Below are 72,089 nucleotides of genomic sequence, written 5' to 3'. Positions count from 1 at the left end.
TTAAACAAATTCTCTCTGATGTTTCCAAATGACCCACTTTTCCTAAGTTATCTGCCTCATCGCGTATGTTGGCTAAATAAACGTGCTGAAGGGTGCTCCTAAATAGTCTAGAAGCACTGCCATTACGGAAGTACACCTGATTCCCACGATGGTCCAATTTTATGTGCCAAGCGCAAGGTTACTTGTAATCTTCTGCGATGACCTGACTAGCTACATTATCCAATAGCGATGTCAGCGCTATAGATCAGTTATGTACCCGCGATGATCCAGATTGGGAAAATTTGTTCCAACAGTCGGCCTTCCAGATGACTCCAGACCTGGTTTTTGGTATAGTTTGTATCACCCTCCTTTCTCTGGCATGGTTGTTCCATCATTTGTGCTACCTTCCTTGGAGATAAGCTCACTCTTCCACCTTTCATGGAGACTCCTTCTCTTATTTAAACTCTCACCATTGATATGCACTGCTAGTTCTTTGGATAGTTGGCTAGTTGAGTAATGCTGTTAGTGTTTGAGAGTTTGCTAGATAGCTGGTGTGAGTGTGACAATTGTGGGATTGTTGATAGCTTGTGGAAGGTTGTGAAGTGCCCTTAATCTTGTGTAAAACTTGTGAGTGAGAGAGAGTTTCATGTTGGGAGATCCATCTTCAAAGAGTGAATGCTTGAGGAACATGCTAGCTGGACCCTTCCGAGAAGGCTTGTGACATCAAGACTTTGGTTGTAAGCTTACTCTTATTTCATTATTAATGCAATCAATGATATTTTCCTATGTCTTGTATGTAATGTACTTGATAGCTCATGACTTCCTGACTTTGTGAGTAAATAGATCATTGTTGTTCCAGTTATGTGCTTTATTGTATTTCCTTTGCATTGTTTCAGATTGATTACTCATTAGGAGAAGGAAGTGGAAGCTGGAGTAGCGCAACGGAACTCCATCGACCACCGGTTGAGGGAGGCCTCCAACTATGACTGTTTAAGGAAAGCTATTGTTGATCTGTCCTTGTTTGTGACTAGACCCACTTTAGGGCTAGAGGGGTTGCCTCTGTCCGTAGAGGGAACACTTTCCTACATCACATCTCTAATGCCTTGTGGTTCCCTCCATGCCTCTGGAGCTAGTCCCACATGCCTCTTTGGTCCCACATCTACAAGTAACATAAGATGCATCATTAAGACATATGCGTGAAAAAATCCAAAAAACATCATAAAAGACAAAATAAAAAAATAGTGTGATCAAGCATTTTACCTCCATCGTCCCACTGCTTGCCAACATGCAGCACCATGTTGGTGTCCCCACAAAAATCCATACCTACGTATGGCCAATCCTTGACAAAGATCGTCTGGCGATCTAGCCACTCTCGGAATAGTGTCCCCCATGACACTGGTCGACCACCACCCCCTCGCGGCATGACATGTGCCCAACGAGTGATCTGGGTCTCTCGTGGTCTAGGTCTGTCTAAGTCCATGTCCTGTAACTGAAGTGATGGCACTCGCTCCAGCATGAGCGGGATCAAAATAGACCCGTAACCAAACTACTTCGCCTCCCCGCGACGACATTTGGTGAGCTGCCTCTTCATGTTACTGGTCACTGCTTCAGCCCAGTTGTACATGGTTGGGTTAAGGCAATCAAGAGCCAATCGAAGGTGGGTCTTTGTTGCCTCGTGTTGGGCTTGGGAGCCCGCTACCCTTGTCACCATAAATAGAACCGAGCAGAGAACCAGGTCTTCTACCATTGGAATCGCCAATTTCCTGCTAGAGCTTGATTTACGTGCCCCTGGGCACACCCATGCTATCAACATGTCCAGTGATTTGCCGCTAGTTCGTTGGCCCTCTAAAATCGGCCTCTCACTGTGACGGGACAATCCAGTCAAGAAATATATATCTGTAGCATCGAACTCAATGTCTTTGCCCCGGATAACGAACTTTCCGTCTGCTGGGTTCCAAGCACGAATTAGCAACTCTAACAAGTCAGGTTGGGCTCGAAGATGCGGAGTGAGGAAAAATTTTAGTAATCCACAAGCAAGTAAAGCTCTTCGGCACCCAGGATCATTGAACGCTTGTTCGTCATTGATATCATGAGTTCTTTCTTGCCATACAAATTCCATGTTGCCCTGCGTTGAAGGAAAAATGAATTAGAACTCTTTTCACAAGTTTAAATCCATAAATTATAAAAAATTTCAACTTTACGGTGCTGTCACAATTGTTTTCCAAATAGAAGTGACGGCTCGAGGTCAATAGTTCATTTTTCTCGCGATTGTCGCAAGAGTACATCTATCTCTCGCGACGATCACAGAGGTGGTGCATGTCACCACGCTCGGTCATCGCTAACCTGAGCGGCTTTTCCACAACGACCAAGAGGCGGACTCGAGTTTGAAAATCCATTTGAAACCACCTATCTAACACAAAATTGAATAAAAAAAACCACTCAAATGCAGTGCAAGGAAGAATGTACTTACTTGGAGAAAGCTTCAGGTGGAATCGTGGACAGTTTATGTCAGAATCGACTCAGGAAGTCTGCTCAGGTTGGTGCTCCAAAATGCCAAAGGTAACAATACACAATGTAAATGGTAAAAAATAGAAATTACCACACCCCTTTTTATAGTGTTTTTTGAAAAAATTGGATTTACACTTTAGGGTGTGGTTTTTTTCATTTATATTGTGTTTTTAATTAGGGTTTTTTGGGTTTTGACCATATTTCCACAAATATAATCTATTTATGTCAAATGGATCTTATGGTGCATGTTTTGTACATAAATGACGATGGCTGGCTCGTATTACAGTCCATATACACTTGGTCCGTATTTTCCACAAAGTCATCTTTAAGCTCTTTTCTAACTTAAAAGACGAAAAGATTGCCAAGTTATTCCTTTTGACTCATTAAACGAAATAAGAGGCGGTCCGCTTTGAGCTCTTTTCCAACCATATAAACACGAAAATATTGCCGGACTTTTGTCATTTCAGGTTCGATATTGGTTACGAAACGACGTGTCTTCAATCGCTTTTCTACTCTTTCAGATTGAGGTCACTAATTACGAAAAGTACTCCTTGATCGTAATGGTCAAGCGGTTCTCTCAAGTATTATTTTATACTTTTTTGGGATCGAGAGACACAAATCTATGAAAAAGGACCCCCCTGGAGTTTTCTTTTCTGTGTCTTTTTCAAACTCTCTAAACATGAAAAAGACTCCGAGTTTTCCCTATGTCAGACTCGTTAAACCCTGACGACATCGGACTTGTCACCATGACGAGACTCGAGCTTCTCCTCCCTAGGGCTCGTTAAACTATTACTAGGTTGGATTCGACCAAAGGTTGAACTTATATTACATGCATATGCTATCTCCCTTCAAGCTTGTTTTCAAAAATAATTGGGGTACTCGCTAGTAATGGTGGGGGAAAATTTGGAAGTTGTCATTGGTTACCTGCGGCAGCTAGTCACTCTTGAACATCGACACTTTTGCTTCTTGTCAGGTTGGGATATCCATACATCGTCATTTGGCCTCCGGGGTTTTGGGTTACCATTTAGCCTCATTCCATCTAATCCATGCTGTCTCCATCAAGCCTCCGATCCCTTGGTACCTAAATGTTGCCACCCTCCAGAGTCACGTCGCTAATATGTTCAAGAGTATAATCCTTCTGCATTTCACATCCTTACCTCCTCCTCTGATACTCTGCTTCACCATATACCACTTGTTCCTTATCTCGTGTCGTTGATGAGGGAAACATTATGGCTCTCCTGCGACGGATTGTCGCTTGTCGACGCCAGCTCATTATCCAAGAGACTGAGAGATCCCCTTTGGTACCTTGGAGCTTGCATGCCTCAATGGCAAGTTCTTCGCGCCTGACGGTCGAATTTCATCATTGGTCATTGATTGGATGATTCCACGATTGTTTGACTTTAGCTCATTCTTCACACTTCGTGGATTGTACTAGACAGTACCTTGAGAGCCATTGGCATCATTGGTGGTTTCTCTCGCGCTTGTTAACGGTTTTCATCATTAACCAATAATCAAGCGACTTTCTATCGTGCTTGACTTCAGCACATTTGTTCGCATGCTAGAATTTGTACTATGATTGGTTGGGTTTCAAGACCCCAGACTAAGATTACACATGTTCGGGCTGCATGGATTGGTTCGTGATTACATACATGACTCTTTGATGGATGGCTACAACCATACATGAGTCTTCATGGATGTCTGTGACCATACCATTAACATTATCATGGTCTTACTAGCTGGATGACTGCATCCATCCCATAGACCAAGTTCATATGTCTTTTGGATGGCTGCGCCCATGCCCAGACTACATGTATTTCACTATCAAAGATATCAGTTGTACTTGCGCCTACAGTTTCTTCAAGGTGGTGTTCCATTTTAGATAGTTTCATAAAGAATTTCACCCCTCCCACTCTCTCGGGCTTCATGCTTTTGGGGCATTTGTTACACAGTAATTTTTCACTGCCTTCACCCCAGTCCTTCTACTGTGTCATGTGTCCAATAAAACATGTTCATATTAAACAAATGTTCTCTTATGTTGCCAATTGACCCTCTTTTCCTAAGTTTTCTGCCTCGTCACGAGAATACATTTAATACATGCGACGGACCCCTGTCATAAATAGTCCTGTCGCGACCCCCTCGTGGGAGTACACCTGTTTCTAGCAACGGTTGGATTTGAAGCCTCGGCACGAGGCTATCAACTATCTTTAGTGATGGTCAGTCTGCATACATTGCTTCCTAGCGATGTCGGTGCTAAAGCTTAGTTAACAACCAGCGACGATCCAAATTGGGTGAATTCGTTCCAACAGTCGGCCTTCTGGATGTCTCTGGACCTGGTTGTTGGATCAGTTTGGGTCACCCTTCCCCCTCTGGCATGGTAGTTCCGTCTTTCGTTCTGCTTGCCCTGAGGATAAGCTCCCTCTCCCTCATTTCATGGAGACTCCTTCTCCTATAAAATCACTCACCATTGCTATCATCTGCTAGTTCTTTTGGTTGTACAGTGTTGCTGCTGCTTTTGAGTTTGGTAGATAGTTTTGGTGTGAGTGTGACAAGTGTGGGATTGCTATATAGTTTGTAAGAAGGTGTGGATTGCTTTTAACCTTGTGTTAAAGCTTGTGAATAAGAGAGAGAGAGATATATTGCTATTTGGGAGACCCATCTTTGAGAGTGAATGCTTGAAGAAGCACACCGGTTGGACCCTTTGAGAAGGCTTGTGATGTCAAGACTTGGTTGTAAGCTTTGCTCTTGTTTATTATTAATACAATCAATGATGATTTCCTATGTCTTGTATGCAATTTACTTGATAGCTCATGAATTCTTGACTTTATGAGTAAATAGATCACTGTTGTTTCTCGGTTACGTGTTCTGTTGTTTCTTTGTGGTGTTTTAGGTTGATCACTCATTAAGGAGAAGGAAATGGAAGCTGGAGTAGTGCAACGAAACTTCATTGACCACCGGTTTGAGGTAGGCCTCTAACGATGACTATTTAAGGGAATTAATTGTTGCTTTGTCCTTACTATGACTAGACCCACTCTAGGGCTAGAGGGGTTGCCTCTGTCCACAGAGGGAAAACTTTCCTGCATCACAATACCGTTCTTGAGCACTATGTTTACATTTGGTTCCTCTTCGCGTGGCTCAGACCTTATCATTTGCAAATTCTGCGTCGGGGGAGGCTAGAGTACCCCTTTCTTGCACAACCTCGCTATCAATATAGGGTAGTCTTTTGCCTCATGATCAAACTGAGTACATTATAAAAATGATGTTCTTGTTGGATTCGTACAATGACAGACATAGTTCCCCAACCCTCCGCAATTGTAAAAAATTAGTTGTCCGCGACCCCTATCTGGTCTCATTGCACCTCGACCTCATCAGCTCCCGTGAAATCCATCGCACGCCATTCCTGCATTTGGGTTGAGGGCTCTCGTTTCAGTCTATACTCAATAGGCAGGAGTCCGATCCATCATTATTTAATATCTTCTACAGGTACGCTCATCATGGCCTACTGACCTATAGAAATTACAAAACAATTGTTGGGACATCTGCGTATACTTCTGCAATAGATGACAATTATCCATGGCATGTTTTCCTCCTATTTGACAGATCACACACCACAATGTAGGTGACGTGGTCAGTCCTACTTTTACCTCTGGTTTTAACGGCATCGACCCTCCTCCTCCCAAGTAATTCATGAAAATTGGACAATAGTCCTTGTCATGCCCCTCACCTTTGCATTTTATGCACCATACCTCCTCGTGCGCCTCTGGCCAAGGTGTCCTATCCTATTTCAAACTCTGCATTTCCAGACACAAATTTTGCAGTTACACATGGATTTGTTGGACTCCCAGACTAGGATCTTGTATAGGGGTCTCGTGTAATCTCATTGCAATCTCCAAAGCTTCGGCCTGGGTGGATAGCTTTTGTTGTGACAGTGTCGTCCTTAAATGCAGTGTTAGTGATGCTAAAAACCATGCGCGGTGCTGCCCATCTATCAAGGTCATGTTGGCTTCGCGAATCATACTATTCAGTCTTTGATCTAGATCCTAGGGGGTCTCACCCAGAAGCATCGCAATTTCCTTAAACCTAATAATCGATTATGTCTCTGATTTTGGACTACTAAATTCCCTATTCAGTGCAACCTAGATATCTGTGATTCCTGTGTTTGGATGGTCATTAGAATGCTTAATGTACCAAGTTAGTGCATTTTTGGGCATGGAATGCCCCCACAGCAGGTTTTGGGGCTCAAAGCCCAAGTTTTGGTCAAATATGTTGGAGAACTCCACGAATTGCGGGTGCGGAGCGCGAAGTGTACAATTGAGTCATAAGGTTGTCTGCCCTAAACATTGTATTGTAAACTAGTGTAAAGTCAGCCTACCCATGGTCGGCGGACCATGTGATTGTATAAATAGAGCAAGGCTCTAAGTTGTAAATAGAGGGATGGATAGAGAGAGTAGCAAAGGAATGGTTCGAGCTTAGAGTATAATTCTAAGTGTCTTGGGTTGTAGTACGAGGAAGAGGCTCTGCAGCTAAGTGTGCAGAGGCCTAATAGAGTCCGCAGCTGAGTGTGCAGACCCCTACTGCTGAGTGCGCAGGGTGGAGTCAAGTCTGTAATTGGGATAGAAAGCTAATAAAGAGAAGTTGATTCCTAATTCTATGTAATCGTTGTGCATTATCTTCTTTATGTTTAAATTCATTTATGTATTGCCACTAATATGATTGTTGAATATGATGTAATAGCCATAAATATTACACACACAAGTTAAGTAATTGGTTAATTAGAAAGGAACTTGGGGTCGCAAGTGAGCACAGTGACAGGTCAGATCACAAACCTTTAGAAGCCCATCAGACATCCCAAGGGTGCGGAAACCTGGTTCTAGCACTCTCCCATAATACTTCGGGTGAGACCTCAGTTTGCGCTCCATGAACTGTTGCCAAAAGGGCCAGTAGTACTGGGATTTGGTTGGCTAAATCACCTCTGAACCTAGATCTGGCCCCACTAAGACAAAAAATGGTTCCGTTTCTGGGATTGGGATCTGCACAAAGGATGTTTGATGTCCTGCCACTGGAACCCTACAAAGAAATAAATTGAAGAGTGGTTGGACAAGAAGATTCACGAGTTCACGGCACAGGAAAATAGAAATCTACAAGTATCTAAGGAATGGTGGTTGGATCGCTACTTGTACACTGAAATCCATGAAATTTTCTTTGCATCTTTTCTATCTGAGCTGTATGAGTAGATTTCCACGTTAGCAGACAACCAAGGAAGGTGTAGGCTCGACAAGCCATTAGTGTGGACTCCGGAACTATTGCGCAAACTAGAAGTCTCGAAAGAGAAGATAGCGTGAGTTGTGGACCACTGGCTCACCTGAATAATAGGAGGATTTATCACTGTGTTTACGGTAGACATGACATCATCTACAACAAGGCAGATTGACGTTTTATCAAGGGACCGTGAGGTAAGTACATTAAATATTTTAACACTTGGATTAAGATGCTATGGTGTGAAAAGCGGGTTATGTGAATAAATTAATGTTTGGGACTACACGAAGTGGAAATATTTACAGAAGTGGAAGTAGTGAGGAATTGGAAAATAGTGCTATAGGATAAAACGCACAGTGTATGGAGAATGAAGATACCCTCAAAGGTCTTCCCAGGACCTTCGGTAGACTGTAAGATTATCTGCAACCGTAACAAAGTTACATGCATGTTCATAAACAATAACTAACTATCAAAGTAGGAGAAGTAGATTACCTCAAGCCTCCGTGTAGATTTGTTGGAGAGCAAAATGTAGCTAGGTGGAAGTCCCATGAGCCGGCTCCAGATCAAGTCCTGCACATAGAAGAGACAAGCATAATCACAACATAAAACTCTGATAACTAATACATGAATACATAAAAGAACATTTGGTTACATATAACGAAGCTACTCATGCTAAAAGGTATTGGACAAACAACTGAATGAATGATGGTACCAACACCACAGAGTAGACAATACAACTGTAGTTCTATATTAATGTTGGAAGAGTGATTACAACCATCTGTTGTATCATCCTTCCCTTACCCCTCCAGCTTCTCTCTCTCTCTCCCTTCTTACCAAATTCTTATGATTTGAGGCAATGCTCAACAATCAAGTATGCTATCCTTTCAAATGCACTGACCTCTATCACCATATCCCTAGCTTTGCTTATGTAGAAATTGAGTTAGGGTTGCTAAGTTCCTCCTTGAGTTCCCTAGGGTAAAAGCAATGAAGTTGCCATGCCTTTCAGCTCTTTCCCATTTGCCTCCTTCATTAGGATTAGAAATCCTCCAAATAGGTCAAATCTGGATGTTTCCTTGCTTTTCTTGAGTGATTCTAGGAAAAAATATCTATATATTTATGAGACAATTCGTTCCTTTGACCCTTAGAACTTCACTAGGATTCACTAACGTTGTTCCTGAATTAGAAACTTGAGTTAGTTGGGTCACTAACACACCCTTAGGCTTGCAAAGAAGCTTTATAAAGCAGGTTGTCAGTGCATAGCCAGCGTTAGTGTGGAAATAAGGCATGTGATCTTGGTCTTTGCTTCAGATATCATGTCATTCCCCTTTGAGTTGATGAGGGGGTCGATTTGATGTATAACATATGTGCTCTAAAGTATGAGATCAGAGGTTGTGACGATGGCCAAAATACTTTACTTAACTGTAATTTTCCTTCAAAAAGAGAGAGAGTATTGGAGCTTCGGGTGGTAGGGGAAACCTGATACAACACATATATATAAAACTACTAAAATCATGTCCTGAGTCAGGCATTCCCATGCTCAATAGCTATGTCAGAGTGATTTTCTCCAAAGAGATATGACGATGCTGGACGCTAATAAGCACAATACAAATCTAGTGTCATAATAGAATCATCCTAATAAGCTGTCTCCAAAAAGCAATATATGCAACTTGGGAGAGGAAACAAGGCTGAGTGATGCAAGCCTCTACCCAAGGTCTTGATTTTCGCTTCACCGAACAACATAGATAAATACATGTGAATATATGCGTTGATGCCAAACATGCACGAAATCATCTGATTACCAGTCAATAATGGAGACCATTAGTAGATGCGATGAAGGCCACCAATAATGTTGATGGGCTCCAAGATGCACAGTACAATCTAACGTGTGCGAAAGATGTTTTTGTCGTCGAACACCCGTAGAATCGCTTAACCAGGATCCAATAATGAGAACCCCTGATCAAACAAAAGGAAACCTGCCACTAATGTATGCAAGTACCAAGGCAGTGAATGTATTTCTGGGTTGTCTTCCTAGATAGAGTGTTGAAGGCACTGAATGTATTTCTGGGTTGTCTTCCTAGATTGATGTAGGCAATAATGTGTCCTACATCAATCGACATGAAATGGGACAAGAATGATTTTGTTTTTTGAGGAATATTTGAGCATTGGGTCTAAACAACAGAGGGCATGGTGAAAGTATATGCTTGATGGGTTGATGGAGGAAACAAAAGGTTAACCCTTGAACAATAGAAGGCATGACAATGGTTTTAACCATGCAGCACTAGACTCATGAACACCAAAGAGTGTTAGGATACAGAGATGCAAGAACATTGGGGTATATAGGCTAAAACTCATAGGATGGTAGGATTCATATTGAGAGGCCTCCACAAGGAAGGTTTAACTGAGGAAGTGCCATGTTCAAGGGAACGACTACTGCCAAACCACACTTTCTAATACTAAATGTAGTTGTATTGTCCACTTTCCCCATATGATTAGTTTACTGAGTCCAGATGGGTAAACTCATTGATATTTTCATGTTTTAAGAGTCTAAAAAGGACTGCAAAAGGAACAACCCTATACCCTATCTGATTAGTTTAATGATTCCAGATAGGTAAACTCATCGATCTTTTCATGTTTTTAGGATCTGAAATGGATTGTAAAAAGAGCGACTCTATATCTTGTCTGTGTAATTTAATGAGTCCAGACTAGACAACTTGGTGGTCTTTTCATATTTAGAGAGTCTGAAAAGATCGTAAAGAACGACTCCATGGTGGTCCTTTGTCATAGTTGTTAACCGGGTGTGACAAAAGGTTAATAGTATACTCGGATTGGTTACTTTTCCATGAGTTAATCTATTGAATCCTGATAAAGAGAAACCTATCTTCAATAGATGTCGACCTCATTTTGTTATGAGTACGAGGAGATGGACTAAACTCGTTTTTCATCATGAATTTTTAATGAGTCATGCAATGACAAAATCAATACCTTCATCAAATTTTAACAAGTCAAATGAAGAAAACTCAAGGTATCTTTTTCAGTTTAGTGAGCGAGGAAAAAGAGGTAAAAAAATTGCTCATTCCTCCTTTGTAGATTTAACGAGCCCGAAGGAGGGGAAAAATCGGGGATTTCTTGATTTAAGAGAGAGAAATGGTTCCAAAAAAGAAAGTGCTCTTGTTGCTGCCGTAGATTTTTAACAAGCCTGGTGACAAAAAATTGGGATTTTTCAGTTTAACGAGTGAGAAAAGTATCTACAAGAATGATCGGACTATCTTTATAAATGTTTAATGAGCCTAAAGAAAAAACTCAGGATTTTTTCAGTTTTATGAGCGTAATGGTCTTTTTCAGTTTAATGAGCTAGAAAAAGAGCGAAAAAGAGTTGCTCAAACCATCGTCGTATATGTTTAACAAGCCCAACGATGATAAAATCGGGGATTTTTCAGTTCAAGAGCAAGAAAAAGTCCCAAAAAATAACATGCTGATATATTCTTTGTAGTAGATTAATGAGCCCAAAGAAGAAGACTCGAGGTTTTTCGGATTAACTAGCAAGAAAAATACAGTAAAAAGAACGCTTTCTCTTCTTCATGGTAGTTTAACGAGCCTGAAGAAGGAGCCTTGAGGATTTTTTGGATTAATGAGCAAGAAAAATACCATAAAAAGAATGCTCGACCTTCTTCATGGTAGTTAAACGAGCCCGAAGAAGGAGACTTGAGGATTTTTTGGATTAACGAGCAAGAAAAATTCTATAAAAAGAATGCTTGATCTTCCTTGATCTCATGCTTGACAATAGAATGGTTTATGCATGCATTTCCTCATAAGACCAAGGGAAAACATCGTGGAAGTCCTTAAAAGGGCAGGTGAAGCTCACGATTGTGATTGGCTCCAATCTGTATGTTTTCCACGATGCCTATCATGATAGAAATATCGATGAGCAATCCAAAGTATGGATAGTCGTATATGGTGAGGAAACGATTTCATGTGCGTCAGGTGATATGATTTGAAGAGGCATCATGTCTGAATCAAATATCGAAACATGATGGTGCGAGTCCTCCCAAGGTTGCTCTTCTAAACTTGTGATCTCTCTAATAGCTTCGTCCATAGGTAGGACTTGATTGAGTGGATCGAAAGAAGGAGCGGTTATGGGAGGGGCAGTGGTACCATTGGTCGAAACCAAAGTGACCAGAGATTCAGATGTAATTTGAATGACTTCGTAGGCCAATTTAGCTGGCGACAGTGGAATTTATTCTTCGTAAGTGTCAATGTCTAAAGGAGCTAGTAGGATCCATGGAATGGTCTGTTCATGAGGAATAGATGAAAGCATATTTACTGTCTGTGAAACCTTCGACGACTGAAGAGGGAAAAAACCCATGAGGGAAGAAGCCTTCAGTAGACCAATACCGATACTGATGTAAGAGTTAAGTACACCACCCACTAAGGGTACAGAGCTGTTAGGTAATGGAGAGTAATCTGGGGTGAAAAAGGACAGCTGGTCCACTGTGACTATCTTTCCATCCAAGGGAAAGAGGATGATATGGAAGACCGAAGACACAATGGCCTTCATGGCATAAGCCCAAGTGTAGCCCAAAAGCAGATTATAGTCTATTTTATGATCCATGACTTCAATATCTATCGTTACCATTTTCCCACTCAAGGTGATGGGATAGCTAGCTAGGTAACGTTTTGGGATGAAAGTGTGGCCATTGAAAGATTTAAGGGAATTCGACGGTGAGGATAGGGTTGGAGAACCTAGAGTGAGCCAACATGAAGCCAACATGACGCAGGTAGAAGCACCTTCGTCGATTATAGTTCTGTGTATACCTTTACCTTTCGAAAAAAAATTGCACTTGAAATTCAAGATGGTGGGAAAGGGGAGGTTTACACTTTTCCATGTCGAAAACTGTAAGCATGGAATCCTGTGGGTCGATACCACCAATATCCGAAAGAAAAGCTTTCCATTATGCTGGACATGTTTGTAATACTTCGAGTGCTAACATAGACGAAGGCACTTGCACCAAGTCTTCTACAATGTTGTAGTTTTGGGTGGCATGTGCAGATGTATTGTGCATTGTGCGTCGAAGTGCCCCTTTAGGAGGGCAAATCACAAGGTTAGTAACTGGCCCTTCAATATGCAAATCGTTGAGTGGCAGTGGGTTTTGACTTGAGGAAGGTTCCTCTGCATGAGCGACAGAAGCTCAATAGGATTTGGCTCTTGTTTGTAGATCTACCATTTCAAAGGTGTAAACGGTAGAAGATCCTTCACCAGCTGAAGGATGTTGCGAACCACCATTGCCCCCTTGCGGGGGTTGGTTTGCAATGAGGTGTTGCTGCTGCTAAGCGAGGAAAGTATTATTAAGGACAACGGGGGTCCTACCAGTATCCTTGTTAGCAATGAAATCTATGCATTCCTGAAGACACGGACACAGATATGTCATGTGGTGTTCAACACAAATTTTGCAAGGGAATCAGGCGGGTTTATCCTTTTCCTTGTCAGGAGGCGCAGTGACCTTCTATTTTGGGTTTTTCTGCTTTATTGACTGCTCCTCAGAAGGAGTATTCTTTTTCTTATTCTTCTTGTTCTTACCACTAGGATTTTGTGTAGACTGCACATAGTTTATCATGGTGGTAGGAAGAGCAGTCAATTTGGTAGTAGTGGACACATTGGAGTTGCGAGGGGCATTGGGGATTACATCGTAAAGAGTGCCAGACTATGAATATATCAGATCTAAGTGTTGGGCATGACGTATGGATTGGTCTTCTGTGACCGCACCACCTAAAGCGACATCTTTAGTGATTTGTGGGAGTAAGGACTTGCAGAACCAGTCCACTGAGAGATAGTCTGGGAGTGGAGCATTGACTAACCTCCACCTACATCTCCATTCATGTATATGATTAGAGATGTGGGTGGCGGTATCCTGATGTAATGAAGTGAGGAGCTCTGTCCTAGTCTCATAGTGGATGGGTAGCTAGAAGTGCTTTAGGAATTCCATGGCTAAAGTGTCGAAGGTGTTTACTGGCACACGTGGTAACTCAATGTACAATTTAGCTGTGTTGCCAATGAGGATGTGGGGAAAAATACATAACCGGACACTATAATCCACCATGGATTTTGAAACACACCAAAGATGGTATGTGGTGATATGGGTGCTGGATCCTCCCCTTGCTTTCCTTCGAACTTTGGATGTCCATTGGTATATTATGCGGGATCGGTGGCCATTGTAAGTTATGATAGATGGGGTCTGTTATCACCCAAAAATTTTGAAAAAAGACCATCATTGTGTCAACTCTACTTTTGGTCATGATTTCAAGGAGGTCTAAAGTTCATTTTAGTCTTGATAATTGGTAGGTGATAGGTTAAGAGTCTCATTTTCATATCCAAATAAAGTTAAATTAGCCTTGTTCCATGTCCTAGAAGTCTCATATGCTGTTTAGAACCAATATCTTTAACCATTTGAGAGCTATGTTGAAAAAATAGCATACACAGGAATCCGCAATTTCATAGCGCGCTACGAAAACAAGCTAATTTCGTAGCGCACTATGAGGCAAAAACCCTGTTTTTCTGTTTTTAGTAGTCAACTTCCAAGGGGGTTCCTGAGAAATTGTAAACTTATTTTTGAAAAATCAAGGAGGTTTTTCTTATAAACATTCTTATCTACAAAAACCTCCTCCATTTTTGTAACAAATATCAGGGATGAAAAGATATAAGCTCTGTCTCAACACCTATTTTTCAGATAAAAACAGTGTAGAAAAATGATAAATTTATAGGTCAATCTTTCATTAAGGTGAAGACCAAACTGCTAAAGATGATCATTTGGCTCTTATAGATGCATTGTGGAGGAAATTCTGGATCAGTTCCAAATTTTTAAGTTTCTAATGGATATAGGATCATGTGTGAACTCTCAGATGGCAGGGATGTAGGTAGCAAAGCTTCAAGGAGTACTTCATAGGTAAAATGAAGGTTGTGCTACGAAAACAGAGTATTTTCGTAAGCACAGTCATGTTTTCATCCACATGCTCGAGTTCCCTTTTGCACAGGTGGAAAATGATGTTTCAAAAAATTATTAATGCATGACACCTATACACCAGCAGAAAACTGTTTGAAGATAAACACGAAGGGTAAGGGCATAAAAAGAAGGAGCTCTGTCTCCTAATTTTTAGGACAGTTAGGGCATAATTGAACAGTTTTTGCAACAGCACTATGGACACCATCAAACTTGAAGACATGGTTGGAATCTGATTTAAAAACATATTAAAGACTCAGATAAGGTGGTTGAAAGCATGTTCTAGGAGTTTTACTCCTATTTGTATTAGGACTCTTAAAGACAGCTAGCTGTCAAGTTCTAATTAAATAAGTTTTTTTTGTGCATAGATAAGGGTCTAAGTTAGGAATTCAAATTCCTCTAAAGGTGGATGACAGTATCAAAGGATGTAAAACTCTATATTAAGCATGAGAATCGAATTCCTAATGGTTGGTAATTTTATTAGCAAAAGAAAAGCTATGTTATTGTAAGAAACTGTGGTTTTCATACCTAATACTGAGATCAGTTTGACTACTCAAGATTCATAAGGAGTTTTATGTGTTTTATGTTCTTATGGCCTTGTTAAATTACTTATTTGCAGTGGTATGAGCTTGTGATACTTAGAATTCATTGGAAAATACTCTAACTTCCTTCACATTCTTGTAAATTGTGTTGATTTACTGTGTTACTGTTTCACTTGTAAACCTAAACTCCAAGTGCCTTGACTTCCATGTTTATTGATCATGTTATTTTGTTTAAGACTACCTTGACTCCATAGCCCAATGAATTTTTCCTAATCCTTGATTCAACCAAGTTATATATTTTGTTTGATTTAATACTAGAGTTAGCCATTTAATCATTAATCAAAAACCCTAAGCCTAGTGAGAGAGCCTTCTCAGGTTGAGGAGGCTAAGCCTCAGCTAAAGGATTGGTTTGAAAGAGTTACTCAGAGTCTGCTTAATCAGCAGCCTATCAAGGTCAGATTTTGTGATAACATTTTGGTGCGTCTGTCGGGAGTCTGAAGATTATTCATTCTCGAAATCAAGAAGCTGAACTTCTGAAGGTAGCAGGAGCTCAAAAAACTATTTGAGGCTGCATCTACCTTGGTGACTCCACACATCAAATAAAAAATTTGAAGGTGACTCAACTGCTAGAAGATCAGTAGCTTGATGAAGTTTCAAGATGAGTGCCATTCCAAGAATGAATGCCAGGTATGCCACTATGAATTGGTCTCATATCCCTGGTTTTCCAAATCCTATGCCAAAGGTCGAATGGTTAGATGATCTTCCAATATTCAAAGATGAAAAGAAAGACAATGTTTCTCTTCATTTGGTTAGGTTCCATATGCATGTACGTAGTCTTAAGGTTTAGTTCCCTGAAGATTATCTCATGAATATGTTTATGACTACTTTAGAAGGAAAAGCATGGTCTTGATATAAAGGTTTGGAAAATGGTTCAATATATTCGCTTGCTAATTTCCATGATGTATTCTATGAGATGTATAAAGAGTGTCATCCCTCCTTATTGTTGGTCAAAGATTGCTGTAAACATTCTGTGAGTTTTATTCAATATTTGGAGGATTGTTATGATGATGATGAATTCATGGATGAAGAAATTTTAGAGGCTCTTCATAACAATACATTTCAACACCAAGAAGAAAGGATAACATCCCATGAAATGCAACATGAAAATCAGCAGGGGTTTACTTATGAAAACCATGTTACATCCTCTGAGATTAATGTAAAGATGCAGCAAACTTGCTAATATTTTGATCATAAAGAGTATGAAAATCATTGCAAACACCAAGAAGAAATACTGGAAGATAGATTTTGTAACCCTCAGGCAGAGGAAAAGGTTGATTTTTTATGTCATACTTTACAACATCTTACATCAATGAATGATCATAATAATGAGGAAAATTACATTGTTTGTGGGAATCATTCAGAAAAGCAGTTGGATAACATATCAAAGGAATCTTGTGTGGCTAAGAATCAGTTGTCTGAAGATATAGAATGTTATGATGATCATCAAACTAATCATGTCTTTTTTGACCCTATAGCTGATTACATAGAAAAGCTTTACTATTCATATTTCCAGTTATATTTTCATCTTGAAGATCAGTTACATCTCATGCTGTCTCGGTTATTTCATTATCATGTTTATTTTTGCTTCAAGCACAGTCAAGAGATTCAAGTGTCAGATCAGATCAATGACTGGTTTCATTGGAAGTTTCATGTTCCTTGAGCTACAAATGTAGGTTGCAGCTGATAGGGTAGGTAGGAATGTGCAAATAAGCTCAGGTAGGTTGACTAAGAATATTTTAGGTTCAGTTTGAGTTCCTCTTGCAGAAATCATTAAATATTGAGGAGAAGATTGGGTAGAATTTCAGAGTTTTATTCTAAAGGATGGATAGCAGCACTTGAGCTACCAGTTCTGAGTGTACCACTGGGGCACACCATCCCTAGTGGAGCCACTGTTATCACCCAAAAATTAAAAAAAAAAACATCATTGTGTCAACTCTGCTTTTGGTCATGATTTCAAGGAGGTCTAAAGGTCATTTTAGTCATGATAATGGGTAGGTGATAGGTTACGAGTCTCATTTTAATATCCAAATAAAGTTAAATCAGCCTTGTTCCATGTCCTATAAGTCTCACATGTTGTTTAGAACCCATATATTTAACCATTTGAGAGATATGTTGAAGAAAGAGCATCCACAGGAATCTGCAGTTTCGTAGCGCACTATGAAGCAAAAACCCTAATTTTCTATTTTTAGTAGTCAACTGCCAAGGGGGTTCCTGAGCAATTGTAAACTCATTTTTGAAAAATGAAAGACATTTTTGTTATAAACATTCTTATCTACAAAAACCTCCTCCATTTTTGTAACAGATATCAGGGATCAAAAGATATAAGCTCTGCCTCAACACCTATTTTTTAGATAAGAACAATGCAGAAAATGATAAATTTATAGGTCAATCTTTCATTAAGGTTAAGACGAAACTGCTAAAGATGATCATTTGGCTCTTATAGATGCATTGTGGAGGAAATGCTAGATCAATTAAAGATTTTGAAGTTTCTAATGGATATAGGATCATGTGTAAACTCTTAGATGGTAGGGATGCAGGTAGCAAAGCTTCAAGGAGTACTTCATAGGTAAAATGAAGGTTGTGCTATGAAAACAGAGTATTTTCATAAGCACGGTCATGTTTTCATCCACATGCTTGAGTTCCCTTTTACACAGGTGGAAAATGATGTTTCAACAAATTATTAATGCATGACACGTATACAACAGCAAAAAACCATTTGAAGATAAACACAAAGGGTAAGGGCCTAAAAATAAGGAGCTCTGTCTCCTAATTTTCAAGACAGTTAGGGCATAATTCAACAAGTTTTGCAACAGCACTATGGACACCATCAAACTCGAAGACATGGTTGGAAGCTAATTTAAAAACATATTAAAGACTCAAATAAGGTGGTTGAAAGCAAGTTCTAGGAGTTTTACTCCTATTTGTATTAGAACTCTTAAAGACAACTAGCTGTCAAGTTGTAATTAAATAAGTTTGTTTTGTGCATAGATAAGGGTCTAAGTTAGGAATTTGAATTCCTCTAAAGGTGGATGACAGTATCCAAGGATGTAAAACTCTATATTAAGCATGAGAATCGAATTCCTAATGGTTGGTAATTTTATTAGCAAAAGCAAAGCTGTGTTATTGTAAGAAGCTGTGGTTTTCATACCTAATACAGAGATTAGTTTGACTACTGAAGATTCACAAGGAGTTTTATGTGTTTGATGTTCTTATGGCCTTGTTCAATTACTTATTTATAGTGGTATTAGCTTTTGATACTTAGAATTCATTGGAAAATTCTCTAACTTCCTTCACATGCTTGTAAATTGTGTTGATTTACTATGTTACTGTTTCACTTGTAAACCTGAACTCCAAGTGCCTTGACTTCCATGTTTACTGATCATGTTATTTTGTTGAAGACCACCTTGACTCCATAGCCCAATGAATGTTTGCTAATCCTTGATTCAACCAAGTTATATATTTTGTTCGATTTACTATTAGAGTTAGCCATCTAATCATTATTCAAAAACCCTAAACCTAGTGAGAGAGTCCTCTCAGGTTGAGGAGGCTAAGCCTCAACCAAAAGATTGGTTTGAAAGAGTTACTCATATTCTGCTTGATCAACAGCCTATCAAGGTCAGATTTTGTGATAAGAGGGTCATTTGTAAGTTTGTACAAGTCGGGGATATCCAACGTTGCCAAGAAAGGCAGAGAGTGTGGTGCCCCTGACTCCGACCAAGGAAATGACATATGACTTGAGGATCCTTACAGTCCTCCCATCGTTTGACTCCCAATATTATACATGGGCTGCATGGTATAGTAGTTGCCTTGAGGTATGGCGTTGTAGTGTGGATTTCCATGGGGATTTTGATACTGGGGTATAGAATTTCCCCCAGGATAAGTTGTGCCCCCTTGAATCATTTGAATTTGTGAGTAGGGTGTTAGTGCCTAAATCTACCTCAGGCTAAAGGAAGGCAGGTCTAGGGTAACATCAAACCACACTTAACCTGGTAGCTAGCCCTACCAGGTCGGGAGAGGGCTCTCTCCTTGTCAATCTCAATTAGAATATGACAACTAGGGCTTGAGATGACTTAAATGAATGCTGATTTTAGGCTAGGTATATTAGGTCAGAGGATTTTGTTTAATTTTTATTGTTGGTTGCTAGATCAAATGAGGAAAGCAGCTTTGGGTCCGGGAAATCAACTCAGATTTGCAGAGGTTTCTGTGGGGTGAGATAGGCAAGTGTTTTGACACTTTGGATCGGGTGTGATGGTAAGTCTAAATATTAGTGAGGAGTTGGAGAGGGTATTCAAGGTTCATGAGTCCTCTTCAAAAAGTAGAAAACATTAAAAACTAAATGTATCCTCAAGGCAGAGCACTGAATATCAATGGATTCCACTTATTTATCTTGATTCATTTAGTTATGAAGAAAGAAGTAGATACTGGCACATATACAAATAAGAGAAACTAAATAACAAAGGAAGAAAAAATGCCAAGACACATTACCACAAGAATCCCACAAAATATTGCAAAACCCTGGTTCATTTCCTTGCCAAACTGCAGAAGTGATTTACAATAAAGCTCAATGCATCCACAAGAGTTCAACCTTTACAAATGACTAAGAAAGTACATAATATAGTCACCAACCCACCTATGCTAGCCATCAGGGGTCGAATCCATGAGTCAAGGAGCTATTTCAACAACATTTAAACTAGGAACTAGAAAATAGGTAGTGGAACAGCTTGCCTCTAAAACTATGGAAATTGATTCATTCAAGCTCAAACCACCTCTAACTGATGTATCTACCCCCTCAACTCATTTTTCATCATATTTACACCATATTACATCATTAATTTACCAAAGAGAAGAAAAAGTCAACTGATAGTCAAACTAGGTGAAATTCTGAGTTTTAGGCAAAATTGGCAAAATTTGCCTGATGCGTAGCGCCCTGAGCTTGATGCACATCACCACTTCAAGGCTGATTTTGGAGGCCTTCCACTTCACCAAATCAGGCCCAAGATAGCTTGTTGGAAAGCTCTACCTATCTAGTTTCTAGAACACTTTGAATTTTTTGATTTGGAGTTGATTTGACCCTTCAAGAATCATTTCTCCCAATATTGCTTCCTGTGGGTCCAAAAAGTGGTAGACATGGCATTTTTTAGGTGTTTTTTTCCCTTTAGGTGACCCAGATCTCCTCCAAATTTTAAGAAACTTCCTAGGTTTCATTGTTTTTCCATGAGGAATCCAAAAATGCAAACCATTTTGCAAAATACTAAGCCAACTGAATGCACAACGCTAGTGGCGCTGCGCACCAGCTGAAATTTCTTATGTTTTGAATTACAAAATTGTGAAATGAAAAATTTTTCCCAAAATTCCTTCAAATTTGGTAAGAGGAAAGCTTACTAATTACTTTGCTAAGCTAAGGAAGCTTCAGTGAAAATTTTAAGTTTATCTTGTTCCTTTTTGGCTCTCAAGGCTCTCTTTAACTTAGCTTTTACATCATTTACCCTTATCTTGCAAATTTTATTCCAAGCTAAGTAATGATAAGCCATATGGCGCAACATTTTCTTCTATTTGTTAGCTTTATCAAGCATCTTCTCAAGCTGGATGTTCACTATTTCCAACCATGATTCTCGATCAGCCTCAATTTCTTTCTCAAGGGATGTCATCTTGATTTTTCTTCTTTTTACCACTTGCTTGTTTTCTCTAATTGTTTGCAGCTCCATAACAGCTTGTTTGTCCTCCAGTTGCTTGTCCTCCTACTCAAGAAAATTAATGATGCATTTGGCCCTCTCAAGGTCAAGTGATAAGGCTTCGATTTCAGCCTCCTTTTCTTTGATCATCATATCCTTAAGTCTTGAGCTTTGAGATCCCAAACGAGTGTCATCGTCCTCAACCAAAACAAAATCCCTGTCTTGCCCTTCAATAGGGCTCTCTTCATGCACCTGTTTCTTTCCTTTATCTTTGCCCTGTACCTGTTCATCTAAAGAAGAAGGCAAAGCCTCTTTCACCCCCGATCAAGATAGCATTTTCCTGTGATCTGGTGAAGAAAACGAGACCCCTTCCACCCCTGGTGGAGATAGTACTCATTTGGCAATTGCAAAAAGCATCCTAGTGCCTCTTTCATAAGTAACAAACATAGGAAGTTGAGCCTCTTCAGTTTTTCTTTTAGGCTCTTTTTGTTGCCCAGAAGGATCACCTTCCTCATGAGGATCTGAAAATATTTGAGGCCCCTTGAAGCATTCATGGGCAATGAAAGTTTCCCATGACACTCCCAACTGAGTGAGCTGATGCAAAACCACAATTTTAATGACAGAAAAATGATAAATACTATTGAGCGGCTGTGGAAAAGGTTTTCCTTTTACAATCACAGTCATTCTCTCTATGTTTTTACATATGAAATATGGAATGCTCATCATCCTGACCCTGGTGAATTGCATAAGTAATCTGATGTGGTAGGCATAAATTCTGGAGAACTTACCCTCACATGTAAAATATTTGATGATAAGCTTCATGAGTGGAACATACCGGTCCTCCAAGAATTTGAAAGGAAACACCCTGCTAAGTTTACCATGGTATTTAGCCTTGATATAAGGTTCATAATGTTGTTTACTGATATTTTTCCTTTTGTTCCACTTTTCCCCTACATCTGGCATTCTTGTAGCTTCTGCAATGATAGCTGGTGAAAGAGTGAAATTGATCCCAACAAGATGCACCACATCGTTCTCCATGTTTATGACAAACTGCCTTGCTAACTCATGATGGTATTTAACCCTCCCAACCATCTTACAAAACTCAAAACAATATTGATATCTGAAGCATGTGATGGCAAGAGGGCAAGCAAGGATTTCAGTCATGCTAATAGGTTCCTTCCTAATAATTTTTCCACCCTTGTGAGGTCTCCTAGGCTGTACATTTCTTTCCCTTGAGCTATCACTAAGTGTTTCTTCTTCAAAATTGGATTCACTACTTCTTGCCATGATGTTTGACTTTAGGGATGTGATGTGATGATGATATGGTGGAAAATGATAATAGGTGGGGACAAGGAGATGAGTATGAAGAGATTTTACAAATGTGGAATGGAGTTGGGGAATGAAGGGACAGGTTTAGGAATTAGGGTTTTGACTTGTGAGGGATTTAGGGTTTGATGAAGGGAGTTAGTTTTCTTAGGGGAATGGGAAAGGGAAAATGGAAGCAATGAAGTGTGGAAAACAGGAAAAAAAAAATGTTGGTTTTGTTATGGAGTGAAAGTTTTGCAAGGAGAGGGAAATATATGAAGACAAGCTAGGGTTTGATTTTCAAGATGCAAAACTCATGAAGCAAACATTAAGAAGACCAAATTTAGCTCAAGATCTACGAAAAATTACTTGTAGGAGAGAAATACAGTGTTTGGGAGAGTTTTGAGTGATTTCAAATGATTTTGGAACATTCCTAGCCAATGTGCAGTGCACTGGGCCCAATGTGCAGTGCCCTCCTCACGCACAACGCCTTTGTATTTTAACGCTGGCTGAAACTAGCTGATGCACAGGGCCAAGCCTCTGATGCATAGCACAAGGCAAATTTGCCGTAGAAACATGGTTTTCCTCCACTTTTGCTCGATTACCCTTTAAATCGCGATTTTGGCTCCTCAAAGATGTTTTTTTTCACAATGAAATGGATGACTAGCATGAATTCACTTTATAAATGGATGCACTTTTAATTTTTGCTCATTGCAAACCCACTTTATAAAGTCTTAGTCACTTTTCTTAAAAACTCTATTTTTCATTATGAAGTTTGACTTTTCTTGATCAATTGATGGATCTATGCATTGGTGCTTTTGTTTTTGCAGTGGCTAGAGTTGGCAAGGTGACCAAGAGCTGCTGCTGAACTTATTACATATAGAAACACTTTAAATTACATGAAATTTGTACATAAAAATGTTAAAACTTTGTTTTCACCAATTTTATTGAACATATCAACAATAAATTTATGACTCTATGAACTTATAAAACCTGCTCATGTGCCTGTTGACCTTTTATTCAATTTTGGATGACCATGATAACAAACCCTAGACCTAGTGAGACTAAAACCCTAAAACTAACTTTTGTAAATGAAATGAAAGAGAATGATGGTAAATGACCTAAAAAATGTGAAAACAGGTCAGCAGGTTAATGTCATGAGGGAAATTGACATGAAACCACTACCATCAGTTGATCCATGACCTAATGGAATGCAGCTGATCGGATGGGACACCTAATATGCGTGCAAAAGAGAAATTTGATCACTGATGGAGGTATGAAGATACCGACACTAACATAGGGTGCCCCCATGGATTGGTTGGGACCTCCTTGACGATTCTCACCCATAACAAAACTAGCCATTTGTCCTTGATTAACATAAGGAATTCTCATGTCAATCAATGACTGACCATACATGCCTGAGAATGGAGGGGGAATTGTTATGTTCCCTACCGACATGTGCATATTGGGAATGCCCCCAAATACTTGAATTTGGGGGTTTGAACTGTACAATGGCGGTTGACCATATTGTTGGTCGATGGGAACCACGCCCATATTGCTATATTGAGAATTATAGGGAGCACTATATGTATCACTTGCCGAAGGTATGTAGTTTGACACTAAAGGGGTGGGACCCAACGTCGGCTAGGTTCCACTTGTAGAGCATGTCATGTGAGTAGTTGTACCTAGGAAAAATGGGATAGTAGGGTTTGCCATCGACCCTATTGTGGTGATTGTCGACTGGGGAAGTGGTGGAGGACCAAAAGTGTCCATAAAGTTCCACGACCCATTGGGATGGATGGAAATGTTCCACCTACAGAAAGAAGGAGTACAAGTGCCACTGGAAACAAAAGTGGGTCCAATGGATTCATGAGTGGAGGGTTAAAGTGAGGAAGAAATCCTTCAGTGAAGAAATCCTCTGGCAAACTTTAATCATCGATTGTCCAAACAGATTCCGTGTGAGATCTAGGAGACTGATTCCCTGAAGATGGGGAATCCGGTTCACTGGAGCTCGGCGGATCTTCCACAATGAGTGGAGGAAGTCCTAGCAATCGTCTAGATTGACGACGAGGGCCAGATGTAGCCATGGTGACTATTTATTTTTATCAATAAATTTTATCGTGATATTCATCAAAGTCTCAAATGATAACACACGGGTGCCTAAAAAATGTAAAAAATACACTAAGTTGATCAATCAACAAACAGAGGGAAATGACCCTGTCTGATAAGCATTGATCACTGGAGATGAAACCCAATATCACAATGAATAACAGAGAGGGCTGGACAAATATACAGTTATGGTTACTCTAGAGCTTCACCCGAACCTTAGATTGAGGGGCCAAGTACTCTTGTGAAGATGAGCACCCTCCCAAAAACTGAAAACAGAGTAGGTCCATCTGTGTTAGGTACCAGGGAATCCCGCCCCAGTCACCTTGTGTAAGTCCCTAAAAGCTTGGCCACTAAGGATACCTCATATCACAAACACCACTAGGGGGGACATAGTCGCAGATAGCACACTGTGTGGGCAGGATACCTGAGTCCCCGACTCAGCTACGAAATCCCCGAAGGGATCCCCAATATACAGAATACCCAAAGGAGTTGTAAGAGAAGGTAGGCGACCTTCACTTATAGGCTGATGTTGTCTCGTATTTAGCTCTACTTTTATTGGAGTGGTCCCAGTAGTATGAGTGCAGAAGGAATTTTCTCTCTTTTAATGACACTAGTTTGGTTTTCGATCTTGAGCAGTTTACTCACACTGCCTATCCCAAGATCCTAGCCTAAACTATTGTTTGTTTGCTCAATAAAGAGTTACTGATTGATTTTAGGTAATTTTATGTGTACTTTTTTATTGTCTTTGGTAGGGTAGTTGATGTATGAAATGTGATGAGACTCTGACTCAAAATCATGCACAAGACAATGTTTAAAAAAAAAAATCAATTCAATGAAAACAAGTTGTATTCTACAGGTGAGAGATTTTCTCATATTCATATTCACTCCATGAATATTAGTCATTTAACACATGCATAACCAACGAAATTCTTCCCAATGTTTTCTTAACAACTACTTGAAACCAAAAGTAGGGCAAATTTTAACCAGCTAAACAGAAGAGTGAATAAAAAATGTGGATCTTTCTTTCATAAAAAATGCTTTTAGGAAAGAAAAAAAAACTTATTTCCCAAAAATAAACTTTTAGGACACCTATTTTTCTAACAAAATGCAGCAATAGATCCTCTTTCAGTCCATGAGTAGGTTTCCTACCCCTTTTGGTTTGCAGACACAGCCAGAAATCAAGTTATTGGGAGACTAATGCTTTGTAATAATGGCCATAGAGAGTTAACAGGTCTACTAATGTTGTCTGTATGCAGACACAGTGATTTATAAAGCACTTTGTAGTCTGCTAACTTGCGTTACTGTGGGAAAATAGTCAAAAATAGGGCTTCTCAAATCAAACTCAGTGATGAATACATGTAGGCAAGATGCAACAAGGTTTTTGGTGGGTTAAAAAGGGAATGCAGAAGTATAGGGAGGTCTTAGAAGGAGGAGAAAACTAAGAACTATGGGTAAACTAGGAACTAGATGTATAGTCCCCAATGGAGTTGCCAATTCTGCTATAGGATAAAATGCACAGTGTATGGAGAATGAAGATACCCTCAAAGGTCTTCTCAGGACCTTCAGCAGACTGTAAGATTATCTGCAACCGTCACAAAGTTACATGCATGCTCATAAACAATAACCAACTATCAAAGTAGGAGAAGTAGATTACCTCAATCCTCCATGTAGATTTGTTGGAGAGCACAATGCAGCTAGGTGGAAGTCCCCTGAGTCGGCTCCAGATCAAGTCCTACACATAGAAGAGACAAGCATAATCATAGCATACAACTCTGATAACTAATACATGAATACATAAAACAACATCTAGTTACATATAACTAAGCTACTCATGCTAAAAGGTATTGGACAAATAACTAAATGAATGATAGTACCAACACCACGGAGTAGACAGTACAACTAGAGTTCTATATTAATGTTGCAAGAGTGATTACAACCATCTATCGTATCAGCCTTCCCTTACCCCTCCAGCTTCTCTCTCTCTCTACCTTCTTACCAACTTCTTATGATTTGAGACAATGCTCAACAGTCAAGTATGCTATCCTTTCAAATGCTTTGACCTCTATCACCATAGCCCTAGCTTTGCTTATGTAGAAATTGAGTTAGGGTTTCCAAGTTCCTCCTTGAGTTCCCTAGGGTAAAAGAAATGAAGTTGCCATGCTTTTAAACTCTTTCCCATTTTCCTCCTTCATTAGGATTAGAAATCCTCCAAATAGGTCGAATCTGGATGTTTCCTTGCTTTTCTTGAGTGATTCTAGGAACAAATATCTAGATATTTATGAGTCAATTTGTTCCTTTGACCCTCAGAACTTCACTAGGATTCACTAACGTTGTTCCCGAACTAGCAAATTGAGTTAGTTGGGTCACTAACGCACCCTTAGGTTTGCAGAGAAGCTTTATAAAGCAAGTTGTCAGTGCATAGCTAGTGTTAGTATGGAAACAAGGCATGTAATCTTGGTCTTTGCTTTAGTTATCATGTCTTTCCCCTCTAAGTTGATGAGGGGGTCAATTTGTTGTATAACAAATATTCCCTTAATTTCACCCTCGTGGGAGAGCGAGAATGAGCTCGCGAAGGTTTCAATGTGAAGTGTGGTCAGTTTGATAAGGCAACGAGTTTTGTGTTTACCACCTCCACCCACACCGCCACCCACTTCACCCCCCTCACCTCCATCCCCACCCACTCCACCTCCACCACCTCCACAGTTCAGTATGGCGAGCGCGATCAAACTATCAGTATTTAGAGGAGTAGGGAATGAAGATCCAGACCAATTCTGGTTCGTAGTAAGAGTAGTATGGGAAGCACAGGGCATCATGGATGATAATATCCAAAAGGCTATGCTAGTGAGTGCGTTATAGGATCACGCATTAACGTGGTATATCAAGCATTCTAATGACCACCCAAATGCAGGAATTGCAGAGATCCAGACTGCGTTGAACAGGGAATTTAGCAGGCCAAAATCAGAGACGCAATCAATCATCGGGTTTAAAGAGATTGCGATGCTCCCAGGCGAGACCCCCTGGGATCTAGACCAAAGGCTAAAGAGTACGATCTGCAAAGCCAATATGACATTAACGGATGCACATAATCGTGCATGGTTTGTGGCCTCACTTATACCATACTTAAGGACGTTGTTGTCACAACAAAAAATTTCCACCCAGGCCAAAGCGTTGGAAATGGCAATGAGGTTGCATGAGACCCCTATACAAGACCCTGGATTGTGAGTCCAACAGATCCATGCACAGCTATAGAATCTGTGTCTAGAAATGCAAAGTTTGAAATAGGATAAGGCACCTTGGCTAGAGGCACGCAAGGAAGTATGGTGCATAAAATGCAAGGGCTAGGCCATGACAAAGATCACTATCCAGTGTTTGTGAACTAGTTGGCAGGAAGAGGGCCAATGCCATTAAGATTGGAGGCACAGGCAGGGTCGAGCGTGGCATCTGCATTATGGAAAACATACCACGGATAATTGTCATCTGTTGCAGAAGTATACGCAGACGTCCCAAGAGTTGTTTTGTAATTTCTGCATGTCGGTAGGCCATGACGAGCACAACTGTCGAAGCTATGAACTAATGATGGACCAGACTCTTACCTATAGGGTGTAGGCTGAAATGCGAGCCCTCAACCCAAATGCAGGGATGGCGCATGCTGGGTTTCAGGGGCGCGGTTGGGGTCGAGGTGGAATGGGACCAGGAAGGGGTTGTGGCCAGATAATTTATTACAATCGTGGAGGGCCAGGGCATTATGCCCGCGATTGTATGAACTCGACTAGGATATCATGTTGGTACTGTAATCAATTACGTGGAATATTTCCCTTTATTGATAGCGAAGATGCGTGAAAAGGGGGTACTCTAGCCCCCTTCGACCCAGAATTTACAAATGATGAGGTCTGAACCACGCAAAGAAGACCCAAATGTAAACATGATGCTCAGGAGCGGTGTGACAATGAGAGATGATAAAGGGAAGTAGCCAGAAGAAAGCACGTGGGTTCACAAGGCTCCTACAAAGGAACCCAAGTTTGATTTAAAATGCACGAAGGGGACATTCATGGAAGCTAAGAAGAGCTTCACGGAGGCCTCCACTTCAGGTAGTAAGGATCAACTAGAACTAGAGATGGATCCTTCAATGCTCACTATCTTTCTGAAGACATGCATGAAACTGCTACACAAAAGTAAGGCAGTCAAAGGGCTATAGAAACTTATCACTAGGTGCACAGGGTCAAGAGAACTACGCATGATCCAAAAACTAGGAAACCATGCATTGTGCACAAGAAAGGAGATGAGGTTTACTGCACAAATAGGCGAGTACAAAATGGATCAGGTAATCCTGGACCTGGGTTCGGATGTGAATGTACTACCAAAGCAAACGTGGGAACGCATGGGAAGACCCGCATTGCAATGGTCCCCTATTCAGTTATAGATGGTGAACCAATAGAAGATTTTTCCCATAGGAAGATTGCAAGGGGTGATAGTTGATATTGAAGGCGCAAGTGCATAGGATGATTTTAAAGTGATAGAGATTGTTGATGATAGAAATCCATATCCCGCGCTACTGGGGATAAACCGGGCTACCGATATGAACGAAGTCATAAATCTAAAGAAGCACAAAATGATCTTTGGAAAAAAGTCACTACGCGTAGTAGTACCGCTGGATCCAGTTGAAGGAGTGCGATACACTGAACCGATGCATGACAACGATAGTGATGACGATCTCGACTGTATCTACAAGATAATTGCACAAGGAGAGGATTGGGTGAATCTGACTACAAATGGAAGGATTTCGTGGGAATGTGAAAGCTCCTGCACTTCAAATTCAGATGAAGAGATAGAACGATGGCAGAATTGGCTACATGAAGTAACAACACTAAACTGCAACATAATGATCAGGTCATTGTGTTGCATAACAATGGAGGCAAGGGAGCTACTGACATATGATGGATTGATAGTGATGGATGGAATTTTGAATAAATTCAAAAGTGTGGTACCATAATAGTAGTGGTTCGATGCGCTAAGGTGGGCACTGCGCGCAACGCCCGCACGATGGTGGAATATGCATCAAGGAACTTTTGAAGATTGGCATGGATGTAGAAGGATGATGCACCTACGTTTTGGAAAACCCAAACTTCGAACAAAAGCCAATCAAATGGGGTAGAAAAACTTGCATGCCCACCTTTCCCGATGTATATAGACATATGTTGTACAGTCTGCATGAGTGCACACCACCCCCAGCCTAGAGAATCAGAACAAACCACGGCAGCAGGAAAGCCAATGCGTGTTACAAATTCTCCATGATGAAGCATTCCATAGGGTGCGTGGAGTATTGAACAAGGTTTACTAGACAAAATGAACTGATTGGGACCTGTGCATGCTAGTGGTTCGATGGGCCTATAGGACCATGTGCAAAAACCTGACCGCAGAAATGATTCCAAAGGTGTGAAACAGAGTAGAACTCGAGATTTCTGAAGGGAATACCAAAAGGAATCCACACGTAATAGCCCCCATAGTTATGACAATGTACGAAGACCAGGAAGAAGGAATCACATAGCTACACGGGAACAACAATATAAGGATTGAGGAAGCCATTCAATGAGGGAACCTTAGACTTCGCGAACTCAAAGAAGATCAAGTGCGATTAAGGACGAAAAGCACGTTGATGGACGCTGAGATCAAAAGACTGGAAAACAGGGTCATGAAAGCATGTCTCGTTGATAAAACAAGAATGAAAAGGCAAGATACAGATGGTCATACCACCGCATTAGAAGATTGTCACTGAGAATTTATGACTCTGCTACCATGGCTGAGACCGCACCTTACCAAACGCAATAAGAAGGGGAGCGCACTGCATAAGGTAGAACACGATGTGCCAGATGTTGCGAGGGCAAGTGAGGAGTGTCCACGGGCTATACTGGAAGGCGAGTTGTAGTCTCGCATAGGTGGGGCGACCACCTGACTAGCTATAGGGAGCATAGTCTCAGCGCTCCAGACAGTTGAAAGAGAGCACAGGACTCTAAAAGAGTCTGTTTGGGAATTGCACAATGAGGGAGATGCACGCAGAATCAACATGGTACAAGGTTCATGCCCGTGCATGAGGGACTGCACTACCACGTGGGTCAACTGGAAAGTAACTTTTGATGTCATTGTTCATGACAAGATTTCCAATTTAAGGCAAAAGGGAGCGGGCGACGGGCAATTAAGACACGAATTAAGAGCTAGATTTAGGATGATCTACTGCCAAGAATGCATTAATAACTCAGAAATGGGGGGAATAGTCAAATTTAATTTCAAAAGACGCTATAAAACTCCCAAGGCCAGCCACAAGACAACACTTGTTTGTTTGAGATTTGAGCTATTACAAAGAGCACAAAGTGTTGAGTGCCAAGTTGTATTTGAACCGCCAAGTTCGTGAACAACCATAGACAGTTCGAACAAAATGAAAACTACTAGGAGAGGTGTGGGTTGTGTAGAGAGTACCACTGAGGAAGCCACACAAAGCCCTACGGTGTAGGTGGGGGGTGCACCGAAGATCCCGAAATCACCTCGGACACCGAGGCCCAAGAAGGATACATAGACAGCGGGACCAGTCTGCATGTCCCCATGAAATCTATGGTTTGGTAAACTTTCCATGGAAGAAAAGGGCAAGGTTGTCAACCTTGAGACAGATGATGAGAAGGAGGACCTCCAGGGTCTCGTAGAGGAGATAGAGGTGGATGAATAAATGGAAGAAGAAATCCATCCAGTGTGTGCTGCAGTAAAACTACCTGAGTGTGTTCCCCTGGGGAAAGGGAAAGCTAAGGTACCCAAGGATTTGGATGCCACTAAGAGTGCACTCCAAACCCTGCTCCTCCCAGATGGAATTTTGTTTGAGGGCTCGACCCTGGGCTGCGTGCCCACCATGAAATTTGAAGACTAGGACCTCGCAGACAGTGAAAAGTTCCCACATTTATAGACTAATAACCTAATGAAACAGAGCAAGGAGGTTTCAGTTAGAGTGTTAGAGCCGTAGAAATGGCTCCACGGTGTGGAGAAGGCTAGGCTACTCCACCTACTATGGATTCCAAATTTTCACCGTGCACCAATCACGATCTTTGTCATTAGGCAGTTGCTTTGCCTGGTGCACAATGGGTACTTATGGTTGGAGGAACCAATTCCCATTGCAGCAGAGCTTATTCATAGGATTTCTCGGCTTCCTTGTAAGGGAAAGGACCCTGTAGAGATAGCTGGCAAAAGCAGATATTTGGTGCTCGTAGAGGCCATGAAGAAGAAGTACAAATTGGAAAAGAAGAAGAGAGGCTACGTAATCAGTAGCATTAAAGACAAAGGGGTGTGCATCGCCACCCAACTACTAGTTGGGAAGGTGATGAGAAAATGCTAAGTAGACGTGGTACCAGCACTGGTTATTGCAGTGGCAGAACAATGCGCGGAGGGGGTCCAATTCAACTGGGCCAAATTCCTCTGTGAAGAATTCCTCACCAACTGCAAGGAAGCTCAAGAGCAGGGAAAGACCTTCCACTATGTGTGGTTGCTCTTGTCCATTCTATTGGTGACATGGGAACTACCTGAGGATAGTCAGTTCCCTCATCTTGAACAGGACTTGCCAGAGGCGGCAAAATATGCGTCGTTCTAGGCTACGAAGGACGCCACGTGGATCCACGAGACTAAAATCTTCTGGGTGCTCATGGAGGCAAGCATCTAGATGTGGATTAACAGGAGGTCGTGCCTATCTCCCACAGTGTACAACAGCATGCGGAGCTTTGCAGACTTCAAGGCGGATATGCACAATGTGTATATCAAGGCGCATAAGGATCCAACACAGAACTGGACCAAGCTTCCTTTCATTGCAATTGATTATGCCATATTCTCTATGCTCGAATCATGGAATCTTGAGTGGCGCACCCTGGATCTGGCTGAAAGGGATAGAACAGTAGCATAGAAGCAGAAGGAGGCAACCAAGTTGCGTGTCATGAAGTTGGCCCAATAGAGGCGCAACGAATAGGCGACCGTAGAGGTAAGGGCCTCCCACGAAGAAGCAAAGGCAGTCGTAGAACAGGCAAAGGTCGCTGACAGAGAAGTAGTAGCACAAGCAATAGGGACCACCACGATGTAAGAGGAAGAGGGCCAGAACGTGTCTACAGGATAGGGACCAAATACATCAAAAGGAACAGACCCGAGCACGACGTCCACCTAACTGAAACAACCACATGTTGCGGAGTGGTTATGTCCATGAAAGAAGGCCAAGGCAAGGTCACCCAGGAAGCACTCCAAGAAGTGATGATGGAGCAACAGAATGTGTTGGGGGCCCTAAGGGAGCAGCTGTAGGAACTTCAGGTGTGGCCCCCACAAGAAGGAGCAGTAGTCGCCTACGGAGCCACAGGTACATCAATAGCAGAGTAGCTACTATGCGCAAAATTGGTCAACACCATAGTGTTATTGGAAGGAGCGCTCACGATAGAAAGCGAGGAGGACAAAGCCACGCTGGGTAGGATCAAGGGACTTGGCCTAAAATTGGCTGCCCTTCTGTGGGATATATTATATTAGCTGCAGGACGGAGCAACAACAGAACTCCGAGCTAGGGAAGGACGTGCAGTACAGATGCTCAACGAATAGAAAATCAACATTGAGCAGCTTAGTTTACAGTGCGATGAAGTGCTTGTGTGAAATCAGTAGATGGAGAAAATGGTAGAGGAAGCATGTTACCACGTTCCAAAGCTCGAAATTGCGACAGACCTACCAGTTGGAGTGCAAATCCACAAATAAGCTAGTGGATTCTGTGAGGCAAAGGAGGAAGCAACAAGGGTACAGTTGGACCTCAACCTTCAGATTGTTGAGCTGCAATTAAAGGCACAGTCCTCTACACTCCCAGAAGTTAGGGAATAGCGCGCTGGAACTATTAAAATAGGGCTAGTGGAAATAAGCCAGGTAGTACAGAACTGCACTGCTATGTTGGAAGAATCCTTCATGGTCCTCACTTCATTATAGGAGGACCCCAACATACAACGCCTAGAAACGGAGGCACAAGAGCTTCAAGTATAGTATGACAGTGTGCATGGAATGGCACAGACAATTGTCCTGACCCAACGACTTGCGAAGCTACTGTAGGAAAAGGCGTTGAAAGAACAGGTGTATGCCACATGGAAAAAAGAGGTAGTCCTTAAACCACGCGTCCAGCCTTGGATTGATGAGGCCTTCCTCATCACTATAGACATCAAAGGAAAGCTTGCATAGATGAAGGTGATGCATGCCTGACAGCGAGACTTCGGCTGAAAGAGTGGAGCAGATCCAACAGACTATAGAACAGCGCGCTGCGGACCTCCATGCAACACAGGATCTGTTGGAGGGGCTTCGTGCCAAGATTGCTGCACCAGCAGAGTGACTTGGGATGAGTCATGATGATTGTGTTGGGGGCCTGTTGGATGGAATCCCCCCACAGTAGTTTTTGGGGCTCAAAGCCCAAGTTTTTGTCAAATATGTCGGAAAACTCTGTGAATTGCGGGCGCGGAGCCCGAAGTGTACAATTGAGTCATAGGGTTGTTCGCCCTAAACATTGTATTGTAAACTAGTGTAAAGTCGGCCTACCCATGGTCCGCGGACCATGGGATTGTATAAATAGAGCAAGGCTCTAAGTTGTAAAGAGAGGGATGGATAGAGAGAGTAGCGAAGGAATGGTTCGAGCTTAGAGTAGAATTCTAAGTGTCTTGGGTTGTAGTAGTAGGAAGAGGCTCTGTAGCTGAGTGCACAGAGGCCTAGTAGAGTCCACAGCTGAGTGCGCGGAACACTACAGTTGAGTGCGCAGGGCGAAGTCAAGTATGTAATCGGGACAAAAAGCTAATAAAGAGAAGTTGATTCCTAATTCTATGTAATCCCTGTGCATTATCTTCTTTATGTTTAAATTCATTTATGTATCGTGCACACTAATATGATTGTTGAATATGCTGTAATAACCATAAATCTTACACACACAAGTTAAGTAATTGGTTAATTAGCGAGGAACTTGGGTATTATATGGGTTGCGCCCCAAGTAGGGCTACGCGGACGCCACACCACAAGTGGCGAGGGGATCACAAGTGCGTGAGGTGACAGGTCAGACTGTGGACCTTTAGAAGCCCATCAGACATCCCAAGGGTGCGGAAACTTGGTTCTTGCACCCTCCAATACTACTTTGGGTGAGACCTCAGTCCACGCTCCATGGATTGTTGCTGAAAGGGCTAGTAGTACCAGGATTTGCTTGGCTAAATCACCTATGAACCTAGGTCAGACCCCACTAAGCCAATATGCGTGATCCTGCAACGCGCTTACTAGCGTAGCCTTCTTTATATTGTCATCCACGACTCCTTGTGCTTCCCATACTACGCTTACTATGAACCAAAATTGGTTCAGATCTTCATTCCCTACTCCTCTGAATACCAAAAGTTTGATCACACTTGCCATATTGAACTATGGAGGTGGTAGAGGTGGGGTGGGCGGAGATGGAGGTGAAGATGGTGAGACTGGTGGCGGTGTAGGTGGAGGTGGTAAGTGCGGAATTTGTTGCTTTATCAGACTAATCGGGCTTCTTGGAGAAACTTTCGCGAGTTCCTCCTCACTCTCCCATGCGGGTGAAATTAAGGGACTAGTTTCTAATTCTTCACTACTTCCATTTCTATAGATCTTCCCACTTTGCGTAGTCCCAAACATTAATTTATTTGCATAACCCCCTTTTCACACAGTAGCATTTTCATCCAGGTATTCAAATATTTAATGTACTTACCTCGTGGTCCTTTGAGGAAGTGTTATTCTGCCTCATTGTATCTGACTGTCGTGTCTACTACGAACTCAGTGATAAATCCCCCTATGATTCGATCAATCGAATGGTCCATAGCTCATGCAATCTTATCTTCTGACACTTCTAGTCTGCACACAAATTTCAGAGTCCACACGATTGGTTTGTCGAGCCTACACCTTCCCTGACCATCTGCTAGCTTTGTGATCCACTCATACAGCTCAGAGGGAAAGGATGCAAAGAAAATTTCGTGGATTTCCATATATAAGTAGCACCCCAACCATTGTTCCTTAGAAACTAGCGGATTCCTATTTTCCTGTGCCATGAACTCATGAATATTCTTGTCCAACCACCCTTCAATTTCTTTCTTTGTTGGATTCCAGTAACACGACATCAAACATCCCTTATGTAGATCCTGGTCCCAGCAAAGGAACCATTTGTTGGCTTGTAGGGGCTTGACCTAGGTTCAGAGGTGATTTAGACAAACAAATCCCAGTACTACTGGCCCTTTCGGTAACATTCCGCGGAGCGCGGACTGAGGTCTCACCCGAAGTAGTATGGGAGGGTGCTAGAACCAGGTTTTTTCACCCTAGAGATGTCTGATGATTTCAAGTGGTCCGCAGTTTGACCCTATGCACATGACGCTATGTGCACTTATCAGTACCTCACAGCCTATGATGTTGCCCTTGCGCAACCCTACTCAGGGCCCGAATAGTGTTATTACCCAAATCCTTATTACTAACCTAGTATTAGTTGATCAACTTAGCTTATCTTTATGCTTTCAGTTATACTTAACAATATTCACCATTCATATACATATGTGCAGTAAATAAATAGTATAATTGCAAATGATATCAAACATGAATTAACACAAGAACAGATGCACAAAATTTAGATAGAACTGTTAGCTTTGCTACATATCTTTGATTTCTAAAGGTCGGAAGTGAGCTTGGTCCTTGGTTATGCTCAAAAGAGACTCACAACGGTCACTTTCTCCTTCCCTTGCACCGCTCATTCTCCCTTCATCAGTCCTAAAAATGATTAGTTCCTTTATCGGGTCTGGGTTTAATCACTATCGTAAGTCGCATCCATGTGTGTATAAAGGCTATGCCCCCCAACTTCTACCGATGTGATATTGCGATGCGATCTGTTCGCAATCGCACATCGCCATATGTAAAGGCCCAAAATTACCAAAACGTCGATCCGACGACTCCCATCGCGCCGGATAAAGCAACTTGCTTGATCACTTCTCCACTGTCCGATCGGTTTTACCAAGATTGGATGACCTTCGCACATTTCACGTCCACGAAGCGATGGTACGTTAGTGCGCAATGGAGAGTGGTTTTTCTCTCTCCTTTGCCGCTACATGTCATGCGCTGAATGGAATTGCGTGTGCCCACCCTTTTATCACCTAACGCCCAAAGGCGGTGTGATCGATACTACTTATCGCTCAATCCTCCATCATCGCCCAATAACCGTTACGCGCCTTCACCACCCAATCACCATTGGATCTGTCCTCCTGAGATCAAACGGCCCATGATCATTCCACTCCCGCTTCTTCTAATATCCCTGCCAAGCCTCTCTTTCATTTATTCTCCTGATCCGACGGCCGATCATCCTTCCCCCTTCTGAATCATCCATTCACCATGCAGTTCAAGTCCCTTGGCTATTCTATATGCCCGAAGGATGAAAATGATCGGCCTACCAGTACTAGTTGCAGTTGCTCCTCAAAATCCACATTTAACAGACAGTATGGCCAAAGAGAAAAAGGATAGAACATGAGCATGTAACTGCATTTATCAGTTATGGAAGTTCATTGACATGAACACTCCAGCTGCCTAAGAGGATAGCAGAGCACCTGAAAAGATTAGATTCATCCACTGAAGCAAGCAAACACACTCAGAGAATTCAAGAGGTAGTTAAATGTAGTTGGTGGTCAATTAAGACCCCTCCATACCTAAATTGGCCAAGTGCCTTTGTAATGAAACTCTATATATACCCAAAAAGCAGATGTAATTAGGGTTGATTGTTGATGTTCTGATGTAAGGTTCAGCTTCTGGAGACTGTAACTATTTTGACACTTGCAATGTCTCGTCTTCATTTTCCACTAATACAAGCTTCTTTTGCCATTAATTGCTCACTTTTCATTCTTCTTTTGTTCCAAGCTGCGCCTGATACACTGTATTCTTGAGCTCTTGATGTTTAGCATTAGAGTAGCTGTCATCCTATCTCTGTGTTAAAATCTTGTATGTATCATTGGATAAGTCATTCAGGTTTCTCTTCGTCTAGTGCCAGAGAGCTTTCATCCTGTCTGTGCATTAGTGGACTAGATTTGTAGACTTCTTTACTGGTTGCAGCCGACCATCACATGGTCTTGTGCATCCGCTGGTGTGGTCAGTATTCTCCATATTCACCCAATCTTTAAACTATGAGTAGTTGGTGGTCTAAAACCTTGTAGTTTGGGGGTGTTCACGCATGTCTGGAGTGAAAGAAAATAGAAGTGGTTATCTGGCTTGGACAAGAATCATTCCTTCCATTCATCCATTTGCAACAATAAGTTGAATTTATATGTTACCAGGCATCTCCGAGCTACAACCTAGGAGAGTTTCTTGGAATCCTAACATAACTAGCATCGTTGTCGGGGAGAGAAGATTGAAGCTCAGCTTCCCTGGGAGAATGACACAGATACAGCTTTGATGATAGACAAGGTTTGGACACATTTCCGGTTGTAATCATCTATCTGGCGACTGTACTGGAGGACCAACCTTTGGCAACTCCACATTACAGTTCTGGCTCAGTTCCTGAGGCATACCCAGAGAAATCCTCAGAAATCACTAGCTGACCCAATGCCTGACCTTGAGAAGATTGTTAAGCAGAGAAAAAAATCACAGAAAGGAGCATCAGGATCAAGTAAGCCTAAACAATCTTATGTATCTCTGCAAGAGAGGCTGGTAGTTAAGCATGTATAGTTTCAAGATATAGAACCTAGCATTGTTAGTGAAGAAATACCCTCAGAGATTCATAAAGCTCCTTTTTCGTTAAGTTCCCCTTTGGATCTCAACCTAAAGAAAACCTCCCACACAGTCCATCAGATTCCTTTGTCCCTGTCATTTATTCTGCGGTTCCCTACCTTTCCAACTGTCAGTGTCCATTCACCTACCCCAGTCATGGCAGGCCCACAAGATCCTACTAAGATGGAAAGAATCATAGCTGCAAGGTATGGACATCTTGTCCTGCCTATTCCTTTGAAGGCCATGCCTACAGGAGAATATCAGAAATACATGCCTAAATTCACTGGTACAGAAGGAGTAACATCTGAAGAGCACCTTGAATCTTTTTATAGTTATGTTGATAACCTTGATATCAGTGAGGATGATGTGTGGATGAGAGTGTTTGTCCAGAACCTTGATGGAGAGGCTAGAAAGTGGTTCAGAGAGTTAACCCCTAGGTCCATAGCAGACATTGAAGCATTAGATGATGTGTTTTTAAAGCATTGGGGAGATAAGAAAGACCTGCTATATTACCACACTGAATTTGGAAACCTCAAGAGAGAAAATGGGGAATCGCTATCTGATTTTAATAAGAGGTTTAATAGTATGTATGGTAAGATACCAGCTCAGGTAAATCCTACCCCCACTTTTGCAAAAATCACTTATGCTAATGCATTTGACTCTAAATTTTGCCTACTATTAAGAGAAGGAAGATGTACCACATTGGCCGATATGCAAGATGCAGCCCTAGAGGTAGAATCTAATATCATGGCTGCAGAAAAAATCAAGGGTCATGCTGATGGAAGGAGGCAAAGAGGTGAAGCTTCCACCTCTTCTTCATCTTCAGAGCCCAAATTTGATAAAATGACTAATATGATAGAGTCATTGGCCACTAAGATATCCAAGCTGAAGGTTGAACAGAGTTCTGGGAAGGCGAGGTTGCCTAATTCATTTTCCCCTTGAAATCCAAGCTCGTTCAGAAGAGCAAATGATAACCTGCAGATCATTCAATGAGGCAAAGAAGCTAATGAGGAACAAAGAGTTAAGGATCCTTTTCAGAACATAGTCATGGAAGAGGAGTAGTTCGATGAAGAGGACGAGATTCATTGCATGGAAGACAAGGGAAACATTGCCTTCTTGACATTGGTAGCCTATGAAGAGGCATTACTCCAGGACCAGACCAGTCAAGAGTGGGACTAGAAAAGCTGTTCTACATACTGATGAACAACAAAGGTATAATTTGAGGTCAAGAACAAACAATGTCAAGGAGAGTCCTGCCCAAAAAGTTGTTGTCCCGACAGATCAGTAGACCAGCAAACCGAAAAAGCCAGTAGTTGATCCAGTCATCACCAAAGCTCCAGCTCAAGAGGTAAGAGGCCTTGACAAGTTCCCTTCCCCCTTTAGTTTTGAATCAGAAGTCTAAAAGTTAAAAATATCTGTGCCTTTGATAGAACTTGCAAAGAGTGAGGTATTTAGAAAGCCTATCCTTGATGCCCTTGAGCTAAAAGCTCACAAGCCTCCCATGACTATGTAAATTTGCAAGATGATAAACCTACAGTTGTGCTTAGCCCAATGACTAAACCCTTCGATAATAGCTCCCCATCATTCTATGTATCCCTGACCATTCATGACAAAACCCTCCATAACTGCCTGTTGGACACCAGTGCCAGCCATAATCTAATGCCCAAAGCTGTCATGGAAGAGTTAGGCCTTGATATCACCAAACCTTATCATGATCTATTCTCCTTTGATTCAAGAAAGGTAAAATGTCTGGGATTAATCAAAGACTTGGCTATTACCCTAACTTAGCTTCCCATGAAGAGCATGATGATGGATATTGTGGTGGCAAATGTTCCCCCTAAGTTTGGTATGTTACTTTCTAGAGGTGGATTAAAAGGCTGGGTGGAACATTATAGAATAATTTATCTTATGCCATTGTCCCCGTTTTTGGAGGGGAGAGCAGGAGGTTGTACAGAGAAGCACAACTGGCCTACATCATCAGTGATGAGAAGAATCCTTCTAATCATCTCATCTATGCTGTGGACACTGATTTTGGAGTAGGTATTCTCCAAATTAAAGAATCTCATAAGGCCTCATTGCAGCTCAAGAAACCAATCATCCAGGCCACGAAAGAGCAAGGAAGTCAGGTTTGGGAGATTTTCTTTGATGGAGCATGTTCAAAGGAAACTGCAAGAGCAGGGGTGGTGCTGATATCTCCAAAACAAGAAAGCACACATCTGTCTTTCAAGCTGACTTTTCAAGTCACCAACAATATAGCAGAATATGAGGCTCTGATATTGGGCCTTAACGTAGCTAAAGATAGAGGAATAAAAAATATAAAGATGTTTGGAGATGCTGATCTCATCATTCAGCAAGTGAACAAAACGTTTCTTGCAAAGCACCCGACGCTGAAAGCATATAGAGATGAGGTATGGAGACTCAAAGATTATTTTGATAGTTTTTGTATCTCATATATCCCTAGAGTCAAAAATCAGATCGTTGATTCCCTTGCTGTGTCTGCTAGTATGTTTATCCCTCCCATGCCTCCCAGACTGGTTTATGAAGTTCAGATAAAATATAGACCATCCTTTCCTGATAATGTCCAGCATTGGAAAGTTTTTGAAGATGATGATGAAGTAAATAGGTTTCTGCAAGTCATTGATGAATTCTCTGAAATGCAAATTGACCAAGAAAATGAAGCCTTGGAAGAAAGCCCCCAATCCTAGCTAAAGAACAAAATTGGCAAAGATAGCATCATCCAGCTGCCCAGCAATTATATACCTAAAGGCCTAGTTCCCTTAGAAATGTTGTTTGACCAGAACAATGTGCCTTATAAGGTTGTCCAAAAAGAAGATCAATCCGCAATCCATAAGCATAATATTGGGAGTCCAGATCATCCAAAGTATATAAATCTGTCCACCCATTGTCTACTACCCAAAGTTTTGAATACTGCAACTTGATGAAGCAATTTGCTGATGACTTTTCCTGAGAATATAGTGACCTCAAAACGTATGATAAAAAGATCATTTAGCATAAGATCCCCATGGAGAAAGACACCATCACTTTCAAGCAGAAGCAGAGACCCATAAATCCTTTACTTCTTCCCGTGCTTGAAAAGGAGATAAGAAGTTGTTGGCTGCCAAAATCATAGTCCCTCTCAGATATTCAAAATGGGTAGCCAACTTGGTGGTGGTGAGGAAGAAAAGTGGAGAAATCAGGCTTTGTGTTGATTTCAGAAACTTAAACAAGTTCTCTAAGAAAGACAATTATACTCTGCCCAAAATGGAGCATTTGCTACAGAAAGTCTCAAGGGCCAAAGTGATGTCTTTCCTGGATGGATCTTTAGGGTATAATCAAGTTGTTGTGCATCTAGATGATCAAGAGAAGACTGCATTCACCACTTTTTGGGGTAGTTTTATGTATTCCAATATGCCTTTTGGGTTGATGAATGTTGGAGCAACCTTTCAGAGAGCTATAGATATAACATTCATGGGAGAGAAGGATAAGTTTGTCCTTATCTACCTTGATGATATAACAGTATACTCCAGCAGCCATCAAGGTCATTTACAACATCTGAAGAAAGTATTCCTGAAATGCAAAAGGTTTGGGATATCAGTCAATCCTAAAAAGTCACAGTTTGCTTTAGAAATGGGCAAGCTGTTAGGACACATTGTCTCTGCTGCAGGTATCAAAATTGACCCAAAAAGAGTGAAAGAAATACAAACCTTGTCAGTCCCAAGATCAAAGAATGATATTCAGTCCTTTCTGGGCAAGATAAATTTTGTAAGGAGGTTTATTCCAAATTTTGTAGAACTTGTAAAACACATCACCTCCATGTTGAAGAAGGGGTTAGAAATCAAATGGACTGATGCAGCAAGAAGATCATTTAAGTCCATCAAGAGAGCTATTATGGAAGCTCCTACTTTGATCAACCCAAACTATAGCAAGGATTTCCATATATTCTCATTTTCCTCAAATGACACCCTTGTAGCAGTTCTGTTGCAGAAAGATGATGAAGGTTCAGATCATCCAATGGCATTCTTTAGCAAAACCTTAAGGGATGCTGAGCTGAGGTACAATATTATAGAAAAACAGGCCTATGCTCTTATCAAATCCTTGAAAGATTTCAGGATATACATTCTTCACTCCAAGGTAATTGCATATGTTCCCTTTGCTTCAGTTAAAGATGTCCTAACGCAGCCAGATGTTGATGGAAGAAGGGATAAATGGATAGCAAAGCTGATTGAATTCAACATAGAGCTGAAGCCCACCAAGTTGGTTAGAGGTCAGGGCCTTGCTAAACTAATGGCTGAAGAAAATTGTAGGATGATGGACATAAATCTCATAAGCACAATCTCAGAGGACAGATAGACAGAAAAAACAGTTAAACTTGGGCAGAGCCAGTCAGTGGCAGAAAATCTAGCTTCTTGTGAATGGTATTCTACCATAGTTCAATTTTTGCTGAAGCTAGAAGTCCCTCTAGGCCTAAGTTCAAGCCAAGCCAGAACCATTAAGCTTAGTGCAGTCAAGTATTGCATTCATGAAAACCTACTTTATTGGAGGGACCCATCTGGAATCCTTCTCAGGTGTCTAGACAAAGAAAAATCCATGGAGGTCATGCATCCATTTCATTCCAACATCTATGGAGGACATCACTACTGGAAAACCATAGCTCACAAGATTCTCAGAGCTGGTTATTATTGCCCCACCTTGTTTTCTGATGTCTTTTCATTTGTTAAATCTTGTGACAAGTGCCAGCGATTTGAGGGAAAGTAGTAGTTGAAATCCCTACCCTTAAAGCCAATACATGGTAGTGGCCCTTTTCAGCAGTGAGGTTTGGATTTCATTGGAGAAATCAATCCACATTCTAGTGGCTAGCACAGATGGATCTTAGTAGCCACAGATTACTTCACTAAGTGGATTGAGGCCATCCCTACAAGAAAGGCTAATCATCATGTGGTCATGAAGTTCTTGATAGAGAATATCTTCACCAGGTTTGGTTGTCCACATAAGTTAGTTAGAGACAGTGTAGTAGCTTTCAGGGAAAAAGAGTTGGTGGACATGTGTGACTCAATGGGCATTAATCTAGTTCATTCCACCTCGTACTACCCTCAATGGTCTAGCGGAATCTTCCAACAAAAGCCTGATAAGGATAATTAAAAAGATGCTGGAAGAAAACAAAAAGAATTAGGATTCTAAGCTTAGGTATGCACTGTGGGGTGACAAAGTGACCACCAAGAAATCCACAGGGAATTCTCCCTTCAAGCTGGAATATGGCACTAAGGTTGTGTTCCCAATTCAGTTAACCCTCCCTGTGGAAAAATTCTGGCAAGAAGAGCAGAATGAGGAAGAGGACATGGCAAAAAGAATCACTGACTTGGCAGAAGTGCATCAAATCAGAGAACAGATGGTCGAAAGGTCTACAGCACATCACGAAAGAATCAAGGAAGCCTTCGATAGGAAGGCAAAGATAGATAGTTTTCGGGTTGGAGACTTGGTTCTTAAGTGGGATGCACTGAAAGAGAAGAAAGGCAACCATGGGAAGTTTGATGCTCTGTGGACTGGACCTTTTTTCATCACTCAGATTCAAGGGAACAATACTTTCATGCTGCAAAGTATGGAAGGAGAGACAGTCTTTGATGGCCCAGTTAATGGGCGATTTTTGAAAAATTATGTTTCTTAAGGTCTTCAGGCCTTGAAGTTGTAAATATGATTGCTTTATCAGTTTTTAGTGTAGGCACAATTATATTCCATGCCCAATGGAACACTAGGAAATTTTGCTAATCTGGTTTTCACAGGAAAGGCAACGATCTACAGTTCTTGACACCTCACAGGGAGGATCTCATCCCTAGAAGGAGCCAGTGTTAGCTCTGCTACATATCTTTGATTTCTAAAGGTCAGAAGTGAGCTTGGTTCTTGGCCATGCTCAAAAGAGACTCAGAATGGTCACTTTCTCCTTCCCTTGCACCGCTCATTCTACCTTCATTAGTCCTAAAAATGATTAGTTCTTTTATCAGGTCTGGGTTTAATCACTATCTCAAGTCGCATCCATGTGTGTATAAAGGCTATCCCCCTGGCTTCCGCCGATGTCATATTGCGATGCGATCTGATCGCAATCGCACATCGCCATACGTAAAGGCCCAAAATTACCAAAAACCCGATCCGGCGACTCCCATTGCACCTGATAAAGCAACTTGCTCGATCACTTCTCCATCGTCCGATCGGTTCCACCAAGATCGGACGGCCTTTGCACATTTCATGCCTATGAAACGATGGGACGTTAGCATGCGATGGAGAGTGGTTTTTCTCTCTCCTCTGCCACTACGTGTCACGCACTGAATGGAATCGTGCACACTCACCCTTTTACTGCTTAACGGCCAAAGGCGATGTGATCGATACCGCTTACAGCTCAATCCTCCATTCTCGCCTGATAACCGTTGTGCGCCTTCACCACCCGATCACCGTTGGATCTATCCTCCCAAGATCCAATGGCCCACGATCATTCTGCTCCCACTTCTTCCGATATCCCTGCCAAGACTCTCCGCCATCTATTCTCCCGATCCGATGACTTATCTTCCTTCCCCCTTCCGAATCATCCACTCACCATGTAGTTCACATCCCTTGACCATTCCATATGCCCGAAGGATGAAAATGACCGGCCTACTAGTACCAGTTGCAGTTGCTCCTCAACAACCACATTTAACAGACAGTATGGCCGAAGAGGAAAAGGACAGAGCATGAGTAGGTAACTGCATTTATCAGTTATGGAGCTTCATTGATACGAACACTCCAGCTGCCTGAGAGGATAGTAGAGCACCTGAAAAGATTAGATTTGTCCACTGAAGCAAGAAAACACACTCAAAGACTCCATCAGGTAGTTAAATGTAGTTGGTGGTCAATTAAGACCCCTCCATACCTAAATTGGCCAAGTGCCTTTGTAATGAAACTCTATATATACCCAAAAAGTAGATGTAATCAGGGTTAATGGTTGATGTTCTGATGTAAGGTTCAACTTCTAGAGACTATAACTATTTTGACACTTGCAGCATACCATCTTCATTTTCACCTAATACAAGCTTCTTTTGCTATTAATTGCTCACTTTTCATTCTTCTTCTGTTCCAAGCTGCGCCTGATACGTTGTATTCTTGAGCTCTTGATGTTTAGCATTGGAGTAGCTGTCATCCTATCTCTGCGTTAAAATCTTGTATGTATCATTGGATAGGTCATTCAGGTTTCTCTTCGTCTAGTGCCAGAGAGCTATCATCCTTTCTGTGCATTAGTGGACTAGATTTGTAGACTTCTTTACTGGTTGCAACCAGCCATCACATGCTCTTGTGCATCTGTTGGTGTGGTCAGTATTCTCCATATTCACCCAATCCTTAAACTGTGAGTAGTTGGTGGTCTAAAGCATTGTATTCTGTGGGTTTTCATGCATGTCTGGAGTGAAACAAATTAGAAGTGGTTATCTGGTTTGAACAAGAATCATTCCTTCCATTCATCCATTTGCAACAATAAGTTGAATTTATATGTTACCAGGCATCTCCGAGCTACAACCTAGGAGAGTTTCTTGGAATCCTAACAAGAACTTCTCTTTATTATTATTATTCCTTGGTTACAGACTCGACTCTACCCTGCGCACTTAGCTGTAGGGTTCGCGAACTCAGCTGTGGACTCTAGTAGACCTCTACGCACTCAGCTGTAGAGCCTCTTCCTACTACTACGACCAAAGACACTTAGACTCTTACTCTATGCTCTCTATCTTATAGAATCCATCTGTTCGTTAACTTTTATTCCATTTACAAATTAGATCCTCGCTCTATTTATACAATCCCATGGTCCGCGAACCATGGGTAGGCCGACGCTACATTCAAAACTTAGGGCAGAAAACCCTATGACTCTAACATACAATTTGCGCTCTACGCCCGCAATTCGCGGAGTTTTTACAATAATACCAACTCAAAACTTGGGCTTTAAGCCCCAAAACATGTCGTGGGGGGATTCCATTCCCCCACGACATGTTTTGGGGCTTAAAGCCCAAGTTTTGAGTTGGTATTATTGTAAAAACTCTGTGAATTGTAGGCATAGAGCGCAAATTGTATGTTAGAGTCATAGGGTTGTCCACCCTAAGTTTTGGATGTAGTGTCGGCTTACCCATGGTCCGCGGACCATGGGATTGTATAAATAGAGCGAGGCTAAGTTGTAAATGGAAAAAAGTTAACGAATAGATGGAGTCTATAAGATAGCGAGCATAGAGTAAGAGTCTAAGTATCTTGGGTCATAATAGTAGGAAGAGGCTCTGCAGCTGAGTGTGCTGAGGCCTAGTAGAGTCCGCAGCTGTGTGTGTAGACCCCTGCAGTTAAGTGCATAGGGTAGAGTCAAGTCTGTAACCAAGGAAGAAGAATAATAAAGAGAAGTTCTATTTGAATTCCATGCATCTATTCTTGTGTTAATTCTTGTTTGATATCATTTGCAATTATATTGTTTATTTACTGCACGTACGTATATGAATGGTGAATATTGTTAAGTATAACTGAAACCATATAGGTAAGCTAAGTTGATCAACTAATACTGGGTTATTAATAAGGATTTGGGTAATAACACTGTTCGGGCACCTAGTAGGGCTACGCGAGGGCAGCATCATAGGCTACGAGGTACTGATAAGTGCGCGTAGCAACATCTGCGCAGGGTCAAACAGCGGACCACTTGAAATCATCAGACATCTCTAGGGTGTAGAAACCTGGTTCTAGCACCCTCCCATACTACTTCGGGTGAGACCTCAGTCTGCGCTCTACAGACTATTGCTGAAAGGGCCAGTAGTATCGGGATTTGTTTGACTAAATCACCTCTGAACTTGGGTCAGGTCCCTACAATCCAACAATTGGTTCCATTGTCAAGACCGAGATCTGCATAAGGGATGTCTGATGTTGTGTTGCTGGAATCCAACAAAGAAATAAATTGAAGGGTCTTTGGACAAGAAGATTCACGAGTTCGCAGTGCAGGAAAATAGGAATCCACATGTATCTAAGGAATAGTGGTGGGAGCGCTACTTATATACGGAAATCCATGAAGTTTTCTTCGCATCCTTTCCCTCTGAGCTGTATGAGTGGATCGTGAAGCTAGCAGACAGTCAGGGAAGGTGTAGGCTCGACAAACCAATTGTGTGGACTCCGGAATTAGTGTGTAGACTAGAAGTGTCAGAAGATAAGATCACACAAATTATGGACCATTGGCTCGATCGAATCATAGGGGGATTTATCACTGAGTTCACGGTAGACATGACAGTCAGCTATAGTGAGGCAGAATGACGCTTCCTCAAAGGACCGTGAGGTAAGTACATTAAATCTTTGAATACTTGGATTAAAATGCTACTGTGTGAAAATTGGGTTATGCGAATAAATTAATGTTTGGGACTACGTGAAGTGGGAAGATCTACAGAATCAGAAGTAGTGAAGAATTAGAAACTAGTCCCTTAGTTTCACCCTAGTGGGAGAGCGAGGAGGAGCTCATGAAAGTTTCTCTCAGAAGTGCAATCAGTCTGATAAGGCAACGAATTCCGTGCTTACCACCTCCACCTACACCACCACTAGTCTCACCATCTTCACCTCCATCTCTGTCCACCCCACCTCCACCACCTCCACAGTTCAATATGGCGAGCATGATCAAACTGTTGATATTCAGAGGAGTAGGGAATGAAGATATGGACCAATTTTGGTTCCTAGTAAGGGTGGTATGTGAAGCACAAGGAGTCGTGGATGATAATTTAAAGAAGGCTACACTAGTAAGCGCATTGCAGAATCACGCACTAACCTGGTACATTAAGCATTCTAATGACCATCCAAACACAGGAATCATAGATATCCAGGCCGCGTTGAACAGGGAATTTAGCAGGCCAAAATCAGAGACGCAATCGATTATCGGGTTTAAGGAAATCGCGATGCTTCCAGGTGAGACCCCCTGGGATCTGGATCAGATACTGAAGAGTATGATTCACGAAGCCTACATGACCTTGACAAATGGGCAGCACCATGCATGGTTTGTAGCATCACTAACACCGCATTTAAGGACAGTGTTGTCACAAAAAAAGTTATCCACCCAGGCCGAAGCTTTAGAGATTGCAATGAGATTGCACAAGAACCCTATACAAGATCTTGGTCTGGGAGTCCAAGAAATCCACGCACAACTAAAAAAAATTTGTATGGAAATGCAGAGTTTGAAACAGGATGGGACACCTTGGCTAGAGGCATGCGAGGAGGTATGGTGCATAAAATGCAAATGCCAGGGGCATGACAAGGACCAATGCCTAGTTTTCACGAATTACTTAGCGGGAGGAGGGTTGATGCCATTAAAACCAGAGGTACAAGCAAGATCGACCATGATGCTTGCATTGTGGTGCGCGATCTATCAAATAGGATCAAAACATGCCATGGATAATTCTCATCTATTGCAGAAGTATACATAGACGTCCCAGCAATTGTTTTGTAATTTCTGCAGGTCGGTAGGCCATGACGAGTGCACCTGCAGAAGCTATGAACTAATGATGGATCAGACTCCTACCTAAAGAGTACAGACTGAAACGCAAGCCCTCGACCCAAATGCAAGAATGGCGCATGCTGTATTTCAGGGGCATGGATGAGGTCGAGGTGGAATGGGACTAGGAAGGGGTCACGAACAACTAATTTGTTACAATTGCGGAGGGCCAAGGCACTATGCCTGCGATTGTACAAATCTGATGAGAACATCATGTTTATACTGTACTTAGTTTGATCATGAGGTAGAAGAATTTCGTACATTGATAGCGAGGTTGCGTGAGAAAGGGGTACTCTAGCCTCCCCCCATGCAGAATTTGCAAATTATGAGGTCTGAGTCGTGCGAAGAGGACCCGAATGTAAACATAGTGCTTAGGAGCGGTATCACAACCAGAGATGACAAAGGTAAGTAGCCAGAAGAAAGTGCATGGGTTCGCAAGGCTCCTACAAAGGAACCTGAATTTGATTTGGAGCACGTGAAGGAGACATTCCTGGAAGCTAAGAAGAGCTTCATAGAGGCCTCCACTTTAGGTAGTAAGGATCAACTAGAACTAGGGATGGATCCTTCAATGCTCACTAACTTTCTAGAGACATTCATGAAACTGATGCGTGACAGCAAAGCTATAAAAGGACTACATGAACTTATCACTAGGTGCACGGGGTCAAGAGAACTACGCGTAGTTAGGAAACTTGGAAAGCATGCACTACGAACAGGAAGGGAAATGAGATTGACTGCGCAAATCAGAGAGTACGAAATGGATTAGGTAATTCTGGATCTTGGATCGGACGTGAATGTACTACTGAAACAAACATGGGAACACACAGGCAGACCCATGCTACAATGGTCTCCTATTCAATTGTGAATGGTGAACTAGCAGAAGATCTTACCCATGGGAAGATTGCAAGGGTAATGGTGGATATTAAAGGTGCGAGAACGCTGGCAGATTTCAAAGTGATAGAGATTATCGATGATAGCAATCCCTATCTCGCGCTATTGGGCATAGACTGGGCCACTGATATGAATGGAGTCATTAATCTAAAGAAGCGCAAAATGATTTTTGAGAAAAAGTCACTACGTGTAGTAGTATTGCTAGATCCTATCGAAGGAGCATGATACACTGAACCAGTGTGCGACGATGATAGCGATGATGATCTTGCTACAGTTCTGAAACTAGTGTGACAGGTTGTGGCTCAGGCTTGCTTGATGTGACTTTGAAGCTTGTAGATGGCCATGATGTGTGGCCTGTGTAGTTTTCTTCCTCAGGGTTTATCCTTTAGTTAAAAAATGAGATGTTGTTATTCCCTGAGCAACCGGTCTGAGCTACCTTGAATAGTGTTGGTCTAGTCTTCATTACCTGTAACGCTCCATTAATGTTCCCTGCCTGTTCTTCTGAATACAATAATCGCTCTCTGACTGTCATAAACATTTAAAAAAGAGTGTCATTACACCTGCGCCTCTACTGCCTGACAATTCACCTGATTATTCTCACCTGCGTTAATGAATGTGTTTGAATAGCCATTAAACTTGAATGCTGTGGCACGCTGTATCGGAGCACAGGTCCTAGGCTCCTTTTTTGGCGTGACTTGTAACTCCTCTGTATACTCTGCCATAACGCATCTGTCTGCTATTGTGCATCCGTTGGTTAACGCCTGACATGGTTAAACGCCTGACATGGTGAACGTTTGAGATTCTTCAAACTGAGGCTGCGTGAATGGTGGAAGGAGCCATTTCATTTTTCTGAAAAAAAAGACAGTAAAACTTTCAGGCGTTGATGGTATGGAGTCGTTATGGTCTGCGGATGCTGAATGAGCAACTACAGTTGTGGTTATTGCTCGAGAAACAAGACTGTGGTTTTTCGGCGGTTAAATCGGCCTCGGGGTGCATCATTGCTGGTAAGTTTATGGACGTTCTGAGCAAGACTTTCCAAGATTTCATTAAAAGTGAAATTTCATGACAAAGGGCAGAGTCTAAGCAATTTCGAATCTCAAAAATAAGGAAATCGAAGTATTCCTGTTTCTAGTCTTGTAATTGAACAAATCACGGAGTTTTGCTGCTGGGAGTGCTTTTATTTTGATGATTTGAAGCTTCTGCCGAGTGTATTTGGATGTCTTCGAGTTGGACTACGATTATTTTGAGGTCTGAGTTCATTTTGATGCTGAGAGAATTAGTCAGTAAGGGGACTTTGAATTCCTGAAGTTTAAATTTCCAGTGTTGCGATGCTTAAAGATTGGAGCGAGAGGGACATTGTGTATCGTACGATGTTTGTAGTACAACGCAAGGGTTTTGAGAGTTTGACGTTCGGAGTGCTTATATCTTTGGTGGTCTAGAGGTGGAAAGACTCGAGAGACTGTTATTTTCAGGTTGTCCAGTGGGCTTTCAGAAAAGCTTCAGGAAGTAACAGACAAGTCTCTCTTTGAACTTTCCAAACGTAAGAGATCTGTAGTTAAGAGGAGTGTGCAAACGTAAGAGATCTGTAGTTAAGAGGAGTGTGCTTAGAGGTTTTGAAAGAGTAAATTTATGCGGCATAGCAATATACTGCACAAGACTGCTTACAACCAGATCAATCAAGTTATGATCATTAATTAGCTGCTGCAGGCGCATTTGTCGAGAAACCTGACCCTTGTAAAATGGTTTCTCATTATCAAGCCATATAATTATCAATTGGACATATTTATTGTTGGGTCGAGTTTTTTTCCTGTGAGCAGAAAGGAATCGAGTTGCCTCCATCTGATGACTGAGCGAAGTAACATTTGCTGAGACAAATTTCTGTCAATAGAGATCGAGTTCTAGGCTCTAGAAGTCATGTTTCCTACTAATAGCTGAGGCCATTGGTCATTTCTAATTGTTGGGCTTGCATTTCCTCCACAGAAAGCCGCATTCTAGTTTCTGCCCCTCTCAATTTTGTGTGACTTGGACGTGGGGCCGGTGAAGAAGGAAACGTAGCAGCATACCATTGTTGGGGAGACATATTACTTAGCTGAAGGTTCTCGTCACCTCAGCTTGTACGTGAATGTCAATTAAACCTTGGTGAGTCAGTGTGTTGCTGCTATATGTGATGGGGATGCACCTTTGTGCGTAGAAAGATAATGTGGGAACTATGAATTGTTAGCTGTTTGCCTAATGGTTATTAGGAGGGTGCACACTATTCTTCCTTTTACTGTTGAAACTTTATACGGCACCTGGACATATTTATAAAGGATATGGCAACTGGGACCTCCACATTTGCAGTGGCAGTTGCAGTTGTGTAGGTTGTTTATTTATTTGAGCTGTAAGTTAACGCTGTCTATGACATTAGTAAGTTGTCTATGGTATGGTATTTTTACTACGCTGTCTATGTCTCATAAATTGCGTCTTCCATATTTCCTCCATCGAGAATCAACCTCTGAACATGCAAAGTGGTTAATGGTGTGTCTTCCCACGGCGGTGTATTGGTAAAGTGCTGTGCTGATTCGAGCTGATTGTAAACACATTTTTGTAGCCTTCATGCTATAAAGAATTCTGCTTTTCCTCATTGATGGGTTCTGCCTTGAATACTGCTTGATATCATCTATTTTGCGGAAAAAAAAAAAAAAAGACATTTATTGCGAAGCAACACTGTGCATTTGGTTTCTTAACACTTTGCCCATTTGTTTAGTCGAATAATGGTGAAAATTCATGGCTTATTAGAGTTACTAAAGACTCTAGTCAAATCCACTGCTGACAACACAGTCAAAACTAACAAAGCCTCTCTTTCATACATTCAAACATGTCTACAATATGCACAAGAAAAGATATAGTTTTTGCAGCTTGAATCTCAACTGCAACAGGAAGAATTACAGCAATGGAGTCATCATTCTGAACCTGTTTCTGTTCAGAGGATTGAAACAGACTCCCATAAACAACAAGTCAATAATGTTACTGTTCATTCAAATAAAGCAGAAATTGTACATGCAGATGCAGAAACTCAGTCTGCACTTCCTAAGCCCATCATCAGACCTTGGGAACAACTTGTCCACAACAAGCACAGAACTGGTCTTGGATATGACAAGGACTTGTCCTTTCATATTCCAAACCATGCCAAGCCCATTCAGTTTCAGAGTGCTGGATTCATTCATGACAGTTCACCTGCTCTTCATGACAGTTCAGCTTCAGCTGCTCCAGACTCTGCCCCTCTTCTGCAACAACAACAACAACAACAACAGATCGTGAAATGCCAACACTGTGACCGAGTTGGCCATTTGAAAGATCACTGTTTTGATCTTCATCCATGTAAGCACTGTCATAAAACCAATCATTCTTCACACAGATTCTTCAGAAATAAACGTCATGCAATAACAAAGATTCATCATGGATGGATCGCTTCTTGGCAATGGGCATCAGCAGCCAAGAAGATATTCCAAACACATGTCAGAACTTTTTCCAGAGTATTGAATAGTCTTGCAGTTGAGTTTTCTCCATCTTCTCACCTTGTATCTGACAAGGGGGGAAATGATGGTCATCTGCAAGCTTCAAAGTCACATCAAGCGAGCCTGAGCCACAACCTGCCATACCAGTTTCAGAGCTGTAGCCAGAGACAAATATGCCCATGAACATGCCTTCAGTTGGCAATCTGGGACACTTCCTCTAGCAGAAGACTTCAGCTTCTTGCCAGTTTCGGAAGCATTCCAGGAACACAATTGAGAACACTTCCTCTAGCAGAAGACACCAGCTTCTTGCCAGTTTTGGAAGAGTTCCAGGAATTGCATTAAGCATTCCAGAGTTGTTGCTTATCCTTAAACCATCACAGGTTGAGACTTCCCTTTTCAGGTTGAAGTTCTCCCTTTTATATGGGGTGAGACCTCCCTTTATTGGTTGAAGGTTTCCCTCTTTAAAACAATAGGATCACTTCCTCTAGCAGAAAACTTCAGTTTCTTGCCAGTTTTGGAAGAGTTCCGGGAACTGCACTAAGCGTTCCAGTGTTGGTGGTCATCCTTAAACCACCGCCCTTTTTACCAACATTTCATAGAGCACATTCAGCCTAATGCTGCCATGCATTTTTTGCACATTTTGTATTACAGCTCTCTTCTTGGACTCATACATAACCCTTCGGATTAATGGGGGGAATGTTGGACACCTAATCCTCAACGGGTTAGTGTGGAAGCTGAATGGACAAAAGGAGTCCAATAGACCTTGGGATGTGAAACCCAACGGTCACATAATGTACTATAAATGTATATCATTTGTCAATAAAAAATATACTTGCATGTTTTATCTTTCATATCTCTCTTGTTGTCCATGTGTGTTTAACAAATACATTTATAATACAGCCACGCAAGAATAGGATTGGTTGAATCAAACAACAGATGGTAGGATTTCGTGGGAGTGTGAAAGCTCCTGCACTTCGGATTCATAAGAAGAAATAGAATGATGGCAGAATCGGCTGCATGAAGTAACCATGCTCAATTGAAACATGATGGTAAGATCATTGCACTGCATGACAACGAAGGTAAGGGATCTGCCTAGGTATGACGGGTTGACAGTAGTGGGTGAATTTCTAAACAAATTTGAGAGCGAAGTAACAGAACCGAAGCATTTTGACGCTTTAAAATGGGCACTGTGCACTATGCCCACTAGATGGTGGGGCACACACCAACAGAGTTTCGGGGATTGGCGCGAATGTAGAAGGGGGATGCTTGTACGATTTGGAAAACCCCAGCTACGAATGAGAGCCAGCTACAAGGGGCAAAACAGTTTGTGCGCCGACCTTTCCCGATGGATACAGACCTATGGCACATAGCCTGCACAAACACACACCACTCCCAGTATAGAAAATAGGAACAAAACGCAGTGGCAGGAAAGACGAAGTGCACCAAAGATTATCCATGGAGAAGCATTTGATAGGGTGTGCGAAGTGCTAAACAGTGTCTACCAGGTGAGACGCACTGACTGAGACCTGCACATACCAGCAGTTCGATGGGCCTATAGGACCATGTGCAAAACCCTGACCACGAGAATAATTCCAAGGCTATGGAATGAAGCAGGGACCATACTCTTTGAGGAGCATGCAAAGATGAATCCGCACATAATAGCACCCATAGATTCGATAGTGCGCAAAGCCTGGGATGAAGGAATCACACAGTTGTGTGAAATAGAACATATAAGACTTGAGAAATAAATCTGACAGGGAAACTTTAAACTTCGCGAACTTGAAAAAGATTGGGTACAGCTAAGGGAGAAAAGCATTTTAATGGACGCAGAGGTCAAGAAGCTAGAAAATGAAATAAAGGAAGAATTTCTCATCAACAAACTGAGGATGGCAGGGCAAGGTGCATACAACCATACTGAAAAATTGGAAAGCTATCGTCGTGAGTTGGTTAGTCTGCTACTGTGGCTGAGACCACATCTAGCCAAACGTAGTGACCAGGGCAATGCAGTGCAAATAGTAGAGTGCACGATGCCGATCATTACAAGGGAGGATGGGGATTCTCTATGAACCATGGTGGAGGATGAGATGAAGCCCCGCACGGGTGGTGCGCCTACCTGACTAGCTATAGGAGGACAGTCTTAGTGCTCCAGGCAGTTGAAAGGGAGCGCGGGACTATAAAATATTCTACCTGGGGGATGTGCGATATGAGAGATGCGCGTAGGAGCAGGACACCACAGGGTCTACAACCACGCACGGAGGGCTGTGCTGCCACACGGGTTGGCTGGGAAGTGATCGTTGGTATCACTGTTCATGACAGGATGTCTGATTTGAGGCCAAATGGAGTAGGAATTTAAGACGCGATTTATGGGCAAGATTTGGGAAAATCTGCTGCCAAGAGAGCATTGATGGCCCAAAATTGGGGGGAAGGTTGAATTTGAATTCAAAAGGCATTATAAAACTCAAAGGGCTAGCCAACGGATAACACTTGGTCATTTGAGACTTGAGCAGTTGAATAGAGAATAGAGTGTTGAGATCCGAGCGATAATAGAACCCCTAAGTTTGTGAAAGACCGCATACAGTGTAGAAATGATGATAGCCACTAAGGATGGGTTGGGCATTGAAGAAGGAACCACCAGCGAGGCCGCGTAGACCCCCATGGTACAGGATGTTCTTGAAGGCGCTGGGGTCATGATAGACTTCCCTAAATCACCCCAGACGTCGAGACCAAAGAAATATAAGCAGGCAATGGGACCAGTAAGCATGTCCCTGAGGAATCTGTGGCACAGTAAGTTATCAATGGAAAAAAAGGAAAGGCAGTTACCATGGAAACAAATGAAGAGGAGGAAGACTTGCAGGCCTTGATTGCCGCTGTAGAGGAAGAAGAATATGTGGAGGAAGACATCCCATCGTTGCGCTCTGTAGCAAAATTTCTCATGTATGTCCCTCCGTGAAAAGGGAAAACCAAAATACCGAAGGATCTAGATGCAATGAAGAGTGCACTCCAGACCCCGCTCCTCCTTGATGGAATTGTCTTTGAGGGCTCGCACCTAGGCCGCATTCCCACCATGAAATTTGAAGACTGAGACCTCACAGACAGTGAGAAGTTCCTACACTTAGAGACGACAAATCTGATGAAGCAAAATATGGAAGGGGCGGCGATAACATTAGAGCCGCGAAAATGGATGTGCGGTGTGGAAAAGGCTAGGTTGTTGCAGTTGTTATCGATACCACATTTCCACCACACACCCATCACCATTTTCGTCATCAAGCAGCTACTCTTCCTAGTGAATGATGGGTATCTATGGCTAGAGGAGCCTATTCCCATCACGACAGACCTCATCCACTAAATTTCTTAGCTTCCCTGTAAAGGAAAGGACCCCACGACAATAGCTGAGAAAAGTAGTGATTTGGCTCTCGCAGAGGCCACGAAGGAAAAATATAAGCTAGAGAAAAATAAGAGGGGCTACAACATCTCCAACATCAAGGATAAGGGGGTGCACGTGGCCACCCAACTCTTGGCTAGTAAAGTGATGAGAAAATGCCATGCCGATGAGGTACCAGCACTAGTGGTTGCATTGGGTGAACAATGTGCAGAGGGGGTCCAGTTAAACTGGGTCGAGTTCCTCTGCGAGGAGTTTTTGATAAACTGTTGTGAGGCCCAAGAGCATTGTAAGACATTCCACTATGCGTGGTTGCTCTTATCCATCTTGTTGGTAGCAGGAGAATTGCCAGAGGATAGTCAGTTCCCGAGCATTGACCGAGACTTACCAGAGGCTGCGAAGTATGCTTTGCTCTGGGCCACCAAGGACGTGAAATGGATTAGCGATACAAATATTTTCTAGGTGCTCATGGAGGTGAGCATCTGAATGTGGATCAATAGGAGACTGCATCTATCACCTATAGTGCACAATAGTCTGCAGAGTTTTGCAAACTTCAAGGCAGACATGCACAACATATACATCAGGGCGCTGATCCAAGTGGATGTTCATGGCCATCCACCTATCCCATTTGGACCCCCACAACTGTCTCTTTTAGTTTCTCAGTTTCCTAAATTGTAGCACAGTTTACTATTTTTAGTAGTTTTTCGAGTCCTGAACTTCCGGAGCCTTTTTGAGGCCCTAAACGACATTTTTTGGGAAATCTGGGGGCAACATTTGTCCATCAAATGATGTTTCCCTTCCCAAAGTTGTACTGCTCGGATAGATCTTTATAACAAGCTATTGTACACATCAAACGGAGATCGGGTGCCAAAGTTACGACCCCAGGAAGTTGATGTACCAACTTACCCAAACGAGGCCCATAATTTGGTGTTTCATCTTCTAGGGTTAGGTTTTGGGATATCAAGGGTTTTCCATTGTTTCTCAACAATAAATAGGCCTTCGAGCCTCATTGTAACATAGTTTAGAGGCATGTAGCCACCACATCTCTTCTTAGAGATAAGCTACCATCGCCCTAGCTGTTTATTTCCATTTTCTGTTTGTAAGCATATCTCAGTATTTTACATTACTGAAATGAAGTATTATTTCCAGTGCATATTTTTGTTTATGGTTATCTCTGCAATTTGTTACGTTCCTGTTTAAATCTGGATCAGTGGTATCAGAGCGGTTTGCTTTTTCTCGGTTTTTCTTTGCATGTCCCCAACAAGGTCAGAATATAAGGAGTCAGGGCTTGAACATGTTGAACCTTTGTAAGACCAGCCTCGCAAATCCCGATGGCCTCCCATGGCAGATGAGAAGAAAGACGAGGGTGCAGGAGATCCTATCAAAATATTGCTTGAAGAAGCCCTCGATTGGCAAATGAACGCGATGATGGATATCTTTGCGCAAATCCTTCAGCGACTACCTAGAGGTGACACATCGGCTTCCAGCAGCTACTCTGGAAATGCCACACCCTTTAAGGTACAAGTCAATTTTGAAATCCCCATATTTGAGGGTAAAACAGATGCAAATGCTGTAGATAAATGGTTAAATCTACTAGATGGGTATTTTTCCGTTCATGAATTTTCGAGTCGAGAAAAGATTGTTTTCGCTCTTCTCAAAGCAACCCCCCACGTCAAGGACTGGTGGGAAACCTACTACAAACAGAAGAATGAAAGCACAGGCTCACTATTTTTAGCCGTACCCACTTGGGATTCATTCTGAGATGCCATCAAGGAGCAGTACTACCCTGTCAAAAGCTACGAGGACAAATACATCAAGTGGACCACGCTGCAGCATGGAAGGGACCAAGATGTGCCAGAGTTCACAAACATTTTTCATACCCTTCGCATATAGTTGGGTATCAAAGATTTTGATCTGCATCTGGTACTCAAATACCGTGGCTGCCTACACAGATACATTAAGGAAGAGATGGATTTCATTAACATCTCCTCGCTCGGCACGGCGTACTGATATGCTGTCAAAATTGAGCAAAAGTTCAAATAGAAGAAGCGAGACTTTGGATCTGAAAATCCAAAGCCCAAAGGACAAAGACAAGGCAGGGTGACCCAAGACAACCCATGGAAGCTGCAAGAAAATAACAACACCAAGAAGCCGAAGAAGGACACAAGAAAGTGGTGTGAGTTCCACAAGAGTCCCACTCATAACACAAGTGAGTGTTGGACCAAGTAGTCGCTGGTGTCCGAGTTGAAGGCTTTAGAATTAGATACATGTTCTGACCCTGAGGTAGAACACGACAAGGGGAATGGCAGAGGGAAGCATATCATTGATGTGGAGCCCAGTGTCACTGTTGCCACTACCAAGATCTAGAATAATGAGCCCAAAGATCCAGAGGAGGGAGAGCATATTTTCCACTCACAGATGTCGGTGAAGGGTTCGCCGCTACAATTCATTGTCGACAGTGGTAGTCAAAAGACCTCATTTTAGCAGAGGTTGTGAAGCGGTTGGGCCTACCGACTACACCACACCCACAACCGTATAGTATTGGGTGGCTTCATGAAGGACGAGATCTCAAAGTTCGCCAGTAGTGCCGCCTTCCCTACAGCATCAAGCCCTTCACAGACGAGGTATTGTGTGATGTTACACCTCTGGATGTTTGTGATGTACTATTAGGCAGCCATAGTTGTGGAGGCGACATGCTGTGTATGAGTCAAGGCCTTGCGTTTTCATTATTTCTTTGGATAATTCATTATATAGGATACCAGAGGTAGCCCCACCTACCACCACCTCTTTGATCTCTACTAAGAAAGGCAGCAAGCTCATCTCCCAGACTAGGAAATTCGTTTTCTGTCTAACTCGCACCGAAAGTAAGGGGAAGATCATCACCACATCCATGATACCCGCAAAGGGTTCCTCCATGCAGCAGCAGCAACAAAGGAATACGGTCATGAAAGAACACAGGAACAACTTCTCCTCACCTACAGGGGTACCACACAAGCTTCAGTTGGGCAATAAAGTCTAGTTGCATCTACAGAAAGAATGCCTTACAAGAGCCCATCAGAAGCTCCGAACACACCGACATGGTCCTTACACCATTACCAAGGTTGTGGGAATTAATGCTTTGGAGCACAACATTCCTCCATTCCTTCGCTTGCACTGAGTGTTCAATATGGACCATCACTGACCATGCTTCCCACCATTACTGGACACATCTGAGATTGTAGAACAACTCACCAGGGACCCAACTCAAGAGAAGCTTCCTCATCTCAGGGAAAAACTCAATGAAATGGGGACCATTTCTTCCTAAGGGGGGAGGAATGATCCAGGTGGATGTTGGTGGCCACCCACCTATCCCATTTGGACCCCCACAACTGTCTCTTTCAGTTTCTCAGTTTCCTAAATTGTAGCACAATTTACTATTTTTAGCAATTTTTTGGGTCTTGAACTTCTGGAATTGTTTTGAGGCCCTAAACGACGTTTTTTGGGAAATCTAGGGGTAACATGGGTCCATTGACTAATGTTTCCCTTCCCAAAGTTGTAGTGCTCAGACAAATATTTATAACGAGCTATTGTATGCATCAAACGGATATCGGGTGCCAAAGTTACGACCCCGGGAAGTTGATGTACCAACTTACCCAAATGGGGCCCACAATTTTCCGTTTCATCTTCTAGGGTTAGGTTTTGGGATATCAAGGGTTTTCCATTGTTTCTCAACAATAAATAAGCCTTCGAGCCTCATTGAAACACATTTTAGAGGCATGTAGCCACCACATCTCTTCTCAGAGATAAGCTACCATTGCCCTAGCTGTTTATTTCCATTTTCTGTTTATAAGCATATCTCAGTATTTTACATTAATGAAATGAAGTATTATTTCTGCTGCATCTTTGTGTTTATGGTTATCTCTATAATTTGTAGCGTTCCTGTTTAAATTCGGATTAGGCACGAAAGGATCTGGTGCAATAGTGGACAAAGCTACCATTCATAGCCACTGGCGACGAGATCTTTACTATGTTAGAGACATGGCCTCCTGAGTGGCGTACCCTAGATTTGGCGGTACTAGAGAAGGCGATAGCATAAGAAAATAAGGACGATGCCAAGCTGCACGTCACCCAACTGGCCGAGAGAAGGTGAAACGAAATAGCGACAATCGAAGTAAGGGCAGCCCATGAAGTGGCACAGGAAGTCGTGGAGCAGAAGAAGGCCAAAGAAGTAATAGCAGCAACGCAGAAAGTAGAGGCCGCAATAGTACAAGGAGAGGAGTGCCAAGCAGTGTCCTCAGGGCAAGAGGTAGAAGACACAAAAATAGCGGAAAGGGAGCGCGGACCCAGGGACCACGTCTACATAGCTCAAACAGTCACGCATCACAGAAAGATCGGGTCCAAGAAAGAAGGTCAAGGCCTCAAAGCTGGCCATCGACCCGATCACCTTTACTGAAGGTGATCTCCATGACATTGGCGAGACAGTCCGTGATGTCACCAATGAAGTGCCCCAAGAGTTTATGGTGGAGCACCAGAGTGTGTTGGGGCCCTCAGGGCGCAACTGCAGGAGTTAAAGGTGCAGCCCCCTCAGGAAGGTATCCTGTCTACCCACATCGCAACGAGCACTTCAACAGCAAAGCAGATGCTACGCGTGAGAAAGGCCAATATAATAGTGTTTCAAGAGGGAGCATTAGTATCAGTAGATGTGATGGATCGAATGACAGTTAGCATGATGAAGGGCCTTAGCCTTAATCTAGCTACCCTCCCTGGGGAAATTCTCTATCAGCTACGATAGGAAAGAAAAGTAGCGATTTGGCTCTCACATAGGCCACAAAGGAAAAGTATAAGCTGGAGAAAAAGAAGAAGGGCTACACCATCTCCAACATCAAGGATAAGGGGGTGCACGTAGCCACCTAACTCTTGGTCAGTAAAGTGATGAGAAAATGCCACGCCGATGAGGTACCAGCACTGGTGGTTGCATTGGATGAACAATGTATGGAGAGGATCCAGTTCAACTGGGTCGAGTTACTTTGCGAGGAGTTTTTGATAAATTGTCATGAGGCCCAGGAGCAAGGTAAGACCTTCCAATATGCGTGGTTGCTCTTATCCATCTTGCTAGTAGCAGGAGAACTGCCAGAGGATAGTCAGTCCCCGAGTAGCCCACAAAGTGGCACAAGAAGCGGCACAGGAAGCAACCCATGCAGCAGCGGACGAAGTAGCCCACGAAGCAGCCCATGAAGTAGCCCACGAAGCAGCACAAGAAGCCGCTGAGCAGAAGAAGGTTGAAGAAGCAATAACAACAACGCAAAAAGTAGAGGCTGCAATAGTACAAGGAGAGGAGGGCCAAGCATTGTCCTCAGGGAAAGAGGTAGAAGACACATAAATAGCAGAAGGGAGCTTAGACCTAGGGACCGCGTCTACATAGCTCAAACAGTCATGCATCACAGAAAGATTGGTTCTAAGAAAGAAGGTCAAGGCCTCGAAGCTAGCCATCGACCCAATCACCTTAACTGAAGGTGATCTCCATGACATCGGCGAGACGGTCTGTGATGTCACCAGTGAAGTGCTCCAAGAGTTTATAGGCGCTTGAGGTCCCCACGATGCTGTAGGAGGACCCCAACATCCAGCGGTTGGAGACAGAGGCACATGAACTCGAGCAATAGTATGACAACATCATAGGGACTGCGCAAACAATATTCCTTACTCAGCGGCTTGCAAGGATGCAGCAAGCCAAGGCCTTAAAGGAGCAGGTGGACGCAACGCGCCATAAGGAAGTAGTTATCAAAGCGTACGTCCAACCATGGATTGACGAAGCCTTCACAATCACGACAGATATTGAAGGAAAGCTCGTGCAGATTCAGGGGATGCATGAACAGATGCAGTGCAACACGCTGGAAACAGAGGGTTCAGAAGGGAGAAGGTAGCAGGTTCAACAAGCAACAGCTCAGTGCGCTGCAGACATCCAAAACGTTCAAGACTAGCTAGAGGGACTTCGCGCCAATTTTGTCGCGCTGACCGAGTGACTCAAGGGTGAGTCATGATGTTTGTGTTGGGGGCCTGTTGGTCATGGAAGCCCCCCACGACATGTTTTGGGGCTTAAAGCCCAAGTTTTGAGTTGGTATTATTGTAAAAACTTTGCAAATTGCAGGCGCGGAGCGCAAATTGTATGTTAGAGTCATAAGGCTATTTGCCCTAAGTTTTGAACGTAGTGTCAGCCTACCTATGGCCCGCGGACCATGGAATTGTATAAATAGAGCGAGGCTATAAGTTGTAAATGGAAAAATGTTAACGAACAGATGGAGTCTGTAAGATAGCGAGCATAGAGTAAGAGTCTAAGTGTCTTGGGTCATAGTAGTAGGAAGAGGCTCTGCAGCTGAGTATGTAGAGGCCTAGTAGAGTCCGAAGTTGAGTGCGCGGACCCCTAGAGCTGAGTGCATAGGGCAGAGTCGAGTCTGTAACTAAGGAAGAAGAATAATAAAGATAAGTTTTATCTGAATCTCGTGCATCTATTCTTCTGTTAATTCCTATTTGATATCATTTGCAATTATACTGTTTATTTACTGCACGCAGCTTGATCTTGGCAGATCATTAGATAGGTAGAGAAATAAAAGGAGCTCATCAGTTTAATTTCAGCCCTTGGATGATATAAGGTTATAATTATATAGTCTACTTTGTGAAATAAAAGGATTGATAAGGGTTTGCTAGCCTAAATGCACCTTGTTGTGACATGTATTTTGTTGTTTGTTTCATTTATTATTTCATTTGAAAAATCACTTGAAAAGAATTTTAAAAAATAAGGCATGAAGGAGGGGCAATAAGATATGTATCAGAATCCAATACATGAAAGAAATAAAGGAAAATGTTGGATTTACAAAGGGAACAAGTGTTGAAGTTGTTAGCACTGGACTCGAAACATTATAAACTGTGTTTTATAAAATCGACAGATCCACAATTATGTGTATGTATATGTATACAAATCTGCAGATTGCGATAAACGATGGCATACTCGAAACATATATATGTTATATTTAACAGCCTGGTGGGTCCATAAAACAATGAATATAGAGGTTGGTGCATTCAATGATCACCGATTGCGATATGGGTAAGCCGTACTTGAAAGCTTATGTATTATGTTTCATGACTGCGGTAGGTCCGTCACATCAATGACATAATATATATATATATGGAAAACACCGGTTTCCAATTGCGATGAGGGGTATGCCTCGATAGTTGTGCGAACAATGTTAAAAGTGAAAATAGCATGTCTTACATTATATTTTCGAAAGCGTAGATACAAAGGATTTATATATAAGTTCAATATTTTTAAAGGTGCATAAACGGTCGCTTGCGATTAGGATGGTTGGACTTGATACTTTATGTGACATGTTTTATGCTATCGTCGGGTCCACGATACCATAGCATTGTTAAGACTGGATATGATACACCATTTAATAAGCGCCAATTGTGATTTATAATGGAAAGTCAATGCAGCACTAAACAGGTGGATCTGATAGGTTTATCAAATCATATTAATCCTTTTTCAGTTCTGCTTCATGTGTTTTGTGTCAATTTTGCTATGTAAATGGAAAAATCAGCGTTAAAACTAAATTTAAAGAAAACACAATGGGTTGAATTTCTTGGTGTTTTGGCCAATCAAAACACTTAATTCATATTTAAGTCTAGATTTAGGTATGGCTAACACAATTTATCATGACCAAAATGGATTAATCATCATCTAAGCATATACAAAAGAACCCAATGGCCGATTAACAGAGCAGTCAACAATTATTGTCTTCTTGTGAATTTAGTTGTTTTTTGTTATGTTATGTTCTTTGAGGTATCTTTTAACCTCTGTAAATTCTGTAATGGTTTTTAAATTCGGATAGTTAGAGAAACAGTTTAGCAGTTTAACAGTTTCAAAATTGTTTCATAAATGTATAAAAGGAAGAAAATTTACAGAGAAAGGGTTGGAATTTTGGAGAACGAGGCCACTATATTTCTGATAACATCATTGATTAATGAAACAACCAGAAGTTTCTAGGAGTTGTTACATATAGTTTGTAAGTTTCACTATCATGCGTCATGCAATGTTTTCTTCTTTTTAAGTGTAGTAATGAAGCTGCAGGGTAAAATCCCTTGAAGAGCGCTCCTATACTTGAAGTCCCCACTTCCTTCCTAAGTTATAGATAGTAGTTTCTTTGAAAGACCAGCATATTGTCTATGATTTATTTCTCTTGATCATAATTCCTCTAAGTTACAAATAATAGTTCCTATGAGAGATCAACATATTGTCTTTAACTTCCCTTTCAAACTTTCCTCATTCATCATTTATATTTAGCAACAAATGGCATTCTAAGATGTTCTGGTCATACATGTATTAAGAGTCTAAGGCCAAGTTTTCCAAGTCCTTCATTTGGGAATATAATAAAAAATAAGTGACAGTAAACAATCTTTATTAATGTCTTAAGCACAATTTCCCTACAGCTAGGAAATTGGTTTCTTAAGGAACAACATTAATTGGCACTGCTGCCGGGGAGAGAAGACAAGAAGGTTTTTCCCTGGGTTTCAATATTTTCCTCTGGTTGTTCAGTGAGGAGGAAATATTTGGTTGTTTGAATCAAAGCAATAATTCTAGCTTCAGGAAGGCCCCATACAAGATCAGACACTTCACAAAAGAAATTTCAAGCTCTTTCAGATCCTAAAAGGCTATTTTCTAAGAGGGTTGAAAGGTCTAATATTCCAATTACACTCATTCCTACATTGTCTGCATTAGGCACTAATTCACTCAAACATTCCTCTGGTAAAGAATCATCTTTTTCATCACCTTCATTTCAGGAACCTAGCTGTCAAGAATAATCTTTTGAGTTTGTTACTTTTCATTTACCTGCTGTAATTATTCAACCTCAACCAATAACCACATTACCTCCTTTGCACAGTCCATTTACCTCTCAATCAAGTTCCACATCTGTAGGTAATCAAAGTTCAGTAAACATGGCAGCCCCTGCATTCCTAGTCAATAGGTATGCACCTCTTCAACTACCACAACCTTACCATCAAATGCCAGAGGATTACCTCAAAATTCTTCCTTGTTTTTCAGGAGAAGATGCACAAACAATAGAGAATCATGTAGTAGTACTTTGTAATTTTGCAGAAAGCCTAAATGTTGAACATTTAGATGTTTTTCTAAGATGTTTTTTTCAGTCCCTAGATGGAGAAGCAAGGAAATGGTTCAAAGGACTTCCTAATAATACTATTCCTTCCTGGGAAGAGATGGAACGTGTGTTTATTCTAAGATGGGGAGAAAAAAGAGACCATGGATATTCATTAACATAATTTAATGCTATAAAGAAGAATTTTGATGAAAATGTGGCTGAATTTGTCAGAAGATTCAATAAATTATATAATAGTCTCCCAGCAAAGATTAAGCCTCCTCCTCCTGGGGTGAAAATAACTTTTGCAGGGGCTTTTGAATCAAATTTTGGATTTACATTAAGGGAAAGAAGAGCTCCAACCCTTGATGAAATCCAAACGGATGTTTTAGAGATAGAAGAAAATTTGGTGGCTGTAGGAAAAGCACCAAAAACACATCCCTCCCAAGACAAGGGAAAGGAAAAGATAGAGTCCTCTCAAAGTCAATCATTGGAGGATATGTGTAATATAATTAAAACCATGTTAGATAAGTTAAATAGGTTAGAGTTAGAAAACAAGAACTCTCAGAGACAAATGCAGTTTAATAGGAACTTTAGCCCCCAATTTAGAAGGCAACCTTTGCAAATTTTGCAAAAGGAAAGAAAAGATCAAAATCAAACTCAAGCACCATTGTACATAGAAGCAGATTTTGGTGAACAACAATCTGAAGATCAAATTTCTACATTATATACAGTTGATGAAGATGAACTCGGCATTGAAGGAGAAGAGTATGTGTATGATGAAGCAGATGCTATTCATGATGGAAATGAAATTGATGAATATTGGAAACAATTCTCTAATTTTATGCAGGTTGAACTACACAAGAAATATGACCTGAGATCTAGGAAAAGATCCAGAAATCAGGAAAATGAAGGTGAGTAGCAAGTTTCAACTTCCTCATTGAAGGCGACTCCACAAGAATCTCAGTCTGCAAAACAAGTAGATAAAGGAAAACAACAGCAAAATACAAATAGCAAAACACAGATACTTCGAGGTGAGTCTTCTCAAAATCAAGCTGAAAAAATTCATTTGGAGAAGCTTGTTTCAATTCCTCAAACAATTCCAGTCATAAAGAAAGGTGAAGAGGAGAATGAAAAGATTTCTAAATAGGTTCACTTGTTTAGTCTTACCAAGGAGTTGGAAAAGGTAAGAGTATAAGTTCCCCTTACAGACTTGGAAAAAACACACACTTATCAGAAGGAGATTGCTGAGTTTATTAATTTAAAAGAAAGTGAGAGTGATACTGTAAATGTACAGGAAGATAAACCAGTAGTGGTTTTTGGCCCACATGTAGAGGAAGTAGATTCTTCAATACATCCTTTTTATATTCCCCTATTGGTTCATGATTTCCTCCTACATAATTGCATGTTTGATTCGGGAGCTTCACATAATCTTATGCCTCTATCAATGATGAAGAAATTAAATCTACAAGTGACCAAACCTTAGAAGATTTGTATTCTTTTGATTCAAACAAGGTCAAGTGTTTGCGGGTTATTAAGGATCTGGCAGCGTCACTAGCCCAAATTCCAGCTAGAAGCTTGGTCATGGATGTTGTAGTAGCAGATATTCCTACTAGATTTGGAATGCTTCTATCTAGAATCCTAGGGGGCTAGATTGGGAGGTGTTTTGAAGTTAGATTTTGCATATGCTATTATACCGGTTTTTGGTGGGGAGGAGAGGAGATTGTACAAAGAAGCTAGGTTTGTAAAAATAATTACAAAAAATGGAGCAAGAAACTCACCTATGTATAGTTAGGAGAAGGATGATTTTGCTTGTTTCACACTGCATGATAATGTAGAGTTGGTTGAAGATAATCAGAAGTAGCTTGCTTCAGCCAATGTAATTACAGAGCTGCAAATGGAAGAATTGTGGAAGTGTTTCTTTGATGGAGCTTATTCAAAAGAAGGAAAAGGTGTTGGTTTTCTTCTAATTGCACATGGAGGTAATTTGTTTCCTTTTTCTTTCAAATTAGAGTTTGAGGCAACTAACAATGTGGCAGAATATGAGTCCTTGATTATTGCTCTACAAATAGCCAAACATATGGGAGTCAAAGTAATTTCTGTTTTTGGATATTCGGAGCTAATTATTAAGAAGATAAAAGATCAATGCCAAATAAAGCATCCTAGACTCTGGGCATACAGAAACGAGGTATGGGATTTGATTGAAAAATTCTTTGAAGCTTTTAACATTCAATTCATTCCAAGGGATGAAAATATATTGAAAGATTCATTGGTTGTGGATGCTAGCACTTTCAAGCCTCCTATTAATCCAAGATTAAGACATGAGGTAGAAATGAGATATAGACCTTATGTTCCTGATAATGTTAAGAACTGGAAAGTTTTTGAACATGACCAGTAGATTAAGGATTTTTTGACTATGGTTGAGGAGTTCTAGGGTATAGAAATTGATCAAGATGAAGAAGAGACAACAGAAATTGTAGGAGCTAGTGGTTTAAAAGATTCAATAGCAAATAAGAAGATCTTTCAATGGAAAGATAATGTTCTACCAAAGGGGCTTGTTCCTCTTGAAATGATTTTTAATTCCAATGATGTGGCTGTGGACTCAGGGAAAATCTCACAGGATGAACGTATTCAGGATCACAACATTGAAACTTAGGAGAATCCCAGGTTAGTCAAATTATATGTTGGATTTCCACCTAATTTTCAGGAAAGATATATTAAACTCTTCAAGAATTATGTTGATGTCTTTGATGGTTCTATGAAGATCTTAAAACTTATGATGTAAATATTATTTAGCATAAAATTCCTTTGAAGGAGGGGGTTAAACCCTACATACAGAAGCTTAGGCAGATAAATCCACTGCTTCTACCATCAATTGAAAATGAGGTCAAGAAGTTTCTTGATGCTAAAATCATAGTTCCACTCAAATATTTTGATTGGGTGGCTAATATGGTACCTATGAGAAATAAAAATGGAGAAATAAGGTTGTGTGTTGACCTCAAAAATCTAAATAAAGCTTCTTTGAAAGATAATTATCCTTTGCCTAAAATGGATCATGTGTTGCAAAAGGTAACAAGATCTTTTAGAATGTCAATGCTAGATGGATTTTTAGGTTATAACCAGGTGGTTGTGGACAAGGAGGATCAGAAGAAAACAATGTTCACAACTCCCTGGGGAACATTTATGTATGCTAGGATGCCTTTCAGATTGATGAATGCAAGAGCTACATTTCAAAGGGCTATGGGCATCGCTTTTGTTGGAGATAAGTTTGTAGTAATATATTAGGATGATATTACTATTTTTTCTAAGTCTGATGAAGAACATTTAGATCATTTGAAAAGAAATTTTGATAAATGTAGGAGATTTTTACTTTATTTAAATCCCAAGAAATCTATTTTTTCTCTAGAAGAAGGAAAATTGTTGGGTCACATTGTTTCTAGAGAAGGAGTGAAGATAGATCCAGCTAGAGTACAAGCTGTGCAGAAAATACCATTGCCTAGGATTAAAAAAATATTCAAAAGTTTCTATGAAAGATAAACTTCTTGGGAAGATTTGTATCCAATTATGCAGAAATCCTGAAAGAAGTCACTAATATGTTGAAGAAGGAGAATGAAGTGTGTTGGACCAAGGAAGCTAAAGAATCATTTTCTAGAATTAAAGAGGCATTGCAAGTAGCTCTAGTATTAATTAGCCCTGATTACCAGAAGCCTTTTCAAAAATTTTCATTTGCCTCATCAAGTTCAATAGTTGTTTGTCTTACTGCAAAAGAATGATGAAGAGAGAGCATCCAGTTTTATTCTTCAGTAAGATTCTTAGGGATTTTAAACTGAAATATAATATTCTTGAGAAGTAGGTGTATGCCTTGGTAAAAGCCCTGAAATCTTTTAGAACTTATGTGCTGCAGTCCCAAATCATTGCTTATGTGCCAAATGCTGCAGTGAAAGATGTATTAGCACATGGAGATGTAGAAGGCAGGAGAGGAAAGTGGATTGCCAAGATCCAAGAATACAATTTGGACATAAAACCCACAAAGTTGGTAAAAGGACAAGGACTGGTAAAAATGTTAACAAAATCAAACTTTCAAGTGTTGGGAATTAACTTATTGGCACCTGTAGCTGAAAAAGCATAGGAAGAAAATGAAGGAGAGCAAGATTCAGGAATGAAGATCAAGTATAAATTCTTATGTTCAGAATGGTATAAACATATAATTCATTATTTATGCTTTCTTTCTTGTCCTCAATCCTTAGACAAAACAAAGTATAGGGCACTAAAGATTAAGGAGCAGCCATATGTGATTGTGGAAGGTAGATTGTATTGGAAGGATCCTGCTAGAATTCTATTACTATGTTTAACAGAAGATGAATTTATTGAAACAATTAAAGATTATCATGAGGGGTTTTGTGGGGGACATTATAGTTGGAAAGTTACTGCACATAAGATCCTTCAAGCTAGATTTTATTGGCCTACCTTATTTGGTGATACCTATAAGTTTGTTAGAAGTTGTCAAAAGTGTCAGCTTTTCACTGAGAAAAAGAGGTTAGCTCCTTTACCTTTGATTCCAGTTTTCATAGAAGATCCATTTAGACAATGGGGATTGGACTTTGTTGAAGAAATCAATCCACCCTCAGGCAGACAATGCAGGTGGGTTCTTACTACAACTATTTACTTCACCAAATGGGTAGAGGCCACTCCTACTAAGAGAGAAAATGATCAAATAGTAATAAAATTCCTGGAAGAGAACATTTTCAGCAAATTTGGATGCCACATTAAAATTATAACAGATAACGCTCAAGTCTTCAACTCAAGTAAGTTCATTGCTTTTTGTCAAAAGTATAATGTTATTTTGTCTCATTAGACAGCTTACCACCCTCAGGGAAATGGACTAGCTGAATCCACTAACAAGACTTTGATGAAGATCCTAAAGAAAACCATTGCAGAAAATCAAAGAGATTGGGATGCTAAGTTAAAATTTTCTTTGTGGGCTGCTAGAGTAACTACAAGGAGATCCATAGGGAAATCACCTTTTGAATTAGTATATGGAACTCAGGCTCTGTTTCCAAGTCAACTTGTGAAACCAGTGATTGCGATGATTCAAGAGGTGAAAGAAGATCCAAATGGTTTGGTAAGTAAAATGAACAAAGTGGTGGAGCTTAGCAAAAACAGGGACAATGTAAGAAACAATTTGATTATGTAGCAGTCCAAGATGAAAGATATTTTTGACAGAAAATCCAGGGAAATATATTTCAAAGTTGCAAAATTAGTATTGAGATGGGATACCAGAAGAGAGGATAAGGGTAAACATGGGAAGTTTGTTCCTCTCTGGTATGGCCCTTTTAGAATTTCTGAAGTAAGATCCAATAATACCTTCATCCTTGAAAATCTTGATGGTGAAACTCTACAACTGCCTAGAAATGGGCAATACTTAAAGCATTACTTCCATTTCTGAGGAATAAGCATCATTTCATTATAAATATTGGAGTGCAATCAATGTACAAATATCATAGCACTTCAGTTTATGCAAAGCAATATATGACTCCATGCCTAAGGTGAAGGCACTAATCTGTAGTTCTTATTGCTTCTGTGGCAAAAGCACTATCCACAGGTGGAGCCAGATGTTGTGACTTGTATTTTGTTGTTTCTCTCATTTGAAAAATCACTTGAAAAGCATTTTAAAAAATAAGGCAAGAAGGAGGGGCAATGAGATATATACCGGAATCCAATACATGAAAGAAATAAAGGAAAATGTTGGATTTACAAAGGGAACAAGTGTTGAAGTTGTTAACACTGGACTCGAAACATTATAAGTTGTGTTTTATAAAATCGTCGGATGCGCAATTATGTGTATGTATATGTATACAGATCCGCCGATTGTGATAAATGATGGCAGACCCGAAACATATATACGTTATATTTAACAACCCGACAGGTTTGTAAAACAATGAATATAGAGGTTGGTGGATTCAATGATCACCGATTGTGATCTGCATTCATGGGCTGGGCCCGAAAGCATATATATTATGATTATAATTGTGGTGGGTCGGCCATATCACGTAACATGTTATATTTATATGTGCTTTCACCGATTTCGATATGGGTAAGTCAGATTTGAAAGCTTATGTATTACGTTTCATGACTACGGCGAGTCCATCACATCAATGACATAATATGTATATATATATGGAAAACATAGATTGCCAATTGCGATGAGGGGTATACCTCGATAGTCATGCGAACAGTGTTAAAAGTGAAAAAAGCATGTCTTACTCTATATTTTCAAAAGCGTAAATACAAAGTATTTATATATAAGTTCAATATTTTTAAAGGTGCATAAAGGGTCACTTGCAATTAGGATGGTCAAACCCAATACTACTATGTGTCATAGAGAGATAATTTCTCATGACCAAAAGGTGTTGTTTACTATCACAGCTGAATGCATCAATGAAATGTTACAACTCCAACCAGGACCAAACTTGACTCCACTCTCAATTGGAGATTTTTTAGACCAA

The sequence above is a fragment of the Pinus tabuliformis genome, chromosome 6 (assembly GCF_031772625.1).
Source record: "Pinus tabuliformis cultivar Carrire ecotype Pingquan chromosome 6, CPIR1, whole genome shotgun sequence".
In the NCBI taxonomy this organism is placed as follows: Eukaryota; Viridiplantae; Streptophyta; class Pinopsida; order Pinales; family Pinaceae; genus Pinus; species Pinus tabuliformis.
This window is presented reverse-complemented; position numbering follows the sequence as displayed.